Consider the following 69,014-nt stretch of genomic DNA (forward strand, 5'->3'; position numbering starts at 1 on the left):
ATGGTGTGGCCATCCAGGCGGTACTCAGTCACATTGGACAGGGACGGCGTCGGCTTGCCGGGGGTTTGCCTCACTGGGCTGTTGCTGCTACTGCTGCCACCGGCGGAGGCTTCCTCAGGCAGGTCAAACTGGATCAGATCACACCAACCTTCTGGGTCCTGCACACAAGGGAAATGATCAGAAGCAGCCCCACAGGGAAAACTGAGCAGCCGACTGGTGCAGATGGAGATGAACTGGGAGGTGAAATAAGTGGGGATGTGAGATTGCACCAGATTTGCCTGGCTAGAGCAAAGCTCAAGCCCTCTCCCCTCTGCTGCCAGCACAGCTGAGAACCAAACCAGGGAAGTGACCCAGCTGAAGGCTGCTGCTTGTGTGTAGGACAGTTTTTTTCTATTTACGGAAGGCTGGTTTCCCAGTTCAGTTCACATCACAGCTGCACAAACAGCTGCACCCTCACACAGAGGAGACAAACAAAGCAGATGGGGACAGGGACTGAATGAAGCAACTGTCACCCAACACCAAACCAAGACTTGGGCACACCAGTACAGCTGGACACAGTGCTTTGCTGTAGCACGCACTGCTGGAAACAGATTAGAAGTGACCAGACCAGTTCAGAGAGCACCTGCTTCATAGCTCAACTCCACCAACACCCAAAGTACCATACAAGCAGACCCCTAAGGATCTGCAGATGGGCCGTAAAGCCTTGGGCACAAACTCTGCCCTCCTGTACACACACTAAGTCTATTCTCCACAGATAATCAGCTCATAAGCTCATCACGTAGGGTGAAGGCTGCAGTGATACTTCTCTGTGATGGCAGCAAAGTGCCCTGTTGATTCCAATCAGCCTCCTGCCCTGGTGTGCCTCCATCACCCTGGGGACCTCAGTGCTGCTTGACTGACTCAAAATTACTAGTTTCAGTGAAGCTACCTCCTCTGAAAGCAAGTGGTGGTATCCCCCAGTTTGACAGGGTCTATCCCACACACAACAAGTGGGCCTGGCCTATTCCAAATCTGTCTTGTCCTATCCCATCTTGTAACAGCAGGGAAAGGAAAGCTCATGAGCATGGGCCTGAACTGTCGTGAAAGGGAGAGCTGGAGACACTCTGGCTGATAAAGAAGGGCTTGAGATCAGCTTTGCCAGCATCTACAGTCTCCCCACCAGCAGAACCCATGCACAAGGACACTCACCTAGGGAAATATGAAAGCCCAAAGCAATACTTGGCAGAGCTGAAAAGGCTAATACAGCCCTGGAAAAGAGATGGTGGGTAGTTGCAACCAAAGGAAAGACGCAGCCTTCCTCAGGATGCCCATGGTGATGATCAAGGAGACCCAATAAGTTGACTCAAGGGAAGAGGGAGAGGATCAGTCTCCCTGCAATTGCTGCAGAAGCAAAGGTCTGTTACTTACGGATTCAATCATATCCAGAGCTTCATTGAAGGCTGGCACAGATGCTGGGTACAAATAATTGGCAGCTTCGACAACCCATTTGTATGGTGATGTGATAACTGAAGAGGCGTCCTCAGGCACCGCATCATCTGGGGTCCCCTCAGCGGTCTGCTCTGTCAGTTCGGCTGCTGGCAGCTCCGAGGGTAACTCCTGCACACCCGTCACTTCCTCGTCACTGACATCCTCTTCCTTTATTTTAGAGATATTGTCTGGGCAGTTCAGAAGGGCAGTCTTTGTGCATACAACAAAAAGTCCAGCCATTAGTAGAAAGCAAGGGAACGACACCAAGTCCTGGGGATGAAAAGCAAGGGTCCCTGGACACATTCAGCTCCACCTGCTCTCCTACCTACCATTCAGTTCCTTTCACATCGCCATCCTCCCTCACTGCTCTGTCCCATACACCATCTGAGCAGGATTCCATGCAACACAAGTAGCACAGGGCTGTTTAATTCAAGATTTCACTTAAAAGGATCCCAGGAGAAAGCTGAACAAAGGCTGAGCAGGTAGCAGAAGTTCTGAATTTTCTACATATCAAGAGCTCACCTTTGAAAACTATATACATCCTTCATGGAAAAAAAAAAAATAACTGGATGTACTTCCCCCGCTTCCTTTTTTTCAAGGAAAGGAACACCATATCCCTTCACCATGCCCCTCGCACTGGCTGGAGCAGCCTCGCTCTCCCACCAGCAACAGCACAACAAAGCCAAAAAAAATATCTTTCATCTCCAAGATGGACCTGGTGTTGGGGTTGGCAAGGTAACAGCACTAGCAGACTGCTCTCCTCCACCTGGACAACACACTCCGGCTCACATTACATCTCTAGCTCCTGGAGGGAGAGATCTCCCGAGAGTCAGTGTCTTGGAGAAGGCTGGGGGAAGGTACAGGCTGTCTATGTAGACACTAGGCTGTGGCAAAGGCACCGTGAGAGGCAGCAGGAGGGTGGATGAACAGCTCGGCTATGCATTAGCAGAGCAGGAGACTGACTCGGCTGCCTGCTGTAAACGTGCTGGTCCAGTACCTGGCTCCCAGCTCCCGTCTGACTTTGGCTCTCCTTGTCATCCACCTCCACGAGCAAGTACACTGACTTGGACTCCTTATTTTCATTGAGAAAGCCTCCGGTGTCCACCTTCCGCTTGATGGTGGAGTTCCAGTGATTCTTTACAGCATTGTCAGTCCTGTAGAGAAAGCAGAAGGAAACAGAAAATTACCGTTTACAGCAACTTTAAAGCACACTAACAACTCCTACACACTCTCCAGTCCTATCCTGTGAGCCCAATGCAAGGATCTCTACGAGCCACCCAGCACCAGTGAGCAAAGGTCCTACCTCCCAGGCAGCAGCTTGGCAATCTCTGCCCAACGATTCCCCAGGACCTTGTGGGCCTCAAAAATGATGCGATCCTCCTCTGCTGTCCACGAGGATTTCTTCACCTCAGGGTTCAGATGGTTATGCCAGCGTTCCCGGCACTGCTTCCCTAACCGCCCTTTCAGGTGCTTGGCTATCAGGGTCCATTGTTTGGTGCCATATTTTTTAACCAGTTCAATTACCTTGGAAGAAAGCAGGAGGGAAATAAGGAAATGGAATAAAGGAGGGGAAGGTCAATACAGTCATCTTCAGACTTTGTTCTTCACCTCCCTTGGGACCAGGTAAGGGCAGACAGAGAAAGGCCCTTCAGAGAAAAAACTAGAGGGATCCAGCACTGACAGATGTATCATACTCATGAGAGCAATAATTCAGCCAAATTCCTGGAAGAGGCTGTTTCTGTGCAGACATTTTGCCCCACAGCACCTGTGAATGCAGACGACCACTCACAGAAGATGGGGTGGAGACTAGCAGGTAGGCCCACATTTAGAAACACACGTATCCCTCCTACTGAGGTCCTGCCCATGTGTCAACAGCCTCTATCAGCTCTGCAGTGTCTGCCTGCAGCGACAGAGGCGCTGCCTCCCCTGCACAATACGCTAAACACACCAAGGACACACCAGCTCCATACCCTGCAAGCACCAGGATGCACAGTGAGTGCTTCAATGCATGAACAAGTCATATTCACTTAAGAGCAATCCACTTTGCCACTTCCACTTCACCCAGGGCTGTGTCACTCCTGCCTGAGGCTCAGCACAAATGCTTTCGGGCACAGAATCTGTTCTGAACCCCTGCACAATGTCCATGGCACAATCAGGACAAAATCTATTGCCTGTAATATTCAGCCTGCCAAAATCTTAGAGGGTGAAGGGTTCTCAAAGAGCATTTCCACTCTGGCCAGCTGTACTCAGGTGAAAGGTGCAGGCAGGCAATTCTCACAGTGCTCTTGACCCATAACAAACATCCCTACTGTAGACTCTTGACTATCAAGCACAAACGGACCAAAACCACAAAACTGAGGCACGGAAAAAGGAGCTGGAGCATTGCAGGACAAAGCAATGTGCAGTGTCAGGAGGAGAAAGCTGGAGCCCAGCCTGGCTGGCAGTGAGCATTGTGACTGGGTAGGCTGACAGTCAGGATGTGCCAAAGGAAAGGGAAAGCAGGCAGCTATTGCTCTTCTGTAGGGAGGTGGAAGGGACATCATGATAAGCTTCCTTAGGACACGCTTGACATAACACACAGATGGGAAGCAAAAGAGACAATAACAGCTTATAACAGGACCAAAAGGGAAAGAAATGGAGGAGCAGAGTGTTATAGAGAATCAGACAAACTAGGAAATTTTACAGCAGAAAACCGTGGTAAAAGTTGGAATTCACTCCAATTTTTCTTAAGTACGAGGAAATGATGAGCTTATGTGAGCTCGTCCCTCTCAGCTCACTGTGAAATCAACAGACACAGGGTCACAGAAGTCATGATTCACCTAGCTGACCTCAGACAGCCACTTCAGGCTGTCTGCTGTGGCACAGGAAATGCCAGTTTTATTTTCTCTTGGGTCCAACACGGCCAGGTCAGGGGGAGATCTGCCAGTAGGCAGATGAATTAATTCCCTTTTTTGCTCTCTCCCTTGGCAGCCTACTGTAGCAGCGCTGTGTGAAAGGGAGAAGGTGTTTAGCCTTTAGGCCTCGACTTGCTTCTCCTCGTCACGACCACAGCTGCATTAGTCTGCTCAGAACAGGACAGAGTGCTGCTCTCATGGGTATCTACCATGGGAAAGAATTACCCAGTTTACAAGAAAAGATCAGAGGGTCTGACACCTCCAACCTCTCTGCACTCACAGTCCAATGCTCAGATTGTCTCAGCCCTAACTTACCTTTTGGTCCTCCTCTTTGGTCCAAGGGCCCTTAACCAAGTCTGGATTCAACACCCTCAGCCACCGGTACTGACACTGCTGATCACTACGGTTCTGGGAAAAGGAATGAGAGCAGCCACATGTTAGACCAGAGGCTCCAAAAGTCCCTAGAGCAACAGCAGTTCCCACAGAAAACCTGCAGAAGCATAGACTATGACTAGTGCATGGGGCACAGCAAACGGGGACAGAACAACCTCAATTTCTCATCCCAGCTCCAACGGATTCACCCTTGAAAGTCCTCTATATAAGCAGGATGGCTTCCTGCCCTGAAGGAGCACCATTTCACAGACTGGAGCAGCAATTACAGAACCAAGTCCCACAGTGCAAGGTGCTGAACAGATGCAGACAGCTAGCATACTGAGGTCAAAAAACAACATGCAAACACTATGATTCCCAACTGGGCAAAGGGTCACTTACAGGAAAGTGACTGGCCAGGAACTTCCAGTCATTCTGCCCGTAATGTCTTACTAACATCTTCAGCTGCTCATCCTGCAAAGAACAAAGACATTCACTTTCACATACACCAAGGCAACACAACGCCACAGGCACCCCCTGACGCTGCCAGTCCCAGGAACAAGCTAGATATTTTGAACAGTCAAGTCTTCTTTTGGCATTCTGTGTTCAGGGAAGGAAAGTAGCTCACACCATCCTTTAGCAGCACACCAGTGCTTGGAGCCCAGATAGAACAGACCTTTTGGTTCTGTTCTGAGCTCTGTACTAGGTTAAGTTCATACAGCAAGTACAAAACACGAGCTCAGCTCTATTGCAGCAGCCTGGTTCAAACTCTGCTGCCAAGGCTACCTGCTTACCCAGCCCCAGCACATCCCTGACCAGACAGCACCTCCCAGCTCAGCCACCGCTTTGCCTGGCCCAGAAAGCTGACTGGTTTAAGTGTATCACCTGTAGCCCAGCGCTACTGGCATCTACAGCGTTCCTTTCACAAACCCTGCTGTAGCCGAGGTTTGCCAACTCTTACAGCTTGCAAAAAGCCTGCTATAGGTGTCCTTGCCTGTGTGCTCCAGATGGGCTGACATACGAAATAATTCCCTGCCCAACGTGAGCCCAAAGCTTTGATCTCTGCACAATGACCATCGTGCTTGGTGTTCAGACCCCAGGGGAGACAAAACATCTTAGAGTTTTCAAACAGAGCAAAGATGATGGAGTAACTGGGAGGAGGGAAGAGAATATCCCAGCTAATTCCAGGCTCTTAGCCAAGATGAGTAAGCCATGTTCCCAACAGCCTCAACACTCTCTGCTTTTGCTGCTTTCTGTAGGAGAACATTTCCACTGTGTGATTCAGCTTGCTGGAGGCCTTGTCCATCCTCTGGATCCCCTCTTTGCTCAGAACAGAGCTGCAGGCTGCAGTCATCTCACTGAGGGCTCAGATGCTTAAGCTGAAGCGGTGGGAGCTCTTACTTTCCCGGCTACATTTCGAACTCACACAAACTCCCCACCCCTATCAAGGCCTTGGCTCCCATGAGCAAAACAGATACAGGGTCTTCTCCAGCCGGAAGACCACAGGAGTTGGTGTCATGGCCAGCAGGTGAGAACTGGGTTGAAGGTACCCAAGACCCGTGTGCCACATCAGAGGCCTGCCCCAAACTGGCCTGTTCTCACTCACCTCTTCTTGTGTCCACTTGACCTTGCACCTTCCATCCCGCTGCTCCGGCACATCTGAGTCAGTATCCTGACAATGCACCTCATCTTGGTCCTCACTAGAGATGAATAAAGGAAGATTATAATGATCGAAAGATTATATGATCGAAACACAGCAGAGAAAGAAGAGCAGAGCTCCAGAGAGCACTCCATGTTGTGCAGCACAGCTCTAGAGCCACTCTCCCAGCCCTGAACCCTGACACCTCACAGACACTCATTCAGACATCTCAGGTTCATGGGGGTCCCTCAGCTTTGAGTTCTCCCATGCATGCTCACAATTTTCATGCCGCTGAGTGCAGCGGAAGGGGCACTTCTGCTCCTTCCCACCCCCCCAAAGGAGGACTGGGACAATTTTCCCTCTTACAAACATAGAATCACTAGATTGGAAAAGACCTTTGAGATCATAAAGTCCAACCGTACGTGTCCACTACTAAACCACATCTCTAAGCACTTTATCTACAATCTTTCAAACACCTCCAGGGATGGGGACTCAACCACTGCCCTGGGCAGCAGGTTTCACTGCCCAATAACTTTCGGTGAAGAAGTTTTTCCTCATGTCTAATCTGAATCTGCCCTGGCGCAACTTGAGGCCATTTCCTCTCGTCCTATCTATCACTCAAGAGAAGAGACCAACACCCTCCTCACTCCAGCCTCCTTTCAGGCAGCTGTAGACAGTGATAAGTCTCCCTTCAGCCTCCTTTTCTCAAGGCCAAACAACCCCAGCTCCCTCAACCACTCTTGGTAAGACTTGTGTTCCCATACTCGTTCTCCTTACAGCCAGGCAGCCCCAGGGTGCAGAGAGGAAAGCAAGACCGGGGCCAGGCAGCTGGTGTCACCCCTCACCCACCCGGACCCCCGGCCTCCTCCTGCCACCCCTCTGCTTCAGAACTGCAAAGCCAGGCTCTCGGCTGGAGCCAGGAGGAGAGTGTAGAGCGAGCAGGATCGCGATGCTAAGGGGTGCAGGGACCAGAGACCAAGGGGACCCCTGAGGGAGTGCAGGGAGCCTGAGGTGTGCAGGGACAGAGGGTGCTGGGACTGTGGAGCCCTGGGGGGTACGGAGGGGTGGCAGGGACCGGAGACAGCGGGGAGCACAGAGCCTCGGGGGGGGACACCCCCGGGAGGGGAGAACACAGGGGACAGCAGAGCCCCGGTGGGAGTGCGGGGGTCTGGGACCGCGGAGATCCAGGGAGCCCAGAGGGTGCGGGAACAGGAGGTGCTGGGACAGAGGAGGGGGGGGGGGGGGGGGCGCGGTGCGGGGACTGGAGACCGCGGGGACCCCCGAGGGAGTGCGGGGAGCCCGAGGGAGATGGAAACAGGGCGGGAAGAGTGGAGCGCGCAAGAGTGGAGCGCGCGGGCACTGCGGAGGATGCAGCGAGTCCCCAGAAGGAGTACGGGGACAGGGGAGCGCGGAGCCCAGGATGGGGTGCGAGGAGCCCGGGGGGGGGGGAGGAGAGGTGGCGGAGCCCGGAGGGATGCAGGGAGCCCAGGGGGTGCGGGGACAGGGAGTGCTGGGATCGTGGAGACCCCGGGGGTGGTACGGGGAGCACGGAGCCCCAGGGGGATGCGGGGGGAGAAACAGGGCGGGGACAGGGGAGCGCGGAGCCCCGAATGGGGTGCGGGGAGACCAGGGGGATGCGGACACCGCGGAGGATGCGGTGAGTCCCGCGGAGGGGGTGCGGGGACAGGGGAGCCCGGAGCGATGCAGGGAGCCCAGAGGGATGCGGGCACCGCGGAGGGGGTGCGGGGACAGGGGAGTGCGGAGCCGCGTAAGGGACGCAGGGAGCCCAGGGGGATGGGGCACCGCGGAGGATGCGGCGAGTCCTCCGGTGGGCGTGCGAGGAGTGGGATAGCGGAGCTCGGAGAGGACACAAGGACCCCGTTGAGACGCACTCACCCGCGGCCCCGGCGCGCCATGGCGGGGCGGGCGGCGGCGGCGGCGCTTTCCTATCTCGCGCCAACGGCGTCCCCCGCCCGCCCGGGGCCGGGCCGCGCATGCGCGCTGAGCGTCCCGCCTTCACAAAGAGGCGCGCGCGGGAGGGCGCCCGCCCGCCCCGCCCCACCCCGCGAGCGCCCCCAGACCCACAAAATCAACCTTTGACAGGGGCATTCGCCCCGCGCAGTGCGAGCCCGCGGGTGTTAAACCCCTCCAGAGGCCCTGACAAAACCTCTCTCCGAAGCCATTTAGAATCGTAGAATGGCTTGGGCGGGAAGGGACCTCAAAGCCCAGCCAGTTCCAATGAGCAGGGGCATCTCCCACTGGATCAGGCTGCTCCAAGCTCCATCCAGCCTGGTCCTGAACACCACCAGGGAGGGGGCAGCCAACGCTTCTTTGGTCACCCTGTGCCACCATCCTCATAGTGAAGAATTTCTTCCTAATGTCCAATCTAAATCTTCTCCCTTCCAGTTTCTACCGATTCCCTCTCATTCCATCACTCCAGGCCCTTGCAAAAAGCCCTCTCCCGCTTTCCTGTAGCCCCTTTCAGCACTGGCAGCAGCTCTAAGGTCTCCCTTGGAGCCTTCTCTTCTCCAGGCTGAACAACCCCAACTCTCTCAGCCTGTCTTCATAGCAGAGGTGCTCCAGCCCTTGGATTATCTTCACAGCCCTCCTCTGGACCCATTCCAACAGCTCCATATCCTTCTTATGTTGAGGATTCCAGAACTGGACACAATACTCCAGATGAGGTCTCACAAGAGAGGAACAGAGGGGCAGAATCCCCTCCCTCGCCCTGCTGGCCACGCTGCTTTGGATGCAGCCCAGGACACGATTGGCCTTCTGGGCTGCGAGCGCACATTGCCAGCTCATATAGAGCTTCTCATCGACCAGCACCCCAAGTCCTTCTCTGCAGGGCTGCTCTCAATCACATCATCCCCCATCGTGTACTGAAACCGTGGATTACCCCGACCCAGGTGTAGGACCTTGCGCGTGGCCTTTCCAACACTATCATTTTCTACATTGCCCTTAGCCAAAACATTTATTGTATTTAGCAATGCCTTGCAGCCTAATATGTTTGTTCTTGCCTGGATGCCACTCTTTCTAATAAATTATACTTTTTAGTAGCTCTTTTGGCTACTTTAAACTCCTATTCTCTTATTCTTCCTATTAAAAGAAGAAGTGTAACAACTATGCCCATGGTTTTAGGAGCTCTTTGGAAGTTGCGGCCAATGAAACGCTTTTTCTTTTGCCTCGCTGCCTACACACATCATCCAACTATAACCACTACAGTAACAAAAGGGAAGAATGCAATAGCTATTTTCAATGACACACTTCCAGCTAATATTAAAACTCCCACCCAGGAGGGTGGCTTTGGGGGGGGCTTGAGGGGCAGGAGAACCCCCCACGTTGGATGGGGCTTTGTGCAATCGGGTCCAGTGGGAGGTGTCCCTGCCCATGGCAGGGGAGTTGAAACTGGATGGGCTTTGAGGTCCCTTCCAACCCTAACCATTCCATGATTGCAGGTTAGATAAGGGTCACTGCTGCCACCACACTGCTATGGTCACCCCGAGGGACAGAGGACCAGCCCTGCCAGGTGACACCGCTGCACCACACCCTGAGAGCAGGGTCCGCAGGAGCGGCACACATGGGGCCCTGGTATTCCTCCTGCTTTCCTGCTGCACACTGAGCACACACACCTGCTAGTGCCTAGACATTATCTGCAATGTTCATGTTCGCTCTGTACACAGGGATGCACCTGGCCAGCATTAGAATCACAGAATCATTTAGTTCGGAAACCTTCAACATCATCGAGTCCAACCATAACCCCAACACTGCCAATCCCATCACTAAACCATGTCCATAATCGCCACATCTACACATCTTGTAAACACCTCCAAGGGTGGTGACTACACCACTTCCCTACACAACCTGTGCCAGTGCTTGACAACCCTTTCCATGAAGTGTTTTTCACTAATTACAGAATCACAGCATGGTGAGGGTTGGAAGGTCCTCTGGAGCCCACCCAGACCAAAGCCCTTGCTAGCGCATGGTCACCTTCAGCAGGTTGCACAGGAGCGCATCCAGGCAAGGTTTGAATATCCCCCGAGAAGGAGACTCCACACCCTCCGGGCAGGAGGGCAGCCGCCTGTTCCAGTGCTGCAGCACCCTCACAGGAAAGGAGGTTTCCCTCATGTTCAGGTGCTGCAGTTTGTGCCCAGTGCCCCTTGTCCTGTCACTGGAGACCACTGAAAAGAGCCTGGCCCTATCCTCTTGACCCCTGCCCTTTAGCTATTGATCAGCATTGATGAGATCCCCTCTGAGTCTTCTTTCCTCCAGGCTAAACAGAGCAAGTTCACCCAACCTTTCTTCATAAGAGAAATATTACAGTCCCTTCATCATCTCTGTGGCCTCCACTGCACTCTCTCCAGTCGTTCCTGTTTTGTCTTGAGCTGAGGAGCCCAGAACTGGACACAGGACTCCAGACGGAGCCTCCCTAGGGCAGAGTAGGGGAGAATCTCCCTTGCCACGCTCTATTCCAGGCACCCCAGTATACCCTTGGTCTTCTGGCCACGAGGGCACGTTGATGGATCCTGGTTAGCTTGTTGTCCACCAGGACTTCCAAGTCCTTCTCCCCAGAGCTGCTTTCTAGGTCAACCCCTAACCAATACTGGCACACAGGGTTAGTCCTCATGGGGTTCATACCTAATATACAACCTAAACCTCCTCTGGCGCAACTTGAGGCCATTTCTTTTCATCCTATTGCTTGTTACTTGGGAGAAGAGACCAACATCAACCTCACTACAACTCTCTTGTTTCAGAGCAAACACAAAACTGAAAAGAGATGTCACCTTGCTGGGGACATCTTGAGTGTTGTGTCCAGGCAGAAACATTCCATATGTCCTCCTCCTCCTGCAAACCTCTCTATGCCCCCTAGGGCTGCCTGCTAAGAGACTGCAATTCGGTTCTTGCAGGACTCGTTTACCTCCACTATTTCCCCATGGCCACCACCACTGCCCCTGAGATTAAACAGAAGCAAAAACTCCTCCCACTCCCAAACTAGCTTAATTAGGAAATTACCCTGTTAATGAATTACCAGAACTATAAAACTGCCATAAGCAACACTGGCTAAAATGAATCAAGTTCTTGAAGTGGGTCTCTGTAGGAGCTGAAGGTAAATAGTGCTTTTTAGTTTCTTCTCTTACCTTGTACTTTTTCTAGTATTTCTTATGCATTAATTTACATAAATTATTTTTTAAGGAAAAAGTACTTCAATTTCTTAAGGAGAACTTTCCTTCTAGATTGATCATACATCCCCCTTTGTAGTAAGTAAATTCAGGAACTTTTTATTTCTGCTTTTAACGTGTTCACTCCAAAACTGCTATCAGAACACAATAGCTGTTCTCCCCTCCCCTTCCCTGCCTTGTTTCCTTTGGGATGACTGGAAGGCAGCTGCTGATGGAGCTTGTTGTGAGAACTTGCCTCGCAGGCAGAGGAAGGAGCATGATGGCAGCTCCTGCCCATAGAGCAGGAAGCAGGGATGCTGAGCACGAGACCTGCCAAGAGGGCCTGTCCCTAGGAACCTTCCCTGGTGCCCTGTGTGGACTGTAGATAGAGGGTACTGTGTGTAGGACTAAAGGCGAGATGGGAGCTGCTCCTCAGCCTCTCCCATCTTAGTCAGAGCCTGGCTTTAGTGCCACCTCTCACAGGGACTAAGCTCTAATTGAGGCTAGTGGCCATCTGACTTGAGGAATGAGGAGAGAGTGCCTTATCTCAGCAGAAAACCAGCTCCATCCGAGTACCCTGAACAGATGGGGTGGTTTACTGAGACTCTACACCCGGTACAAAGCTAAGAGTAATGGTATGCAGGCTGAGGCCAAACAAATGCAGCTCTAGGGAGGCCCCATGATGACCTCTGAGAATAAACAGGCTGTGCTGTAACTGTGTTGCTCTAGAAGAAAAAGATGGGCTGGATGCCCACCTACCTGTCCTGCATCCAGCTCCTTGCTCCCCTAAGTGAGGCCAAGACTCTGTGTCTACACCTTCCTAGTGATCAGTAAAGAACAGCACCACATCTGTTCTGACAGGGACGTCCTGGTCTCCGTAAGCCTGACGGTGGTTGGATTCCACACCATGCTGCCCACCAAGAGGCACAGTTCAAGTATCCTGACAATAAAGGATATGCTGGATAATGGGTTTGTGGTTGGGAGCTCCAGCCATATCCATTCTCCTGTCCACAGTTATATGGACTCTAGCAGTGCCTCCAAAACAGACACTTGGGAGCTTCTGATGGACTTGGATAATACAACAAAAGGCAGCTCTCTATGTGTTGTCAAGCAGCCGGAGTCTATGAGCAGCTGTGTGAAGACTGACCTGCACAGCCTGACCCAGGGTATCTCTGACCTCAGCCTCGTCTGCTTCTGCAAGGCCCACCATGGTCAGACCACCCTTGACCTGTCCAGTTTGTCTTGTGAGCACCTCAGCAGAGGGGGCTGCCTGATGGACATGGCATCGCACAACACTTCAACACCATGTAAGAAAGAAAAGCATCCCAAACTGCTGGAGAGCCTGCTCTGCAAGAGCACCGAGCTTGCTGGTGACCTCTCAACCCTTGGGAAGATGCCAGCACCCAGATGGGAGATCTCGGCAATAAAAACTCTAGATGCTAGTGTGTCCCTTGACATGAGTGCTGAGGAGTTAAGGTCACTTGGGTGCTCCAAACATGACATGCCATCCCTGGAGTCCTCTGTAGTAATTCCTCTGGCTTGGCCTGGAGCCTTCAAGAGGCATCCTACATGGATCCACAGGCCTGCCACCCTGGAGACCTCGCTGAGCGATGCTGAGCCTGTCCCTGTGTTCTTGCAGCAGGCTCCCTAAGGCTGCTGCCCGGCTTCACGCTGAAGCACGGTGGCTGCAAGGCTGCCTGGGGAATCCCCTGTGCTGCAGAGCTGCTACTTATCCTGCAGCCCAGCTGGTGATGGAGCCACTCTGCCCTGAGCCAGGGATGCTCCAGGGAGCACCACATGGGGAAGGGCCAAATATTCCTGCTTGGGGTGATCGAATTGGCAACTTGTGGGGTGAAGGGCCAACTCTTCCAACCTGGGGTGACAAAATTGGCAAACTGTGGTGTGAAGGACCAAAAATTCCAACCTGGGGTGCTAGAATTAGCAAGCTGCAAGGTAGAGGGCCAAATATTCCAATCTAGGATGTTAGAATTGGCAAGCTGTAGGGGTGAAGGACCAGCTCTCCCAACCTGGGGTGCTAGAATAGGCAAACTGCGGAGTGGAGGGCCAAATCTCCCAAGCTGGGTGATAGAATGGACAAGCTGCAGGGTGGAGGGCCAAATATTCCAATCTAGGGTGCTAGAATTGGCAAGTTGTGGGTGTGAAGGACCAAATATTCCAAATTGGAGTGATAGAATAGGCAAACTGCAGGGTGGAGGGCCAAATCTCCCAAGCTGGGGTGACCGAATGGGCAAGCAGCAAGGTGAAGGGCCAAACAGTCCAGCCTGGGGTGCTAAAGGTGGCAAGCTGTGGGGGTGAAAGACCCAGTCTCCCAAGCTGGGATGCTGGAATGGGCAAGCTGCGGGCTGGAGGTGGCTGGGGATGGCCAGCCCGGAAAGGCAGCAGCGCTGGGGCTATCCCTCTTTCCCCCATCGCTGCCTTTTACGTTAACGCAATAAAGATACAGCTTTCGCTCTGGATGCTGTCCCTGCCCAGCCCAGCGCTTTTACCCGCGGCGCACCCCCAGCCCCGCTCCCCGTGCACCCCGGTACCTGGCGGCGGGGCGATGGCGGCTGTGCGGGGGCTGCCGGGTGGGGGTCCCTCTGCTGGCATGCCGGGAGAAAAACAGCCTGCGAGAGGCCGGGGGTGCGGCTTCGCGGGAGCCTTGGGGTGATATCCTCGTCCCGGCTGCAGCGAAGCAGCTTGTCCCAGCCCGCCCAGCTGAACTGGTTTTTCCTGCGCATCCCCTTACATCTCCCCGCCGCACCCAGCCAGTGCTCCCCTGCCGTTTTCCCTCAGCAAGTTTGCAGATGACACACCAGAAGGACAGGATGTCACCCAGAGGGACCTGGACGGGCTGGAGAAGGGGCTGTGCGAACCTCCTGATGCCAAGTGCAAGGCCCTACGCCTGGGTTGGGGCAATCCGCGGTTTCAATACACGATGGGGGATGATGTGATTGAGAGCAGCCCTGCGGAGAAGGACTTGGGGTGCTGGTCGATGAGAAGCTCTGTATGAGCCGGCAATGTGCGCTCGCAGCCCAGGAGGACAATCATGTCCTGGGCTGCATCCAAAGCAGCGTGGCCAGCAGGGCAAGTGAGGGGATTCTGCCCCTCTATTTCTCTCCTGTAAGACCTCATCTGGAATCCTCTCAACATAAGGATATAGAGCTGTTGGAACGGGTCCAGAGGAGGCTACAAAGGTGATGAGGGCTGCAGCACCTCCCGTATGAGGACAGGCTGAGAGTTGGGGTTGTTCAGCCTGGAAAAAGAGAAGGCTCCAAGGGAGACCTTATAGTTACCTTCCAGTACTTGGAGGGGCTACAAGAAAGCTGAGGAGGGGCTGTTTACAAAGGCTTGTAGTGACAGGATGAGGAGCAATGGGTATAAACTGGAGAGGGGCAGATTTAGGCTAAACATAAGGAGGAATTTCTTCACCATGAGGGTGGTGAGGCACGTGAGGCACTGTCCCAGGTTGCCCAGGACAGTTGTGGCTGCCCCATCCCTGGAGGTGTTCCAGGCCAGGTTGGATGGGCCTTGGGCAGCCTGAGCCAGTGGGATGTCCCTGCCCATGGCAGGGGGGGTTGGAACTGGATGATCTTTAAGGTCCCTTCCAACCCAAACTATTCTATGATTCCATCTCCCATTGCTGTAATCCTGAGCCAACCAATGAGTTGCTATGTAGCATAAAGTGTCCGTAGTAATGCCTCATCTAATCATAGCAATCAATGATCAGTAAAGTCCTCATTTTGTGATATTTAAGGAATAAAACAAGGAAGGCTGCAGAAGACCAGCACCTGGCCTGCACTTCAGGAACCAAAAAAAGATGGGAGGTCAAGATAACCCTTATTTTGAACCTTACATGGAAACTTCAAAGGGAACCAGATGCCAACAAAATAAGAGTGGGGGGCTGTGGGGAGTATGCGCAAGGGAGCAGGCACCTATTATAATTAGTGTTGGAAAATATGATTAATATGCCTGATTTTTATGAGAATACATAAATTCAGTGTATAAAAAACCTGCTACTTGTAGTTGCCAGCATATATGGTACGAGGATTGATCCGCAGAGATATCTGGTACTGAATAAAAAGAATGCCTGCTTCTTAAGCCCCCAACTGGTATTATGAAGTTTCTTTTCCTGATTTCAGTGACACCATCACTGCTTACAGTGGACGTAAAGACATGGATCACTTGTTAAAAACAGCTTTCCAGGGCATTTAGTTTGCTGGTCAACCAATATACACTCCCCTCTTCTTTTAGGGATAGATTAAGGGATGAGAACTCACCTTGTATTTCATGAGGGGAAGGCAACAACAGCTGCCTGGAACCAAGTCTTGTGAATTACAGCAATAATTCCATTAATTCACAAACTGCAGGACTGTGTGCTCATCTTCCAGGGGCCCAGCCTCGCTTCTTGAAATCCCTCACCCACTTCTTGTCTTTCAAAATTCTGTCAGTCAGCCATAAACTTCACATGTACCACATTCCCATGAGGAAAGGAAGCACTTCTGTTTACCAAATAACAATTTAAATACTTGGAGAGGGCCAAAGGAACAGGTTTGAAAAAGAGAAGAAAGGTGTTGCCTCCACACATATTTCCAACTAGTTTCTGGCCCAAAACCCACGCGTTCAGTGAAAAATCTGTCCTTCCATTCTAGCAGTCAGAGTGGTGTTGCAAACAGTGACCAGGAAGCTGCTTGTGTTCTGTGGCTGCTCAGCTGCTTCTTTGCTTAACCATCTCACAACATCAGCAACAGGTGACAAAACAACTCAGAAAGTATTTACAGTTTCAAGTGTAAACACCTCAGAACAGCGCAAACCAGAGCTCTAAAGGGGAAGAGTATCATACAGCTGTTTGGTTCAGCTGCAGCGGGTGCCGGTTGACTAATTGCTATTGATACTGCAGAGGAAAGACTAAGCTTGTTGTGTAAATCTGTAGCTGGAACTAGGAAGTACTCCGTGTGACAAAAACAACCCTGCCCTTAAAGAAAAACAAGCAGAAGAAGAAGAAATGAACAATTTCAAACATCCTGCTATGAAAAAAAGAATGTCTGCAGCATAAGGAGACACAACCCATCCCGCTAATGTTGTGTTAGCACATCTCAGTGAATCAGGAATGCAGCAGGTGATGGGCAGCACCGTCTTCAGAAAAACCTGCACCAAGCTGGCAGCCAAGGCGTGAAGCAGTGAAACAAGAAAGGATTTCTAGTGGGATAAAAGATGGACATATCTTTGGAAAAGGCAGCTTTGCTGTTAAAAGACATGGCAGAGCAAGAGAAAGCACAGGTGGCACAAAGGCTGTACAGAAGGCGTGAGTGGGGGGAAGAAACAAAGTGTCACAGTTTGCTTGTGAGATTAAATACAGATCTTTTTGGATGTCCAAGTGCAATCGCAGTGTTGATATTAAAAAAAGTCCTTGCACCAAGACAGGCAGCATTAATGATGTTGACAAATCTGCTCACCACTCACATCCTTGGCTCTATTTTTGCTGTGCACTGAGCTTCAACATTTCACGGTCAATGAATTTCACCTGAATTTCCATTCTTGTGTGTGACCTAGCTCACTATCTGTAGGAATAGGCTAGATATCAAACACCTGTAAATAAAAATATTCCAGAGCTTCTGCACAGTATCACATTTTCTTAATAACAATCCATTAAATCTTTAAGTCTTTTTCATCCAAATGCTGGCCCTTCTTTTCAAAATGATGTGCAGCAATGTCATTATTGCCTAATTTCAGCTCTTCCCCTCGCTTGGAAGAAACATTTTCCTTCTCCAGTAACAAACCCACCTCTCCTTAGTTAACTTTGGCAGAGAGACAAAAGGAGACTGCCTCAGGGTGACATATTTTCAGCAGCTCCAGTATTTATGATTGTGTTTTCTTTTTCACGGTTCACAAACCAAAATAACAATCTTTGCCACAGTGCAATTAAGGACTACATGTACACCAGGAGAACCAACTGTAAGCCTTATTACAAGAAAATATATACTGGAGCCAGAAAGAAGGACCCAAACCCCATTTTCTTAGTACAAGATTATTTTTTTTGTCATATATTACAAAATTACAATTTCAATAAAGAAATAGAAAAATAAGAAATTCTTTGGAAATTGCTTGCAAAATATAAGCACTTCCTCAAAAGGCATTAAATATCCAAACTACTCAACATAAATGATCCAAACATTCAGTGAACTACTGAGATGGTACCAATCAATACACTGAATATAGAGGTTAAAAAAATGGAAAAAAACATTTTTACTGAAAGGTCTATCTCAAAGTGCAGAAAGCCAGGTTAGCTCCCAGTCTGGAATCCAGCTTCACTTGTGTCAGTGTCATGTTCCTTAGGTAAGGGAAAAGGAGAAAGGAGAAAAACAAAAGGATTTTAACAATAAGATAGAAATGTCAGATGTTTTTCTGAACTAGACAAAATAAAAAGGGAATACCTGTTGGTAGAAACAGGCCATCTGCTGTTATGTTCCAAACAGACTTTGAAGCATCAAATTTACTATAAAGCATTATTTCAACACTGTACTGTTTGTGAGTAACACTGCTGGTTTCACCTCTACACGGTAGCATTCACAAGCACTGTGAGCATTTATGAGGGCACAGTACTGTTACACATGCACCATTAACTAATTCTACTTGGCTGAAATCACCAAAACTACACTTGCATGCCCCAATTAAAATGAATGAGAGACTTAATAAATTGAGCACTAGACACTCTATACAGATTAGCAGTCGTAAGTATTCTGGATCACACTTCACTGGTCTAATTTATTGTATAACAAATGTCTTTGAACACATAGCTGCACCTCTCATCCATGACGAGTGCAGCTGCTACAAAGGTGTATCAGCTGCAGTGCTGACACCACCAACTATTCATTTTTAATTCTGTTAATAAAAATACCTGATTCAGTTTCTTAAACTCAACCACTTGGAAGAAGATGTGCTCCAGGATATGTTTGGCATCTTGCTTCTCCTTTGGAAGTTTACTTGTTACTCCTAGGATATCACCACATTTTCGGACGTAAAACTCCAGGTCATCATCAGTACCTACACAAGCATCCCACGGAAGAAGGCAGTTTAATATCACACATGCCTGTATCAGCTGGGCAAAAATGTACTATGGATCTCGTTTGTTGTTAGTTATAGGAATTAACCTTCCAGAATGCTAAGTTCAGTGGACCAGCCATGATGTATCCTTGCAGCTAATACTTTCTCATCATATTTACACTTAAGGTGTGTTTAGAATAACGTTAACATTTTAACTTCAATAAAAAGATGTGAAATAAATCAGCAAAAGTGTGTGAAGCAATTCATGCACACTACAGGAAACAGCAGGCAGAAGTATCATACAATATCATGTAACAAACAAAATAAAGTGCCCTGGTGCATGAAGTCACATTATCAATTTCCGAGGCTTTCCAATTTCTAGGCCCAGAATGGGAGCAGTGGATTTTCATAAACAATGCCCATGTTTCAAAATTAACAATTTTCCTCCAGAACCTTGGACTTGATATATAAATGTGTAAACAATCATTCTGCTCTGCTTACATTTGTTTGTAACCTCTGCAAGACGAGCTTTCTCAGAGGAAAAAGTTTCATCCAAGTCAAACAGCTCCAAAGGAGGAGGAGGCAAGTCTCTGAAAGCAGGTGGAAAAACCTTGAAGAGAAGAGTTAGCGTGGTTTATTGTCAAATGTTTTTCTTCTATGCTACAGATTTCTAAGACAACAGCTTTCCCAAAGGACACATGAGATGGAAGAAGAGCAGACTTGCTCCTCCCCTGGCAGCACTCAGTGCGTTATTTATGCCACTCCTGCTTTCTGAAATATCCAACTCTGTTTTCACAGCAAAGGCTGAACCCCAGCAGCTCACGGGACTGGGAGCAGCTACTCGGCTGAAGGCTTATATACACAAGTCATACTGCTATGGTACCACATGGTACATTTTCAAGCTCTGATGGTAAAAATTAGAAACATAAATAAGTGCTGTCTTCTAAAACATAGTCTCTGCAAAGTACTCAACTCCCAAGTGATTAATTATTACAACAGCATTTCTCACTTTTTTTTTTTAAAAGACCTATGGAAACGACACACAGAGGTTTTATGCGAAACAGGAGGATCCTGTGTGTATCAGCGAGGAGATTACTCACAGCTGGCTGGAGGACTGGTAGTGGAGTCTCAAATTGAGGCTGAATGAGTTGGAGGGGTTCATGCTTCACATTCAGCTGTTCAAAAGCTCTGCAGTACAGAAAAAGACCAAGTGTGAGAAAAGAAATGCTATTTCCACTTGCATGCAAAACGCTATAAAGATGAATTTTTATGAAGACACCAGGGTCAATATTATGCATAGTCATAGCATGAAAAAAAATGGGATGTCTAATTTTAGAAGGACCCCAGAGAACTATACATAAGTAATAACTTGACTTCTACAGCAAGCATAAAATTATGACGGAGAAGATGATAATGATAGGTGGATATGTAAGTGATAAAAAAGAACAAAGTCACATCTCAATTCTTTAAGCAACTTTAAAAGGGATGAACGTGCATGAGGAAAAAGTGATCCAGTTCAAAACCAGACTTGGGATTTCAAAAAAAGTTTTTCAAGAAGTCCATAAACAAAAGTTATTTTAAAAAGTTATTTGTTACGGGATGAGAAGACAGATCCCACTATGAATTCACATGTAGCGGAAATACAAGTACAGAGTAAGAAGAAAGTGTCTACAACAGAGGAGAGTTTCACAGAATCTGTGTTAAGCCTGCTACTATTCAACGTGTTCATACATGACCTAGGTAACAGAGGGATTTGTGAGGGACAAAGCTGCTAGGGATACAAAACTAGTAAAATCGAGCAGCAGATAAATCTGAGGGTGTAGAATTATTGGGATAGAATCGATGAATAAAATGCAGTTTTAGTAAATGCCAAGCAATACAGAAATGGAAAAACAACCAGCTCTCAGATATCACTCCAGAAAGTACCCAAAATCACTGTAGATAGTTCTACTAAAAACATCAGTTCACTAAAACAGCAGCAGTCAGAAAAAAGGAAAGAATAATGTCAGAAATGACAGATAAGACAAGAAGCAAGAGAAAACATCAGTGTCACACTGTACGAATCAATCTTCTGGACTGCCTACAGCTCAGTCCCTGCTGCTCTTAAGCAGACACAGTTAAACACAAAGAGGAAATGCAGAATACACAATGGAAAAACAAACAAACAAACAAAACATCACATAAATAAATAAATCAACATATCACAGCTGCTGACTTGATAACTGAAGGGAGGGCAGTTGTATCCATCTGATAAAGGGATGTATCAAACAGCTTTGTGAAGTCTCTTGGGTTCTCATCTCCTTCTTGCAGGCAGACTCGTAGTTGCTCAGACAGTGCAGCTGTATCTGGGAGCATGGTATAGTCTGAAATCTGAACAGACACGCACAGACACACACACCTATGATTTAAAGGGCAGCCCATTTACATAGTCTCTTTCTAGATTATATTTCACCTAAAATCTTCCCTGGATATAATTATTTCATACTCTACCAGGTATAACCATTTGCAGTGCAGCTCACTAAACTGGTAGACTGTGCAAACTTTGTTCTTTTAGCTGTAAAGCTACTCGCCACAGGGACCTTGCATTTGGATTTCTGTTAATTCTTGAAAATTAATAGAAACAGCTTACTAGTCAACTGTGGACTGTTACATTTTATGCATTCAGAGTAAGCAATTTTATCATGTATGGTATTTGTAAATAAAAATAGTGTCTGTGTACATCAGTGAAAAAAGCACCTGAAGTTGATACACAGGTCAACCCCTCCTCATACACAGAAAGTCTGCCTTCACATCATGCGAGTTCCTCTTGTCTGAGGGTACATAGTGAAGTGCAAACTTCCTACACTGGAGCAGCAAATGATCTCATCAACATGGGGCTAATCGGGAAGAGACTTCCACAAATGAAATCTGATAACGAAGAGCAATCCAAGTCTGTCTGACAGAGATACAACGCCCAATCCATTAGTCTCCTCAGTCTTGGAACCTGAATAAAGGGTCTGCAAGAACAACAGCATCCATCTAGCTGTTAATCATTTTGTGCTGAACACATGGTGTGCCAAAACTGGCGCATCTGCTGGGTCACACTGTTATTCACTTCCCTGTGATCGATCTCTCTTACCTCAGGGTCCTCCATATCCATCTGATTTAAATGAATGTCTGATGTTGTGAGCCACTGGAAAAGCACATCCTGGAGAAGGGCAAAACTTAGTTTTAGGAGGGTTCAAGTAATCTTATATTATGCTTAAATATTCATATTAAGTCTATTAAATAACGTGCCACAAAAAAGAAGAAAAACATGAGCAATAAATCAAAGAATATCTAGGGAGAAAATACAATTTTAATTTGTACTTATATATGGAAGCAATGAATCATGGCAACGAGCGCACTTTGTATGAGGTGTGTTTTCAGAAACACCTCAGCAGGAAACTCTTCTTCTCACTCACAATAAAATCTTATACCCCACACTGGAAAGTACATTAGATTCTCCAAGTATTAGGAGGTACATATGCAAAGGTTTAATATTAATTCTTAGCTAAAGAAGCTAAGGGAATGTAGTAAACAAAAAAAACCTCTACTGAATATTTAAATATTAATAATAATAAAGCAGTGAACAGAAGGGGGAAAAGATTGAGTCCTAGAACATAAATAATAAACTATATCTTTACAAATTCCTTCTTGTAACTTCTGCTCTGATAAATTCCTCAGGGTATTAGTGTTGAGTTAGAATCTCCATACTGAATCTACTTCATAGCTGTTTTGCTCTAAGATGAAGTTAGGATTGCTTTGCATGCGCTGTGGAGATCCACTAAAGTGGTGGGTTTTCTTTTGAAAAAACCAAACTTACCATGATCTTACCATTTTCTTCTTTATCCAAATATTGATCACTGAACATGTGGGAAGATCCCAATGCTGCCATCTTTCCGCCTTGATTCTAAAAACAAGAATACAATCTAGCAAAACATCGTTCCAAATTGCCGTTTTAGAGGCAATTGTTAATGCTGTATAATTATAAAGTGATTTAAAGAAATCACTTTATGGAATAAGGTATGGCAAAAGCAATTGCAAACTTGGCAAGCTCAGGAGAGAGCAGCCTTATTATAAGAGCATTATTATACGCACTTAAGGATCTTAAACTTATTAGAAGTACTAAATTGCATTTCATAAAAGTAGACAGACAAATGGCCGGTAATAAAAAAAATGCAGAGAATATCATCAACAATAGCTGTGCTTAGGTTGGTTTTGCAGAAAAAGAACGCTTTTCAGTTAGGAAAAAAAAAAGAATTAAGTGCAATGAATGCACCAGGTCTCTGCAACCCATTCTTCAGTGTTCAGAATGTGAACCTAGAGGCATGTAAGGCACGCATGTCAATATAGCACATGTTCCTGTCTGAAGAGTTTGGCAATTTTATTATTTGCAAGATATAATACGCAGGTCATTATATTTTAATCTATCTAAATTAAACATGCATGGAAATTATCCATGAAACATCTTTGGAATTCCTCTAAGATCATCCCTTAATCCTTCCACAAGGACATACATGTGGAATAGTAAGTTTTCAACAGAATAAGAAACCCTGTAATGCTCCCTGCACCAGCTGTGAAACTCAGAACATAATTTAACAATGAAGACTGCTGCAATGACTTTGAAGATGCACCAAACAAAGCTGTAGTCTGTTTAACAAATTTCTCACATTCCACGCTCCATGTTTTGCAATGTTTTAACCTCAACTCTACATCCTTTACCCACAATAGCAACACTCCTCTCCATGTGTGAAGCACGAGACCCCACATAAACAGGCAGAGCCTTGAAACAAGAACACTGACCCACAAGGCTGTAACCCCAGTAGAGTTAAGGTTTTATATAACTTAGACGACTTACAAAAAGTTACAAAAACACAACTATCATTAATGCAAATAATTTCACTATTATTGTGGGTGCAAAATTAGGCACAAGTCTATGGGTCCACTGGATCTATGTGCAAATATTGCATGGGTGGAAGGATTTTATTATATTTTACTCTGACAGCTGCAGATAAAATTGTAACAGTAAGTGTACTAGTAAATTCACTTCATGCTGCTGTATTGTCTTTGATTTATGGGGTTTACTTCAGCTGCCTTAAAAAAAAAAAATCACCTTCTTACCAAAGATATCAAAACACACAGTAATTTAGAAATTCGTCTACATATAGTAAAAAAAGTGTTAACATGGTTAGTTCACTAAGAATGTTAGGTCTGTCTCTGCATCCATTACGTATGACCAGATTTCTTCTTTTCCTTTTTATAAATTAAAAGGGCTGCACGGGTAGGATAACAGAAAAGTCTAGTGGTTCCAAAGTGACAGTCCTCTTCCTTAACTCAATGTGGCATATATAGGAAGCCAACAATTATCCTACTAAATGATTACTAGGACAGTGGGGAAAAAAAAACCAACAAAAAACCTCAAAAATGAAGCTTTAAGGAAGAAATATAAATATAACCACCTACAACCAAACAAATACATAATCTTTGCTGACCATCAAATTATTTCTCCTCTGAACTCCATGTAAAGACGTTTTCCATAAAAGGAGCAGAAGTCACTAGGTTCGTCAGGAGTTTGCAGCTGCATCAAAAAAGTAGAAGTGGGCTTGTTAAGTACTCCCAGAAAATACACCCACAAATTTTGTGGAGGTTAGGGGGAAAGTGTATGGTTGTTACATGTAGAATCATAAAATAGTTTGGGTTGGAAGGGACCTTAAAGATCATCCAGTTCCAAACCCCCTGCCATGGGCAGGGACATTCCACTGGATCAGGCTGCCCAAGGCCCATCCAACCTGGCCTGGAACACCTCCAGGGATGGGGCAGCCACAGCTTCCCTGGGCAACCTGGGCCAGTGTCTCACCACTCTCACAGTGAGGAAATTCCTCCTAATGTCCAGTTTAAATCTGCCCCTCTCTGCTTTATAGCCATTAGAATCATACCTCATGCTGATAGAGGGCAAGGACAGGCCTGTTGAGGGGGAAGCAGACAGATCCTGTTGATAGAACAGCCACTGCTGGTTTCATCACGTTCAATGTGGTACCAAAGGGATACACAAAAGTGAGCGCTCTGCAGGAAATACAGAAACTCCATCAGTACCTGCATGTATCAGGTAGGCCAGGCATACTCATAAAACTCTCTCTGTCCACGCTGCAAACTGTAATCGTGCACTGGTAGTGGAATGCCAACACAGTTTTGAATAGTCTGATCATTGTAACAACATTTTAGTTTCTTTCCGCAGGTGTTTCCAGGTTGACAGTTTGTCTTAAGGTACGAAGACCACTCTTGATTTCTGTCTGCACGCTCCAGTATCTGAGAGAAGGGTACTGAATGCACAGATGAATATATATTCTGGAACAAAACTACATAAAATGTTTTCACACTTAAGATTTTTTCCTTGTAATCAATCACATAGTCGTTTATTAGTCTAAAAATTAGCTGCAAGGAAGAATACAAATATTTACAGTTATTTATGGAAAAGCTTTGTTGTTCTCAATGCCTTTTCACTCCTCTGCAGCACAGAGGGATGGAAAGCTAAAAACTGCACTAAATGTCTATCTTACCCTGGATTAAGACTCTAAAAAGATGTGGAGTTGCTCATGCCTGCAGCCAAACCACTCACTATCTAGAGATTATACACATTTACATCATTTAATCAAATTCAAATCCACAGACAAGGGACAAAAAAATATATATCTGGTCAGGAGAGTAATAATTCCCTCCAAAGCCTTTCGCTTCTGGCCCTTTACTGGCTAACATGCACTACTAAACAGATTCTCCTTTCCAAGGATACGGCCTTGAGGAACAAGAAGCTCATGTAAGAAATACATTAGAAAGCCACAACACAAGCACAACACACTCCTGCTAGATTGCAAACCTACTAAGTCTGAGTTATTCTAAATCTTTTCACATCAGGTTCCCCAAAGGAAAACACTTACTTCGAGTCATGTCCACTTCCATCTTCATCTGTAGTCTCAAGGACTGTTTTTCTTGCAGCTTCACTGATTCCCCTACAAGACGTAGAAAAGCAAAACTTAATGAAAACAAAGTAGATTTTAAGAGTGTACAGTAAAGATTTGTATCCACCAAATATGTACCTATTCAAAACCCCATCGGAGATCAATGCTTCTTTTGGGTGGTGGTACTTGTAATATACCATTCGTACCACAGCATCTTGAAGAAAGAAATAAAGAATAGAGACATATACATGTTACTAGACAGCAATGAAATATGAGTTTAGCTCTTGGATTCCCTGGGTGTTTGCTTCTAACCCCACAAAGCTGGCATTTGGCATAAATTCAGATCAGCTAACTCTACCTTTTGGACATACAGATTTAGAAAAGAAATATATTTGCAAGTTCAAATAAAAATAAGCACATCTTCATGTCTTGCACAAAGCAGAAGAAGCAAAAGGGTTATCCTGTTAAAAGAACATGCATCAAGTTTTACAAGTTCAAATTCTTTTTTATAAAACTTCCAAAAGCATGATGACTCCAATATTGTCGATGCAAAAAAGCACAGTCTAGAAACATCACTAAAGACTCTAAATATATTTTATGTACACTGAGGCACAGCTGGGTATTTTTTTCACATTTCACAGTGCAAAACCTGATGAATGACATTTTACTGGTCTGCTAAGGGAAAGTGCCACTGTTTATTCAGGTGACTATGAAGTAATTCAATCCATTAAAACACATGGAAAAAATGTTTGAAATGAAAAGCTTTTTAACCAAGAAATGTCACTAGAATTAATTTTTGTTAGTAAATACCATTAAAATTGATAACTACACCAAAGGGATAGAGATGGCTGAGTTGTTAACAAGGTACTATGTCCATGGGTAGCCCTTGGTGTGCTTCAGGTACTACACTGCCAGGTACAGTTAGATTTCAAGAAAAAAATAATCTCTTAGATGAAAAGATGCTTAGTGAGAGGGATCTGCTTGGCTTATACCTACAAAGGCTGAACTTGCTCTTTTATTTTTTCTTTTTCAGCAAAATCCAAAGGTATCAGTAAGCCACCATTACCATTATTGAAAACGATCCCATATTCTTCTAGTAAAAAGTTAATATTTGTGCCATATTTGGTCTCTCCACCTTCTCTCAGCATCACCAGGATGGCTCCACCATCCTCCAGGAACTTCTTCAGAACTGTAAACTAGAAGACAAGAAAGATGCAGGAAAAAACATATGTGAAGCATGCAACACACAAGCCTACAAGAAGTTATACTGAGATGAGGGAAATTATTTTGATTACTTGCAATGAACTTGATTCTATCGAAAAGCATTCAAATTTCAACTTGTGTAAATTCATACAAAGCAGAACTACTGCAAAGTCCTCTCTTCTATTGGTTTTGCATTTAGCAGATCTTAAAACAAAACTAATTTCCAAACAAACATCGACTTCTTACCTCAGCAGCACTGAACTTTTCTCTTGGTCCTGCTGTAATCCACAATTTTACTCCAAATAGTTTCTCAGATGTGATCTCGTCTTTTAAGCTATGAATAGATTAATAAAGACATGTTATTCTCAAATTTAATACTGAACCACAACTTTCTTCTTTTTTTTAAAGAACTGCTAAATAAACACAAAACACTTCAGTCACTTCACCGCCTTCATCACAGAATCACGCAATGGCCAGTGTTGGAAGGGACCTCTGGAGCTCATCCACTCCAGCAGGTTGCACAAGAACGCATCCATGAAGGGTTTGAATCTCTCCAGTGAAGGTGACTCCACAGCCTCCCTGAAGCAGCCTGTTCCGGTGCTCTGTTGCCTTTACAGGAAAAAATTTTTACCTCGTGTTCAGGTGCAACTTTCCGGGCTGCAGTGTGTGCTCATTACCCTTGTCCTGTCGCTGGGGACCATTGAAAAGAGTCTGGCCCTATCCTCCTGACCCCTGCCCTTTGGATATTGATCAACATTGATCGGATCCCCTCTAAGCCTTTTCCAAGCTAGCACAAGGTTAAACAGCAGCTGCGGCAGTTTATGCCAGTTCTGGATCTGTCACAGTACTTTGTTAGAGAAGCTTTTCTACTTTATGAGTTGAAATTTGTAAGGATTATTTTTGCTTGAGTTGTCAACCTTAAACTCAGGGCAAGGGAGGTTCTCCTCCCCTTCTACTCAGCCCTAGGGAGGCCCCATCTGCAGTCTTGTGTTCAGTTCTAGGCTCTCCAGCTCAAGAAAGACCAGGAACCACGCGAGAGAGCTGTCTGGAGAACAGAAGGCTCCAAGGAGACCTTACAGTGACCTTCCAATACCTGAAGGGGGCTACAAGAAAGCTGGGGAGGGACTGTATACAAAGGCTTGTAGTGATAGGATAAGAGGCAATCGGTATAAACTGGAGAGGGGCAGATTTAAACTAGGCATAGCAAGGAATTTCTTCACCGTGAGGGTGGTGAGGCCCTGGCCCAGGTTGCCCAGGGAAGTTGTGGCTGCTCCATCCCTGGAGGTGTTCCAGGCCAGGTTGGATGGGCCTTGGGCAGCCTGAGCCAGTGGAAGGTGTCCCTGCCCATGGCAAGGAGATTGGAACTGGATGGGCTTTGAGGTCCCTTCCAACCCAAACTATTCTATGATTCTATGAGAGTCCAACGGAGGTCACGGAGATGATGGGCGGACCGGAGCATCCCTGCTGCGAGGAAAGCCCTGGGCCTGTTTAGCTTGGAAGAGCCTAGAGCGGGTCCCACGGATGCTGCCCAGCCCCTAAAGCCCCCCGCCCTCAGGGCCGCGGCCTGCCCGCCCTCACCTCTGTATCCTCCAGTTACCGCGCAGCCTCTTGCGCAAAGCCTTGTAGTTTCCGGCGAGAGTGAAAGTCTCCCCTTTGGAGGCGTTGAAAACGATGGCGTTCCGCAAACCCTTCTCCATAGGGAAGAGAGGCTCTAACCTCCCGCCTGGGCCCCCGGCTCCGTAGCCAGGGCCGCGCGCCCCCAGCGACGCGCATGCGCGGAGAGGCTCCGGCTGGGGCGGGACCACTGCGGCGGGAGTGAGGGGGGGGGGGGGAAACACGGTACCACTGCGGCGGGAGTAGTGGGGAAGACGGTACCACTGCGGCGGGAGTAGGGGGGAACAGGGGGCGGTACCACTGAGGCGAGACTGGGGGAGGAACAGGGCGGTACCACTGCGGCGAGACTGGGGGGGAAGGGACAAAGCTCCACGCTGGTTCATGGTGGGTGTGGGTTTTGAGGTCCCTTTCAGCCCAAACAAGTGATTGAATGATTCCATAAGTGAGTGATTGATTAATCGATTCCACAAGTGAGTGAGTGAGTGATCAATCAATTCCACAAGTGACTGAGTGGTTCCACAAGTGATTGATTAATTGATTCCACAAGTGAGTGAGCGATCAATTCCACACATGGACGAGTCCAGTATAGTCCAGCTCCTCCACCCCCAGCACTCCCCTACACATAAGGACAACACACACCAGTGTATACACTTTAATATAAACCATATCATACTCAAGCAGGTACAAGATAAAGTCTGATAAAAAAAAAACACCCATATTCCTGCCCAAGCTTCCCCACAGCGTGAGCATCACACAACTGTTAGAAACGCCCTTGTTTATCCCCGTGTTGCACGTAAGTTAGAAGCTCTTCCCCACCCCTTCCTTCTCCCCACAGCAACAGCACAAAACAACTTAAAAACACCAAGTGGGAAGTGACATTCCATTTAAATTAAGGCAGAATAAATAACTGTTGTGTTTCAGGTGACTGGCACGGAGCCTGGAGGATGCCATCCCTCTCTGGCATTGTTCTACGCTCCACAGGGCTCCAGCTCACACTTCTTTCACCAGTGTTGGTGTGTCTCAAGCAAGTCAAGCTCATGCTGTGAAAGGACCCCCCAACCCCAAGCAGGGTTGGAGCATAATGTTTTTTATTTACTTTGCCATCCAACCCAGGCTCTTCCCCACCCATTTTTATCTGGAATTTTCCACACACGCACTTTCTCCTCCCTACCAGCCTCTTCGTTGGTTCAGGAGCATCCTCATCCTGGACTAGAGTTATGATCCGCTCACCCTGGAGAGGGACTGGCCGGTGAGAAAGCCACAGGTCTGTCCTTCCTGAGCTGTGCTGGGGCCTATCTTTGGAGCAAGAACTGATGAACAGTTTCTCACTGGATGAGTGCCTTAAGAGGCATTATCCACGTAAAGGAAGGAAGCCACCACTCATGGTCGTGTGAAGTTTCCCTCTTTACTGGGGGACAAAGCAGCTGGACAGAGCTGGTAGAATTAGCTCCACAGAAAAAAGTGGCCATTACAGGGATGGGTCAGTTGATGTGAATGGTACATGCCTCAACCATAAATACAACCAGAGTGAATACAGTTCTGCCAAGTAGCACAAGACTCTCGGGAGGAAATAATAATATCAACAATAATAATAACAGTGTCCCATATTCCTTGTAGGGGAACAGTCATTTGGAGGGAAATCCACCAAAGATCAAAACTTAAGAGCTCTGTTCCATCCCCAGTTAGTGCATTAGTCCCAATTTCCTTTAAACCATGAGCAAAGGACAAAAGCAATCCTTTCCAAAAACAAACAAACAAAACAAACAAAAAAAAAAGAAAAAACCCAAACATAAAACCCATTCATTTAAAATTTGGCTTCTCAAAGCCTTTATAAAACCTAGATGCCCTCTTCACTTGGTGCGTAAGAAAATCCTAAAAAAGCATCTGAGGCACTGGAGCTGCTGGCTGCTAGGTCAGGCGTCTGGGTGATGGAGGTGGAGATGGCTTCTTGGGTGAACTCAGGGTCAAAGTGTCGCAGATCAGCTGGACCAGCCTAAGTCAAGGAGCAGAGACATACACAGTCAGACCGAACAGTCCCCAACCTACTGCTTGCGTTCAGACAGTCTAACACAGCTGCTCTTCCAAAAGCATCATTGCCACTGCATTTACAGTTCCTAATCTGCACTTCGGCATCAGACACCTGGAGATGATTCCTTTCACTGTGTAAGGGATAACAATAGAAATACCCACTTACCACATTGGGGTTAAATGGAGGAGTAATCCTCTTATGGTACAAGTCATCCCAGTTTATTGGGCTGAAGAATACATGGTTCTTTATCTCAAGCTGCATAGAAAGAGGGAGGAAAAACAGTCAGTCTTCTCCAAACCCTCCTCTTCCACCACCTGCCAGCTGGTTTCATAGTATTAAGTGGTTGAAGCAAGACCTGGAGCTACCACATATCCATGAGGGACCCACGTAGCAAATGCTTAATTCATGAGGGTAGTGGTCCAGTAATCCCTTGGACATAGATGACACCATCACATGTTGGTGTCCTAGCTTGCCACCACAGCCTGAGTCATAGTGTTTCCCTTTGGCAATCCAAGTCAACCCCGTACGGCCCTTTTAGTGGGCTGGAGAAACATCAGCATACATGGAAAGTTTTTTCCAAGGCAGCACTATTATAAAAGAGAGGCTCAGAATAGAAAGCTTTCCTATCCACCCTCCCTCCTAATCCTAATTGACACAACCTACAAAGTCTGTCTTGGCACCCAGCCTCTTCTTCTGGTCCTTGTGGAGAAGTCCCTGGAGGATGTCACAAGCTGCCACAGTCTTGCTTCCCTGGACCTGGAGTGGCTTGTGCAGTATGTTGTCATACATCTGAGACACATCCCGGCTGTAAAAAGGAGGCTAATTTGAAAGAGACGAGAAGCAGGCAGGTAAAACATGAGCTACCATGAGGAACCATACATCGCAGGTCAACATGAGTCCCACAGCAAGTAGATGAGGGAGACCTGCCATATCTTTCTCTTCAAAAGGACAATGATATTATTGAACCAGGTCATCTAAACAGGAGTCAGTCGTCTGTATCGGGTATCACGTGAACACCAGCCCAACCTCACACCGCAGCTGCTGGAATATATATTATCCACCCTGTAGAGTAAAACAGACCACTTCCAAACTTACCAGTCCAAACAGCATTTCATAGAGGACCGCTCCTAGGCACCACCAGTCTACTGTCCTGTCATACGGCTGTTTCTTCAACACCTCAGGAGCCAGGTACTGGCAAGAGTCAGAAGCAATATTTAAATCTAATTATAAAGGAAGGGCTTTGCTCTTCTAAGTACGCAAACATGGCTGCAGTTCAAGCTGAGCAAATGCATTTGGAAGCACATAGATGCATTTCCCACTATGCTTTGACAGACTTGCTTCAGAGTCTTTCAGGTTTGAAAGAGACCTGCCAAAGCTCCTAAAGTTTTTTTCTGGGCTGCAGAAGGTTTTCTTCCAACAGAGGATTTGTGCAAGGATGTGCCGCCCACCACAACTCAACCAGCAAACCTGTCCTGCACTGACTCATTACACCTCTGAGGCTCCTGTGGTTTTGAGAAAGCTGTAGTTTTCAGTTCCAGTAAGTCTGCCCAAAACAGCAAAACTACCAATAACCACCACCAAGGAGCAACAGGCAAGAATTCAAGCAGCTTGCAGAAAACACGGTGCATCACGCCAGGTCTCACACAAGGTTATCTCTGTGTACTATCAGGTTTCCTATCTAAGGCAGGAAAAAAACCAACACACACCAAAAACAGCAAACAAAACTCAAACATTCCTGCTTGGTTCATGCTGTACTATTGCACAAGTGGTCTCCACTGTAAGCCAAGGGCTGCCACCAGGCAACTCCTGCCCGCTTCTACTGAGCTTGAATACTGAAAGGAATCTTGTTTGCAGACTGTTCAAGTTACCTGAGGAAATGGCAACAGGGCAGATTACCTTGGGCAAAGTACTACCAAAATCCCCAGCCCAGGAAGAAGCAGGAAAAAAAAGCTTCCAAGAAGCCAGATTAAAGATAGCTGTTAGCAAAACTTTGAGGCACATTGGACAACAGGCATTTCCCCAACTCTGAGCAGTATTCTCATTTCCATGCATAGCCTGGTAGTCTCCTCCACAAAGGTGTTTTGCAGCTCCCAAGTAGCAAGGACACTCAGCAAAGTGCAGCAAGGTCCTACGTGTGTCAGTACCAGCAGGTTCCCTGGTCTGCAGCCCCAGGGTATCAGAGCAGGTAAACAGCCTGCTCACAGGCTTGCTCATGAGCTCCCAGGGTCAAGGTTGTCTCCACAGCCACCTGTTTCACCAGACTGGTCATTTCTAAGTGCAGAGATCCCCACCACTAATAGCACAACAAATTTAGAGTACCAACTGGCTGTTACACGTAAGACTATCTCTGTCGAGTAGAGGAGGCCTTATCTGAACTCCTGCTTCAGGTTAACAACCTCAAAGAGCCCAAGAATTCTAAATCTAATTCACAGAGCTCAGATTTTGACATGCTGAGTGCCCACATGGGTCCCACTCAGAGCAGCAAGGCTCTCAAGGCTTTCAGCCCCCAGGTCACAGTGAAATCCCAGCACATGAGTACCTCAGGAGTGCCACAAAAAGTAGAAGTTGTCTCCTCTTGCTCCATTCCTTCTTTGCAGAGTCCAAAGTCTGTCAATACAATGTGTCCCTAGGAGGAAAGGAAGAAATTTCAGCTTGGTCCTTTTTTTTCTGAGAGGAGACATAATTTCAAAGCTTTGGCCTTCACATTGCGTCTCCCTTTTTAGTTGTCCACTGCTCATCTGCTTCCTTTCCCTCACCTTTGGGGCATCCTATATTACAAGTACAGGACCCAACAGAGGAAGAGGAATCTAGATATTTTTAATATTTTCTTAAAATTTGAAGTGATCCAGCATTGTTGTGCTTTTCCATTGATTTATCCTAGAGGCAGTTCATTCAGCAGCCAGGAGTAGCAGCAGTGACTTGCCTCATAGCACCCTTGATCCCTGCTCACAAGTCAGGTCCCAGCTACTGGGAATGAGCTAAGAGGGCCCCAGTGTGCAGTTCTGCGGAGGGCAGGCTCATCCCCTTCTGCAGGATCTGCACAGAGATGCAGTGGTGCATACATATAAAATACATGCAGCAAAGTGAGCTGTAGCCCAGCTTGCAGAACCACAGCCCTCTGTATATGGTTCCAATGCTTTTAAAGCCAGAAAAAATTGTGGCACGAGCTGTGAATATACCTGGCAGTCCAGGAGGATGTTCTCAGGTTTTAAGTCCCTGCAAGACAAAAAGTGCTGTTTGAGCAGCTTTGCTCAGATATTTAGGAACAGCCTGATCTAAAAGCATCAGCTAACAACAGGAGCCAACTAAACTTCCTATCCAGTTTACCAAGACCTTCCCATGTGTAGAATCCCATGTGTAGAATTGTATGCAAGCATATAAAGACAGTTTCCATACAGGGTCAGATTTAGCCTGCGTTTCCATGTATAAATCGGGATGAAAAGGCAATTTCTTCCTTCTTGTGCCAGCTTTATTTTAACCATTCTTCATCCCAAGTTGAGAGCATTTACTGCCCATCAGGTCCTGTGCAAACACCACCTCTTGTAGGGTAAAAAGCCAGCAGCACACTCTTGGCTGGGGTAGGGGATTCTTCAGCTACTCCAGTCCTACATTTTGCATGGCCATAAAAAAAAGTCTTTTCCCTCCCCAGCACTGCACATAGCCTGGCTGGGCAGACTTTGTGCCCTTGCTTTCTCCAGCAGGACACGTGCCTCACCTGTAAATGATGTTTAAGGAATGCAGGTACCCAATTGCACTAGCGACTTCTGCAGCATAGAATCGTGCCCGGGGCTCACGGAAGCAGCGCTCCCTTTGCAAGTGGAAGAAGAGCTACAAACAGATTGCAAGGTTGATCATTTCTTCTCTAATTAACTAAAGGATATCTGAAGCAAGCCTGAAAGCTGGCTACTCGAGCAAAAACTGATTTGCAGCAAGTGGCACATGAGCAGCACCAAATAAGCCCAAACCAAATGACTTTAAGGTAATCTAAAGAAAATTGCTTCATTTGTCCCCCTCTTATGTCACCACCTCACTTAATTCATTACCCCATAACTGATCATCAATTGATCTAGTTAAGCTTTCTAGCTTGCCACAACCCAATGGCCAATTATAGCTGTAGTATGGCCACAAAGAGTGGTGCACAGAACTGAACCCACTAAGATCCCCGATATGAATCGGACTTGGATAAGATGTCCACATTAGCAATTTCTCCCAGCCAGTTTCAGATAGCACAGAAAGGCAGCAGGAGAAGGAGAAGCTTCTACAGCAGAGAAAAAGAATTTTTCTTCTACAGACAGAAAAAAGCTGGACCAGGGTGGCCCACAAGTGTGTTTTGCCTAAGGCTCACCAATGTCAGTGTTTCTCGTATTCCCCATAGAATTTTAAAACATCCCCAGCAAATATTTTTCTTGGGGATCAGCTGGCATAGGTCATATCCAGCAAGATCTCCACTCAACTTACAGGCAAGATAGCGTGCCAGCCGCTCCTAGCTGGTCCTTGGCAGCAGTCAAGGCCTCAACATCACTATCTTCTGACAAGCAGCAATTTTAGGCAATAACATAGCATGTTTGGGAAGGACCTTTCAGAGGATTAAAATAAAGCCTGTATGTGCACTCACCTCTCCCCCGTTTACATAGTCAAGCACAAAGTAAAGCTTCTCTGAGGTCTGGAAGGAGTAATGGAGTCCCACAAGGAAGGGGTGCTTGACATTTTTCAGGAGCACATTGCGCTCTGCCATGATGTGGTTTTGCTGTTAAAAAGTAGGCAAGGTATTAGAGTTTCAGACAAAAGATCCAGTTTCAGGCAAGGGTTCTGTTTTGAAACAAGTAGAAGCTGAGATTTCTAAGAAATCATCTCCAGCCCCAGAAAGGGAGCCACTCTCTCCTCTCTAACCTCATTCGTTTTGGTACTTTTCCATTTTTCCTGTGACACCTATAAATCCATCTTTAACATGTGACTTGTCTACACAAATGCTCACTCAGCCACAAGACACCTCAATTACATTATCAGGGTTGCTGATACACTGCCTACTATTCGCAGTAGTCAAGGAGAGCAGGCATACCTCCTTCTTCTTGAGGATGGTTTTCTTATGCAAGACTTTCACAGCATAAAAAGTCCCATCGCACTTGCGTTTGGCCAGGAGAACCTGCAACAGAAGATCTTGTTCACAGGTTTCAGTCTCACCTTCTGCCACTTTGTTTGCATTTCCTCATTACATCGACCCTCTTGTGGGTGCTAATACACAGATTAGAGCTTCAGAGGGTCAGGTACAAAGTTTTAAAGACCAAGTTCTAGCCCACTGACTTCCAAGCGCTTTCTTATTGCCAGAAAAAAGGCACACAACATCTCCACATACCTCTCTTGCACACCTAAAAGTGTACTTGGTCCATTTGTGGATGGTCCCATTAATAGCGTATCCTTGCTGTACCACGAGGCAGAGATCTGCCTGGAGATCTCTTTCTAGCTGAAGAAGTCAGGCTCATTTTAGAGCAAGTACTGCTCCACACCATCACTACCCTGAGCATGAAACGCCTCGCACTACTGTCCTTAGAGAGACTGCAGGACAGCTCAAAGTAAGAATGGACTATGAAAACCATATCTCAGGTCTTATCTGGTCTCAGTCCAACTCAGACCAAGCTCCCCAGGAAAAGTGCAAGCAAAGGACACAGCCAGAAACTCTTTTAGCAAGGAAATCTCTTTCCAAGCTGCCTCCAGAGAGCTACAGCTCACCTGAACAATTCCACTTACTTTTCCAAAGCTTCCTTTGCCAATAACCTTCAGGAAGTCAAAGTCTGTTGGCTTGGCACTGTTAGGCAAGAATAAGGCAAGTTAATGTTTCTGGGAGAGAAACACGCAACAGCAACATTACCATCAAAGCAGAGTTCCTACTTGGAAACATGGGAGTTTGTCAAAGGGACTAAAGGGCACTGGAAGGGCGACCATCGCACCCAGCCAGCTGTCAGCAAGAGGGAAGTTGCACTGTGTATGTCACTGCACGAAGCAGAGGATGAGCAATCCCTCAGCAACACACCTGCTGGACACAGCAGCAGGTGAAACCACAAGTAGCATCTTTACAGGTGGGACAATTTATCCCCATTTCTAGACAGAAAGATAGCCAGGGACCCAGCAGCAAGAAAAATCTTCCCTTACTGTCTCTCAAGGGAGACAGGACAAAAGGCTGCAGACATGAACGGGAGATGACAATTATGATAACAGGCACCCGCTATAGCTGAAAGCTGCAGTGTTGATGATATACATGGTATTAAATGCTAAGTAATGCAATTGTAGGACGTTTGCAGAGGCCACCCATGCGAGACAGAGGGACCAACTGCATTCCCTTGTCAGATCTCTTCACTGCATGTTCCACACCCTACCTGGCTTTTGCAGGGAGCTTACTTTGGGTTAGCAGAAGGTCCAAGGTTGATGTTGTCAGTTGGTGTTGGAGGCTAGGGAGGATAACAATAACGTTAGTTACAAGGGCCTCACTGCAGGCTGTGCTTCCTCTTTGCCAATACAGCATCGCTTGCACAGCGTCTTTGAGAAACGCCCATCAGCCAAAGACACAGAGAATGCCTTGGCAAACTATGCAATGGGAAAAGAGAACGCAACTATTCACTGAAGCAATAGTACAAATAGAATCTTGCACAAAGAAAAGAGTACCAAGAGTCTGCTTGGCTCCTGACTTGAGGCTCTCAAGACCTGCTCTGCTGCCACAGAAGAAAGGCACTGCGTGACGCCGCAGCACCAGGACAGCAAGGCGGTCCCCACTGCCTGTGCTGGACAAGAAGCCCTGTGCACAGCTCCGAGACAGAGGAGCACTCCTGCAGCAGGACATCAACACCACCCCCAGATCCTGCAGCCCTCTGCCCACTCCCGTTAATCCCTAGAAATGCCATGTCCAGGGCCCCAAAAGTGGCCTTATGCACTCCCAGAACCACAGAGGTGCTCAGCCCTCTTCCCAATGACAAAGGGGTACATAAACATACACACAGTCTTCCTCTTGTTCCTACTGCCAGGAACTCCACAGACCCCATAGACTCTGGGAGCACTATGCCTTGTCCAGAAGGCTATATAGAGACTCTGTTCTCTTTTTTTCCTCCACCCAGCATCATTCACAGGGACAAGGCAGCAATAAGACTCCCAGCAGGCTAACACAGACTCTCCTCCTTGCCTTTCTCCTACAGGTGCCACCCGTCTCCATCCCAAAGGTAAGAACTTGCAATCTCAGAGCCATAGTCTCACCTGGGTGCTTTTATCCGGGCTCCGAGAGCGATCCATTAAAAAAGCAACTCGTTCAGCACTTAGGAAAACAAGAACCCAGTATTGAAAACAATCCAAGAGATAAACGGCATCACACCATTAATCTACCATGGACCTGTGCAGACCCACCAGCCTCCCCCAGATCTCACCTGGGGGTGCTGTACCTCTCTGCTCCCACGCACCACCAGGCACAGACTCACGGCCATCTCGGAGCCCCCCTCCTCTGCGGCCGGGCTGACCATGGCAGGAGATGCTGGGCAGCAGCGGATGCTGGCAGCTGTCCCTGGGGACTGCCCACATCTGGCCGGTGCCAGCCAGCTCCATTCACCAACAAGCCAACGTGGGGGTTATCAGGCTGAGCTTTTAAAGGGCTCTCATCCCACTGTGAGGATTTCATACTCACTATGAACAGAGCCTGGTGCCGGAGGCCTTGATGGTTTGTTCTATCCTCTCACGGCCGTGCTTGATGAGTTCTGCGAGGAAAGTTGGAGCACCGAAGCCAATTAGCTGGCGGTGTGATCACAAGTGCACAGAGGCACATTTGTTCTTCTCTGACCTTGCTCTTCTCTCCACAGCCACCCTCCTCCCCCTTCCATCCATGTACCAAAATAACCAAGAAATTATAGGAACCAGGACACATCCCCTCCCACCCCAGCCAGGAGCCCTCGATAGCTCACAGGACAGGGATAAGTGCCACAAAACAGACACCCTCTCCCATGGCAGAGGGCGACTGGGGCTAAAGCACCACTGCCAAGCCTCCCCAAGCCACTCCTGGGTCCCCAGGAGAGACAAGGAGAGTGCTCACAAGGACGATGTTGTACTAAGATACGTCACACACTTGGCATATCTACTGCCCCTTTCATTCAGGACTCTGAAGTAATTAAGGACATGAATGAAACCTTTCAAGGCCCTGCAGGAGGTAAGCCAGCACACACATATCACACCAAGTAAGTGACTTGCCCAAGGACACGCAGCCAGTGCCAGAAGCTGGGATTCCCACCAGGGAGCATCCCTACTACTCAGCCATACAAGCTGTTGCCACCGCCCACCATCATCATCATCATCACGTCTCCCTTTGCAGAGAGGAATGTCCTGAGCCTGCTCCCTGCCGCACAGGCTGAGCAAGAGGAAAGCCTGCAAAGTACAACCTGTGCAGAGGAGTTCCTTGTTTTGCTTAGGAGCAGATAACAAAAATATTCCAAGACTCAGTTTTACTCCCTGGTTCAGCCCTAGTTTTGTTACTGAGGAAGAGAGAGAATCAAAACATTCACAGAAACACACACTTCCCCTCCCACCCCTAAAAAAGTGCCTTTGTAGACACTGACACTTTGTCATCCTGGAATAGCTCTTCTACAGTCCAAGGAACTGGCAGCACCAACTGCCAGAGCCCATCTCCCCGGGCAAGGAGTTTGTAGGACAACAACAAGTTTTGAGGTAAACACAGGACACTTGGAGGGCCCTTCCCACATGGATCTTAGGATCTGCAAGCTGGAGGGACCTGCATGCTCCAGAGATCCACCAAACCAGGCACCACCAGCAGTCCTGGGATGCCAGTGCAGATCTGATGACAACCCCAAAAAAAAATGAGCTGCTTTTTTTTTTAAGAAAGGGAGAGAAGGAATTTAAAGAAAAGACCAAACACCATTCAGTGAGCAGCCTTACAATATCAGGCTGGTCTGAGACCCTGACCTTGTCTGACACTTTACAGGTGTGTAAGTCCCAGCAGGCACCCACCAGTAACAACAGCACACAGACAGATCAATCCCCATTTCCTCCCAGTGACCATAGTCCTTATTTTCCTGATGCTGTGGCTCTTCCCCCTGACAGAAATCTACTGAAGGTCAGCCAATGCCTGCCTCGGGGCTGCGTCTGCCCGACAGTCTGCTAGACAGGCTGGCCAGACATCATGGTCACAGCAGAGGGACATCAGTCCTACTGTCTCGGAGCAGGCAAGACTCACTCAAGGGTCAGTGCCGGGGAGAAGTTTGGCACAGGGGATGGCCAGGGGTACACCGATGTGTGCAGAACAAGCCCCAAGCTGCAACTGGCAGGAGTAGATAGAGGAGTGAGGGCTCCCACCCTCTGTCCCAGAAGCCTTTTGCCAGAGCAACCCAAGCAAGCCCATGCAGTTTAACACCTTGATCCTGCTACGTCAGGTGATGCAGGCTGTTCCTTCCAAACATGAACACCCACAAGCTTGGGTTTGGCTCCAAGGTCAGCTTGCCACCACTAACACTGTTCTGATCTCAGACTCGGGAGAAACAATGACTCAGACACAGGTGGACGTGTCACAGATTGGGCATCTTTGGCAGCCCACGGGCAACCCACAGAAACACACCCATCTGGCTTGGAGGCACTTACTGGCAGCATAGGATGCAGGACAAGTTCCCAGCTTGCTCTGAGGGACTTGGACAAGGCTGATTTAGCCAGGACTCCACAACCTGCAGCTAGGCAAGAGCATCACTGCTGAGATAAGGCAGCACAGCTCTTCCATGGCCACAGCCTGACAGCCCATTCATGCCTAGCAGCCCCATTCTGCTCCACTGCTTCTTTGCTGAAAGTGAAGCCACTCAACAAGTCCCTGCTGACCAAGGGCAGTGTTTTCCAACAAAGCTATTTCATTGAATGTCCTGGTTCTGAGGCAAAAGTCTCTTTCTGCACTGAAGCACCACACAGTTTTAGGATATGCATATCCTCATCCCACATCAGTTTCTATTCAAACCCAGGGCCACCTCACCCAGCCCGAGTCCACCTTCAAAGGCAGGTTAGTCTCTAGTTTAAACCTCCCAAGCAGCCAAGCAAGCTTTTCCTTATCACTAACAAACCCTACTCCCCCCTAAAGCACAAAGATTTCCTGAGCGCACACACACTGAACAGCAGAATCAGAAATAGGTCATGAAAAATACGCTGGAATACTTGGTTAGACATGCCCGGCTGCATCCCTCCTTGTGCCTGCTGGGGCAGCAGGGATGCTCCAGGCATGGTCAGGGCTACAGAGAGCAGCAGCAAGCAAGTCTAGGAGTTTCCTGATATGATATTGCTATTACCCACTAGGAACACAAACCACTGGACCCCACACCCCCCTCCTCACAAGACCATTTCACCCCAACACTCAGGCCAGAGGCAGCCTCCAGGCAGCAAGCACCCACTCGCACAATGTAAAGCTGCTACTTACAAGTTGGAGGAGTTACTGCAGCTAAATCTGCCCCCACCAAACATCCCTCAGTAACATACGTTTTCTTCCCAGCACAGCACAAGCAGCTCCCTCTTCCTTCAACAGTTCTGCCAGTGATGACCCACATTCCCATGCTAGCCCAGCGTTATTTGCTACAAACACATTACTAATGCAACGCGTACCTTGTACGGAGAGGCAACCTCATAGACTCGTCATCTGCAAGCTGCCTCCCACCCTCTTCCCTGATGTCACTGCTCTCGGCATCGTTTCCTACCTAACCTAGATTGCAAACCCCTCTGAGCAAGTGCCTCATCCTCTCCCGCTCTGGGAAGGGCTACTTGCCAGCGTGGAGAGGCAAGGAGGCCTGGCAGGCTGTTACTGGGGCAGCAGGTGATGTTTTGGAAGAAGCACATGGTTTGGGGGTGCAGGATTGAGAGAGGAGCACCTAAGGCGGCCCACAGCACAGGGGCTGCAGGCAGCGCCAGGGGGAGATGCCCCAGTTTTAGCTCAAAAAAAGAGGCACAGGGAAAGTGGGAAGGAAGATTCCTGCAAACAAATGCTTTTAAAGGAGAAGGAAAAAAAGCAACCCAAGCTTCCCCCTGCTACAGATCTAAGAGGTAGCTCGAGGCCAGCACTGAGTTCTACTTTCATTCCCATTGAGACACTGCACCACACAGCAAGTCCAGGAAAAGGTTAGGAAAGTCTGGAAAGGACTTCTTCACTTGGGGAAGCATTCTTAGCTGCTCTCTGCAGAGCTTCTGACCTGTCTAATTTTCTTTTGGGGATTCGTTCCTATACACCCCAGGGACACTGCTAACCACAGCAGGAACCCCAGCGAAGCAGCCCTGGCCCTGAGCAGGTTAGAACCCACAGACAAAAAAACACTCCAGATTTTACAGGAAAAGCTGTATGGAAAGCCAGGAAAAAAGAAATCCCAGTAGGTGGCTAAAGCTTGCAGAATTTTGCAAAAAAATAATCCCATGTAAAAAGAGAACAAAACATCAACACACCTGGGAGCACATCTACCAGCAGAGGCTGTGTCCTGAAGCACGGAAAGCAATACACAGACAGCGAGCACAGAGACTCCTCATTCCCAATACTTCCCATCCTTGCATCAGCCCACCCTGCCACTAATTGCTCTGGCAAACCAGAATGCCGAGGCTCCTTCCTAAAACTCAGAAAAGAATAGTTCTGTTTCCTGCAGCAGTTCATTTAGCCCACAAACAACCCACCCTGCCGCTGCTGCTGCCTCACTGCAGCTTTTTAAAGACAGAAAGAAAAGCTGAGCAGCTGCAAAAAGTGAAGAGACTCCTGATAGATATAACCAAGGAGTGAGAATTTAGGTGGGGGGGGTGGTTTGGGATGATGAGGGACAGGTGCAGGTGATAGGCAGGAGCCAATTACATCCCAGCCAGCATCTCAGGTGTTCAGAATAACTTTCTACACCTTAATAAGCTGGAAATTTGTCCACTGTCCTGTGGATTGGAGGAAGGTCAAAACTGTTATTTGATTCAGAAGCTGCTCCTTCCAGTGTCCTCTGCTGACCCAGGAAGACTGCAGCCTAGGGCAGCCAGACTGGTGCTTTGCAGCAGTATTAAATGCAAATGTAAGTATGTGTGGAGAGGAAAACCTGGTGTTGGGGGTGTGCAGCAGTTTGAGAGAATGGAGACTAAGCTCTGAGCAAAAGGAGACAGAAGAGGAGGGCTGGTGTCTTCTCTCTCTTCTTTAAAAATAAAGCAATCACTTCTTGCTCCCGTTGTTGTTTTCTATAACATCTTCCATGTGCAGCTGTAGCAAGAGATAATCCAGGTTCGCTGGGGACAGGTCCCCAGAGGACAAAGTCCTTCCCCCAACTGCAGCTACCGGGATGAAAACACCTGAAACATCTCATGCACTTGCTGCATGTGTAACAAGAGAGTAGGGAAGCAGCATATTGCTTGAATTACTGTTCTCTGTTGGGTCAAAGCCTGAATTTTTTGCTCAGCCAGCATCCTTGCACCCAAACACTTCCTAGGCCACTTGCAGGTCCCATGGGAACTGGGCTCCAGGCAGTCCCCGCTGGGAAGGATGAGACCCAGCTGTCCATGCCTGTGAGGCTGGACTGTGGCATGAGCCAGGCTGAACCCCACCTGGAAGGCATGCAATGGAGTGAGCCCTCTACCAGATGGTCTGCAACCCAATGCTGACAGGAGACCCCCATGGGGAAGCCTCCTCCATGCCCTCACCATCCCCAGGGGTTTCGTGACACAACACCAGCCAGAAACATTACCCTTTGTCTTCCCCAGAGCAGTGGAGGAGGACTCCATCGAGGCCACGTGCATAAAGCCAGCTGAAGTAATTCCTTCTCCTTATGGCTGGGGCAGGAGCTCAGCAACCTCCACTGGGTATCCTCGGGAAGCAGAGCTCACAGGTGTTTCTCCAGCTGCAAATGCAAAGGGCACAGGAATAAGAGGAAAAACAGGTCCTCAGACACAGCGCTAGCTACCCGGCAGCTGGGCACAGCTCTGGGATGCAGGGCCAGCTCCCTGACCTGCATCTGGCCAGCACCCACCACGGGTCGACCTGGTAGGAACTGGGGTGCTCAGGTCACTCCAGGCTCTGCCACCGCTCTTTGCGCTCCTCTGGAAAGTGCCTTTGGACTGACAGAAGGAGGGCACTGGAACAGAGCTGGGTGGTCCTCTTTGGTTGTTTGACTTCTGTACAACAAAAGAAATTTACCCTACAACAATTAAATCTGCGGATTTCTGCTCTCAGGAAAGGATTTTGTTGTTTGATGCTTTTGAGGTGTTGAGATTCCATTTGTCCTCCCTGTGGGCTGTCGCCTTGAGGTGACTGCTCTGGGACCGATGACTCCTTGGCACAGGAGAAAGCATTCCCTGGAAGCACTGGGACACACAGACCATCAGTAAATCCCCAGCACAGGATATGTCCTCACCTGGGAATTGAATATTAGATGCCTCCAGATGCAGAGGGCTTTCCTCTGGAAAGCCCCATGACTTTCCTTAGAGAAGTGTCCCGGGCAAAAGGTTGTCCCTGTGATGAGTGATGCGAGTCAGACACACAGACCTCAACAGGACTAACCTCCAGTGTGCTGCCTGCCCAGGCAGCCCTCCCAGTTTACAAAAGGTGAGATTTCATCTCTCCCACTGTTCCTACGCATCTGCATTCATGATCACATCCAGCAGCAGCTCTCACCCCTTGCCCGTGGTGGGACACATCAATGCCACACTGAAGGGGCTGCTGGATGGGGGAAGTACTTGCAGGGCTCATACATTATACAGGCATGCAGGGACAGATCCTTACAGGTGCTGTTGCCTCGGCCCGTTCCCCTGCCCAGCACCTGCAGGCTCCTAAATGCAGTTAAACAATTCTAATAAAACCGGAGATCTGATGGTGTCTGTGTTGGGTTTCGCCAGCATTGCTGGTCTTCTGTGTGGGGGTGGTGTTTCCCTGTCTGCCAGACCGCACATCTATGCCAGAAAAACTTCTGGCTGGACCTGGGTCCAGAGGTGATGAGCAGCTCTTTGGTGATTTAACCCCTTCTGTCCACATCTCTTTTTCTAGGCAGGGCTCCATCAGACCGTGGTGGAAAAATCAGATAAAGTGGGAACAAGCCCTGGCTACAGAGAGGTTTCAGTTGCACTGGCACACTCAGGATCTCTCAGGCATTGACTGTGCCTGGAAATGTTCTCCTTTTCCCTCCGAGGGAGAAAAGCTGCCTTTACTTCCCCAGGCCCTGTAAGAGCTCAAGGGCTCCTCAGCAGCTGAGCGGGGTCAGCTCTGGCCAGTGCTACTTGTCCCAGGGAAGCCACATTTTTGGCTTCTCCAGGGCAGGACACATCCAGTGGAAAATGGATCCAGCCCATGTAGAGAAGTACCCCCCTCTCTCTCCCCTAATATTTTATATGCTATGTATCTGTACTATTTCGTAGGGAAATTTTTACTATCTTAATCTCCCTATCTTGCAATATCCATAACCATAATCATAAAAGTGTTACTGAAGCGGAACCACACAGTCCTGAGCAATTGGAATTGCAGGGAAGGTTCCAGATAAGATTAAAACAAACACTTCTCCAGAGAGCACAAAGCAAGTTTCCATCAACCTGCGCTGAAAGGTGACCTGAAATGTTTGGCTACTTCATTATACCTGTTGGGCAAAGAGTAGGATAGGGAAAGGGATAGGGATAGCGAGAGGGTAGGATATTCTTCAAAAGCTCTTCGTCTGTTTGTTCATCGTAAGATGAAAGACTGAACAGTCCAGTGGGGTTCTTTAAAATATTTTTCTCTTCCCCTCCCCCCCATGTTTTTCTGTAGCTTCAAAAAGCCAAGGCTCTGCCTGCATTGCCCTTGATTTCACCAAGGGGTCCCGCATGGGTGCTGGGAAGTTTCCCATGTTTTGGGGAAAGGACCCAAGAGGTGGGGATCAGGTTTATATTCTGAAGGAGGGCTAAAGTGGGTTTGAGCAACTCTTGCAACATTCTGTGCCTCTGTTTTCACAAACATGATCATGGCAGAATATTACTGATCTCTTGTAAAGCCTTGACACCTTCAGAGAAATAAATGTTTGACATCATTACTGCTATTAAATTAGTTGGCTGGGATTTTCTTCCTTCCAAGTACTTTTTAAGAGGATACATGATCCCCGTGAGGATCTAAGAAGTCTGAAGCAGCCTGACTGTAAGCAATGCAGCTGCCCAGCCCTGTCGTCAGGGAAGGTGCAATTCTCTTGCTTCCTCACATCCCAGCAGGACTTCAGGACACGTTACAGCCTATGTTTTACAGACTTTCTTAAAAAGAAACATCTGCTTTCTGTGGATGAGTACCTCTCTTCTCCTGCAGCACAGTCAGTCCGACGCAGGGTGTATGCAAAGGCCACCACCCATAGCTCATGCCCCGAGTGTGACCAGCCTGGCAGGGACAAGGACAGAAAGGCAGTTTCCCAGCCGGATTGAGCAGGGCTTAGTAGCTTGGAGACAGCTCTGAGAGCCTGAAAACAGGCCCCTCACTACTGGCAAAGCACTGGGTTTGTTAGGAATGCTTGTGAGCAAAGGGTTCCTGGGAATGCCTCCTTCTGCTCAGCTTCATCCCCAACCCCAAGAGCTGTGAGCTCCAGCACAGGATGCATGTTTTCACCCCTTTTTATCCACACGCGAAAACTGGGAAGCAACTGGTGGTGGAAAGGCCAGAGATTGTCTCCAGCAAAGCTACAGATACTGAGCAGCTCAGACCAAGCGCTGCTCGAGGTGTTGTCAGGACACGTGAGCCCCTGGAGAAGAGCAGCTGCTCTGTGCTGAAATCTGCCGCGCACATCTCTGTTCCTCTGCTCTGATGCCGAGTAGAAACATTCCTCCCTGTCCTGCTGGCAAGAGGGTCAGGGATGCTCCCTTAGACAGATGCCACACAGCACCCCAGAGCTTGGCCATGCCCAGCCTGGCCACAGAGAAGCAGCCCGAGAGACCAAAGCCAACAGGACGTGAAATTTCTGGGGCAAACCTCACCCTTCTGCTGCCTGTAAAAGCCCAACGCAGAGCAGCCTCCTTTCCATCTTTAGATGACTCAGGGACATGGGGACACATGTGTTTGGTCACAAACTACCTCTGCTGATCAGCCAGCTCCTGAAATTACCCAGGATCAGAAACACTCATGGCTGCCTCCCATGAGAGCTCACGCGAGGAGGTGAGCTGGTGTGAGGCTGCAGACACAAGCAGGGTGGTGGAAGCTTTCGGTGATACAAGCTTGCTGGAGAAGGCACAGTTAATGCAAGACACTTTTCCACCTAGTACAATATTTCCAGGGGCAGAAAGCAAGCTGGTCACCTCCTGTCTGAATTTCTCCACAGCTAGAAAACAAACGCACTGGTGGAAATCCATCCCCCTCCACTTCAAGTTGCTGTCCCTGAGCCAGACCTTGGGAAGCAGCTCTCCCATGGGCCAGACAAGCCCCTGGCAGCAAGGGATGAGTCTTTCTGAAAAACTTTTGTTTCTCCCAAAGGGGTTTAGGACCTCATGATCATCCCAGAGAAGGTAAATCAGCGTTACCTGCAGAGAGCGAGGTGCAGGGAGCTGGGCTCCTGGGCTCCGGCAGCGAGGACGCTGGGCACTGCCACGCTCCGGCTGTGGGAAGCAGCATGTACTGCTTTCCCTCCCGTTGTTTTTATTTTTGGCGATTCAGTCTGAAGGTCGAAGGAAAAGTTCGAAGGAGTGGCTTGTGGCAGGAAGTAAATTATTACCCTGCCACCGCTCTCCAAGTGGACCAGGCACAGGGAGCTGAGGTGGGAGAGGAAAATCCTTCCTTGAGGGGGATTAGAGGGCAGCTCCCTGGCAGGGAAGCGCAAAGGGTCAGAACAAAGTGCTCTGTTCCCCAGAGGCTGTGCCGGGTCACATGCTGGGTCCTAGCAGAAGTAATGAGGCATGGGTCACCTCCCAAGCACCGGCAAACCTCCTGCATGGGGACATGACCACTGGCGGTCCACCAACAATCCACAGGGCTTAGCAACAAGGGAGCAGCTCTGCGAGGTGGAGCCTTGTCCCCTGACAGCACTGCATCTGGGGCAGGAGATCCAGGGACTTATATATGCTTGAACTTTGCAAGTCTGACAGTCCTACAAGCTCACTTCTGCCTCCTGTGTGACCCTCCTGTGGCTCCACACGCTCCATCCTGGGCCACCTGTATGCAGGAACAAGCACCTGAGCAGTTAACAAGGACCAAACAACATTGGCCCATCAGAACCAAACCCAGAAGATTCCTCCTGAAGCCAAAAGCCACCGTTCTCCATTCTTGACCTCCTCATTCACTCCCTGTTCTCCCTTCCCCTCTGCAGATACACAGCTCAGGCTGCCACCGTGTCCCTGTGTGGGTGCCCAAAGAACTGTTTGATGGTTGAGCACGTTGGTAGAATCACTGCTAGAGCCAACAGTTCCTCGCCCAAAATACAAACTTCATACGCATAGGACATTTTCTGATTACAAAGGAAGGTTTCTTTGACCCTGAAAAGCCCTATTGCACCTGCCCCTCTCATGAGAGACAACCTTGATATAGTTGGTCGATAGGTCCCATGGCTCTGAGAAAATAGATGGCAGCACAGTCCTCTGAGCGTTCGTCAAGCTACTGACCATCACCTTCAGTATGTGCCCATCCCAGCTGGGCCTGTGAATCCCAAAGCAGAGTGGAACAAGGAAAAGGGTCACTGGACAGGGAGCAAAAAGGTGAGCTGAGGTGGGATTTGAATACATAGATGGGTACAGGGACATATGAAATCAGATGATGGAAAACATTGGTGCCACCATCAAAATAGGTACTTCCTGAAACGAACTGGAGTATGAGATTTGGAACCTCCAAGGTTCATGGGGCCAAGACAGCCAACTGCTCTCCTCATTCATGGTCTCTGGCTCCCTGTGCATAGACAGAGGCAGTGCCACTCCTGCCCCTCTGTGAGCTCTGGCAGCAGTGGCAGCACATGGAGAGGAGCGGGCTCAGCCCTCACCTCGCACCCGCTCCCACCAATGGTCTTGTTGGGTGGCACAGCTGTGCGAGGATAACAAAGGCTTGATATTAACCTCATTTCTCAGGGAATGAACCCAAAGAGAGGTCCGTCCCTATTCCTCTATTCCTCTCTTGTGAGACCTCATCTGGAATACTGTGTCCAGTTCTGGAATCCTCAATGTAAGAAGGACACGGAGCTGTTGGAACGAGTCCAGAGTAGGCTACAAAGATGATGGGAGGGCTGGAGCACCTTCCCTACTAGGACAGGCTGAGAGGGTTGGGGTTGTTCAGCCTGGAGAAGAGAATGCTCCGAGGAGATTTTATAGTGACCTCCCAGTACATGAAGGGTCTACAGGAAAGCTGGGGAGGGGCTGTTCATAAAAGCTTGTGGGGATAGGGTGAGGGAGAACGGGTACAAAGTGAAGAGGGGCAGATTTAGACTAGACGTAGGGAGGAATTCCTTCACTAGGAGAGTGGTGAGGCACTGGCCCAGGTTGCCCAGGGAAGCTGTGGCTGCCCCATCCCTGGAGGTGTTCCAGGCCAGGTTGGATGGGCCTTGGGCAGCCTGAGCCAGTGGGAGGTGTCCCTGCCCATGGCACGGGGGTTGGCACTGGATGATCTTTAAGGTCCCTTCCAACCCAAACTATTCTATGATTCTATTGTACTTGAGGAACTGTAAAGACACAGAGAGATAAATAAATCCATTTCCTGCTAGCGCAGAGAGGGCCTTTGTTTATCTCGTTTTCAGAATGAGAAGGTTTAGAGGATTGCTGCAGCACATGACCAGAAGCTATGAAGCTGCAGACAAAAGCCATTTGGAACAGGGATCAGGCTTCGCCATCGTGCTGGCTTTGTAGAAGATTTCTGCTTTGTCCAAGTTAAACCTGCTGCTATTTTGTGTTTTATTTCTCTCGCGCTGCTGCACCCCTTGCTTTAAAGGCTGTACATCTCCCGGGTTCACTTACGCCTTCGCCAGCATCAGCGCAGCATCAAAATGTCTGCTGCAGCCGGCTGGCGGGGGCTGCCTGGATTTCAAGCCAAAGTCATAAGGGTTGCACCAACAGCTGCCCTTGTTCCAGCCACGGACAAGTTTAGAGGACAAAGCCCTGACTTATCGCTCAGCTTGCTGAGAGGGCTCATTTCGCAAGCTCATCGCACGTCAGCCACGAGCGTGCGTCGGCACCCAGTAGAAACACAGAGGAAAGCGCTTGAGCAGAACTGACAGCGAAACAAAGCCCGTTGGGGCTCTCTGGATAATCCGTGGCTTTACCACAGCTGAACACTACAGCGAGCCAAAGGCTGAGATGCTCTGTCATCCCTGGGACCCACACAGCCTGCTGCCAGGCATCACAGGGCGGCAGAAATGCCTCGCAGAATCCTTCCAGCTGGGCAGTATCCGTGCTTCCCGGGAAGCAGCGGCTGTGCCTGGGCAGGAGGATTTGAAATGCTTTTGCAGGGGCTGAGGGCACGGTCTTCTTCTCCCCTGCTCTGCACCCTGAGGGATAGGAGAAAGGAGCCGTCGGCTGCCCTGGCTTTCCCGTATGTCACAGAAAAAAAAAGGCATAAATCATATTACAGCCCCAAATACACTCAAAGAAGGAGCCACTGCTATTCACAAGGGAGGGGGGAATGCTGAATTAGATTTTAAACCTCTGCAAACTCAAAGCTTCACAAAATGGTTTCCATCATCTTGTGCCCTGGAATCTTTTGCCCCTGAAAAACACAAAGGCAAGGGACAGGTTAGTGTGTGAGCATCCTGCATCCTGCACGGCAGCTGTCCTGGCGGCATCCGTTCACCTACTACAACCCAAATGGGGAACACAGGGGAAAAAAAACAAGACCCTAAAATCACTGCACGCACAGCGGATGCAAACCAGAGATGGTGGAGAAGTATGTTAACTTTCCAGGACTCCTCAACTCTCCGCTTACTCTGAGAATCCAAGGGGTTAGCTCAGTCCTATGCTGGGCAGGGAGATGGTGAGCTGGATCTCCTTCCGTGCTGGCCTCTTCTCAGCACCTTAGGGAGAAAACAGCTGGAAAACAGAAGAAAAAGCAGCAGGTACCCATGAAAGAGGAGCTCCTCGCATTCTGGGCTGTGCCGCGCCATCAGGCGAGGGTGCTGAGCCACCGTCGAGGCTCTGGGCTGTGAGGGGACCATGGGGGCACCCCCACATCAGCCCCAGGGCTGAGGGCAGGTTTGGCTGCTGGTGTGGCAGGTGGTTATGGGACACCTGCACTGAGATAGGGATGGGGACAAGGATGGGATAAGGATGGGGATGAGGATGAGATAAGAATGGGAATGTGAGTGAGGGTAGGAACGAGAATAGGAATGGGGATGTGAGTAAGGATGGGGATGGGAATAGGGATGGGCATGAGGATGGGGCACAGCTTCACCATCCCAGAAGAGAGGGCTGGTAGGAAGAGAAATACAACTCATCCGGTGGGTGCCCCACCATGATGACCCACACACCCACCCACACCTCCTTGTCCCCACCTAGAAGAAAACCCACAGCTCCCTTGGGCTTTTCCCTTCGGAGGCTGCCCAGAACCCCCCCCCCAAATGCTGTTTTCTCCTGGAAGGAGCCCCCCCTCCTGCCTGCAGCCCCTTTCCCCTCCCCGGTACCGCATTGCGGAGCTGCCCGCTGCTGTCGGGGAACAGCTCGAGTCAGGCTGGGGGGACCCCAAACCCTCTCGGGGCTCGACACGGTTTAGGGGGGCAATAAAAGGAGACCCCCCAGGGATCTCTGCTGAGCCCGGGCTGCCCACGTGTGTCCTCCCTCCCCATCTCCATCCCCACTGGGCAGTGGCAACAAAGGGAAAATAAAGTAGTTGTTGTGGCTTTTAAATCAGTGTAAAACGAGGTGTTTTCAGGCACAGGTGCGGAGCTGGGGCTGATGCCACCCCCGCGGCAGGATCAGCCCCACGCTCTGCACCTGTGGGCAGGGCAGAATGGGTTTGATTCAAGCCAGGAGGTACCTCCAGCCCATTATTTTATTTATTTCCCTCTCCTCTGCTGTATTTGTTTGGGTTTTGAGAGTTTTTTTCCCCTTCTTCACATGAACAACAGTCTCAGGTATGCCTGCAAACTCCATCCATCCCCAGGGACTGAGCACTACGGGGTGAAGCAAAGCTGGGAAGTGGGGTGAAAGCAGGACCTCCCCAACTCTAGAACAAATCCTTCCTGAAATATAAGTGTTGTGCCTCTTGCAAAAAGCTTAATCTCACCATTAATCCTCTCTGTTACCCAACAGGATGTGCGGTACCCCCACCGATGCGACCAGGCACAGCGAGGATGAACCTCCCTCTGCCCTCGCCCTGCTCCTCCGAGCCCCTCACAAACCAGGCCAGCCACATCGACTATGTTTTCTCTTTATTGTTTGATATATTTATGTACCACATTATATGTTAAAGATAGATTTTTTTTTTCTGATATACATTTTTCATCTTAGTTACCACAATGACACCACACATACATTGGAAACAGCTCCACGGATCTGGTAGATTGCACAGAATGAATTGTGTCGTAGTTTTGTTCTTGTATCCTGAACAACGTCAAATCCAACAATATATTCATTATTTTTTTTTTTAAACTTTTCATAATTTAGAAATAACAATTGTTAAAACGAAACGAAACAAAATTCACCGAGAAGTGGACTCCAGCTTTGCGATTTCAACCAGAGGCAAAATATTGTAGTTGATGGGAAGCGCCATTCCTCGGTGTGAATTCAGATGGAAGAGATAAGCAGTCCTGACATCTATGTGACTACGGTGTAAACATTGCAGGCAACTGGCATCGCTGGTCATCAGCCACTGCTTGGACTTGTTGGGCTGGTCGTACAATCTAGGTCTCATCTACATCCATCTCACACAGTGTAAACCAAAAGTCCCTGCTCCCAGCACCCAGGGCTGGTTTGCTTCTGTCTGTGAGCGCAGTAGCCCAATCCCATGGGATCGGCACCTGTGTTTCAGCTCCTGAAACACTGAATTGCATATCTGTAAAGAGTATTGAAAACTGCGACTGTTTCCCAACAGGTCATTTGTGGGGGGCCAAGCTTCAGGCAACGAGTGAGGAGGTAGGGGTGGGGCACTGGATAATTTCCTTCAAGAAATTCCAAATAACAAAAAAATATATTTAAATCTTAGCTTAGTTAAAAAGACAGCAGGGTGAAAGCTTTCTCCTCTTCTTATTTCCTTTAATTTGCAGATTCTATGACATAGAATTTTTGGATGCACGTAACGAAAATAATGACTCTTTCCATTAAAGGGATGCAGAATTGTTTGGCTATGCAGATGTTCGATGCAATTCTCTCACTGCAACCGACTGCCCCCTCCTTAGTCTTCAGCGTTGGTTCTGAAGGCCTCTATGAGGCCTTCTAAAGAGTGAATGAACCCAGAGACACTGCAGATACCACCTATAACGAAAATGGCAACATCAAAGAAGACATGGTGCCACAAGAGCTTCCTCCACAAGAGTTTGAGGTGGAAAAGACTGGGGAGCAGGAAACAGAGCCCTGCGCCTGTGAGGCTCCCAGTGAGACCCATCAAGAGGGCAAAATGTGGGACATAGATTGCCATGAGCAGGGTGAAAACTACCAGGGCACACCTGAGGGTGAGTCCCCAGGATTTGAGCCGCCCATCACCCCCATAGCAGTTGGGGAAGAATGCCCTGTTTCCATCTTGGAAAAGAGACCGCTCCAGGACTTCCACAGCAGCAAAGAATGGCAAAGGGTACGAGAGCAAGGCTTTGGCCACCAAGAAAATGTTGACCACTGCCCTAATGGTGGACGGCAAGTTGTCTGTAATGACTTCCTTGGTCTCATCAGCCCAGGTCAGATAAGCGACCAAAGCAAAGAGTCCCTTAAGGATGCAAGCTGCTATGTGAGTCCAGTTCATCATGCAATGAAACTCCTTGGGGTTCTGCATGTTCCCCTCCAAGGAAGGCAGAAAGATCTGAGAGGTGTAGCTGAAGACAATGATGCCGATGGAGATGGGAAACTTCTTTACATCAATATAGAATTTGACTTTGTCCCAGGCCCAGTCACGTGCTCTGGAGAGGCAGTAGGCAATCACCAAGATGTTAATCACAAAGTGAGCTAACGTGCAGAGCAAGCTGAACTTGGAGACTGCCTTGAGGTTCTTCAAGAACGCGCAAGGCAGGAGCACTGCTGTGGCAATGATGGACCACGACTTCTGGGAGACGGGCAGGTTGGGGAAGCTGTTGTACATCAGGTTCCCACTGACTACCACATAGAGGATGCAGGTCATGACCAGTTCAATGATCTGAGCCACGTTCACAATTCTGCCTCCGAGGGTGGGGAAGCGGGGTGCGCAGCATGCATTTGCTATGTCCACGTAGGAGTCTCTCACCCTGACTATCTCCCCATCCTCATTCTCTTCGTAAAGACAGGCAATAAGGATTTTCCCAGTGTAGCAGCAAACCACTGCAGCGAAAATGATTAAAAAGAGTCCTAGGTATCCACCATGAAGGATGGCATAGGGCAGGCCCAGAACAAACATCCCCTAGAAAAAGACAAAATGGAAACCGCGTTGCTTGTCTCACATTGGGGACCAGGCGGGCGCCCACACCCGGGCACCCGCAGTCGCACAGTCGCAGTCACGTGCGCTCTCACTGTCTCAGCTGCCCATCATCACACCCACGCAGGCGGTCACACAGTCACGCCACGCAACCACGGCCACACGCGATGACACCCCCCTTCTCCCTTTCTCTCTGACGTAGCACCCCCACAATCACACCCGCAGAATCTCACCCCGCGGCACCCAGCAAGAGTGTGTTTCGGTGCCCCAGTCTCCACCCTCTCTGTCTCCAGCCCCTCTCAGTGCACAGAGACCCCCCCAGAGCCAGGGAAGTCCGGAGGTGCCAATACCACCCCCCTGGCATAGCCTCCCCTCTGGCCTGGGGTCCCCCCAGATCCCCCTGTCACCCCCAGCCCATGCTCTGGGGCTGCGGCAGGGACAGCCACAGCCCTGTGGGGAGAAGCGATGGGAGAGAACTGAGGACCCTCCCTGTCTCTGCGCCATTTAACCGGAGTGGGGGACAAAGAGAGATCCAGATTTGGAGGTTCTTTTTTCTTTTATCTTTTCTTCTTCTTGTATTCTTCCCACTACCACCACCCCCTTATCTCTTCTCTGCCTTTCCCCTATATTGTTTGGGGGGGGTTAACTCCTTTTTCCCATCTCTTTTCTTCCCTGTTCCCTGAAAAAAAAGGGAAAAAGGGTTTACGATCACCCCAGGGCTGCTGACAAGCTAGGACTGGGAGCGGGATTAGATTCAGAACCAGGGTCGGGAGTGGGACCAGGATCAGGACCAGAATCAGGACCAGCAGTGTTCCCATGGTGGCGGCCGTACCTGGATGGCGTTGGTGACATTCCATCCTGCCTCCCAGGCCGTGATCTTGGGTTTGCCTTGCCCGGAGAGCTCCGAGCAGACTCCTGCCTCCTTGGAGGCTGAGGGTGGCAGGGGCCCGGTGCCATCCCGTTGGTAGTGGATATCTCCTTCCAAGGGTGGCTCTCCTCCCTCTTCGCTACCCTCGGACTTGAGGATGTCCATCTGCAACCCTTGCCGATGCTCCATGTCCAGGTCATCGCAGTGGGCGAACCCCACCGCCTCCTCGTCGGTGGCCGCCTGGAAGCCCATCCTGGCGAACATTCCGCTCATCTTCGCCTGAGATTTGTTGGACACCGAGGTGGCCACGTTGGAAAGCTTGCTGCGCAGGAGGGTGGCCATGGTGGCTGGTGGGATAACTCAAGAATCCTCAGGGATGGAGAAAGACCCGACGAGGCGGGCGGTGGGGACTCAGGGGTGGCTGCTGGAGGGGACGATGCTCCGAGCCGCTACCTCCGCGTCCCAGCGCAGTGCGGGCGGCTCCGCACCGGGGTGCGCAGGGGCATGACAACCGCTGCGGGGAGGTGCGGGCCAGCCGCCCTGCTCCTCGCTGGAGGGATGGAGGAGAGAGCCTAGAGGGGATCTGAGGGGGGTTTCAGCAGCCTGGAGGGGATGGCGGGGATGTCAGCAGCCGGGTGCTCTCACCAAACGGGCAGCGCAAGCCTCTTCTCCATCGCAGTGCGCCCACCTCGCGGAGAGAAGAGGGAGAGGGGAGAGAATTGCTGCAGTTCTGGGGGAGGTACCAGCCTCCCCAGCCAAGCCCAGCCTTCCCAGCCCCCTCCCCGCCCCACCCGCACGCCATGGGCCCCGCCAGCAGCGCCTCAACACGCCCCCCCCCCCCTTCATCCCATCCATCCCACCGCAGCCCTGGGCTGCCTTCCCCATCCCGCACCCCCGCCAGCCCCTTCCCCACGGTGAAACAAAAGAGCCTCATGGAAGGGGCGGACAGACGGCTGTCCGCCAGTTCTTAACGAAATTTTCCTTCCCACACCCTTCTCTATTTCTTTTTTCTCTCCCCCAAAACACGCAGCCCCTCTGGAGGCTGCGGGCAGCCCGGGCAGCTGCGGAGCGCGAAGGTGCGGGGGATTCCGCTCACAGGGAACAAGGGCTGAGCCGTCTGTAACGACTCGGGTGATCCCTGTGCCCCCAAATCGGAGGGAAAAGGATTTCGGCTCCCACCCGGGGCTCACAGGCTGCCGGTAGCGCCTCTGCCCCTCAGAACCGCCCCGGCACCGCTCCGCGGCTGCGGGAGATCGGCATCCTGCGGGGATGCTCGGCATCCTGCGGGGATGCTCAGCTGCAGATCCCTCCTCTTGGTCCCCACCATCTACTGCAGAGATTTTCCCTTCATTTAAAAAAATACTATTTTTTTCGTTTTGTTTCCAACCCCTTCTACATCTTTGTAATTAAAAAGCCTTAGGATTTTTTTTTCTTTATTTAAATTATTTCTGCGGTGAGCAGCCAACACAGCAAAAAAACCGGCAACAAAAATCGCTGGTTTGTGCCGTGGCAAAGACAAGTAGAGGGTGGCGGGGGGGGCTTTAGCATTTCTGGGCATCGTGTGAGATCACGTCCCTCTCCGCTGCGGGGAAATAGTTTCAATCGTTGTTTTAATAGAAAAATAGAGGTTTCTTGAAAGGGGAGGTGGGAATCGGTGTTTCGTTTGCTGCTTTGGAAGGTAAAATATGAACATTTTTTTACGACAGATGAATAGAAAATCCAGCGCTAAATTATTTCTTAATGTCGTTGTGTACGGAGCGGGAAGGAGCGCTCGGGCTGCGGTTGCAGGTGGGATGCGGCACCAAGCAGAGGCGGGGAACGACCCCCCCCCCCCCCTTCACATCTGGGTCCTAGGAAAATACCCTTAAACACTCCTTTTTTGGTTTTTTTCCTTCCCAGAATCCCAAAATAATTTAGGTGTAAAGTGATCGAAATACATGAAAAAAAATATACTAAATACTATCCCCGGTGAGAGCTTTACTCCTAAGGGGTCGGTTGGGGTTGCTGCGGCTGGCGGCCCCCCAAAAATGAGGCTTTTTATAGCAAGAGCTCCTCTGCGAGGGGAGGAAGGCGGCTGAGCGAGGCGCATCTTTGGCTTTGCGAAGGAATTATTACATGTCAGTGCACAAATAGGTCGAGAAAGCCAAGCGGGGCAGGGTTTTGCCCTGGGTTTCGCAGCATCGGGGTCTGGGGGTTGAACCGAGGAGATGAGAATCAACCCGAGGAGAACCCGGAGGCTCGGGGTGGCCCCGCTGCTCTCGGCTGCCACAATATCGGCTTCACCTGTTTCCATTCCTGGAAAACGACTGCTACGATGAACACCTCGGGAGTTTAATTCAATCGTTTCTTTTTCTTCCTTTATTTTATTTTATTTTTTCTTTTTAAATTTAGTCTAAGACAAGTTCATTGTGAAAGAAGACGTGAAGGAGACCTGTTTGTGGAGGCTGCAGGGGGCATCAAGGAGGAAGGAACGAAAATTCATCCTAATCGCTGTCTGGTGCGTGAATATTTTCTTTAATCTCCCTAGCGCATCCCCTCCTCGGTCCCTGCACCCCCAAACAGCAGACTTGCCCCACCTGGACCTGGGTAGCCCCTTTCCCTCTCCCTCCCCAGCACTCTTCGATGCCTGGAGGGGGTGGAAAAGGGGGATCCAAGCCACCGGCATCACGCCAGGAGTGGAGGAGATGAGCTTTCGGCTGCTCTTTGAGCATCGAGGGTGTTAGGGATGTGCTGGGCTTGGGAGACGCCTCTTAGGGAAAAAAAAAACCAAACAAACAACAAACAACAGAACATAATAAAAACAACAATAAAAAAATCCCAAACGAAATTAAAAAAAAAAAACCACAAACCCAAATCAAAACAACAAGAACAAAAAATTCCCCCAAATTGCAAGAAGATTGAAAATAAATCCCGTTTCGTTGGCCGAACCCGTGGGGGCTCGGACCGTTTCCCCAAGTGGGAATGTCCTGAGGCAAAGGGTTTGGTTTTTTTTCCCGCTGCTGGATGTGGCATTGCCCCCTCCTTGCCCAAGGGACCCCCCCGTCCTAACACCCCCGGCAAAGCACCAGCTGCCTGCCGAGCCTGGCAGGACACCGAGGAGGATCAGGAGCTGGGGGATGATGCAGGGCATGCAGAGGGGTTCCGAGGGATGCTGGATATGGGGGAGCGAGGGATTCTGGGGGTACCTCTGTGTCCTCTTGGTAATCCCACGCCCGGTTTTAACGCTGAGAAACTGAGCCCGCACAATCTTTGGCTGGAAAACCCTCCCGGGGATCCCTCTGCCCCCGGGGGGTCCTCTGCCCCGGGGTCACCTCCTGGGGGTCCCTCTGCCCCCAGTCACCTCCCGGGGATCCCTCTGCCTCCCAGACTGCACTCCCTCCTGTCCCGTTTCCAGAGGAGGGAGATAAAGACTTTCTGCAGCAGCAGCTGGGGGAAAAAAAAAAGACTCCCTGAACTTCTACCGATGCCTAAAACCGGGGATAAAGCACCCAGAAAGAAGGAAAGGGGGAAATAGAGGAAAGAGGGAGAAGAAGAGAGGAAAGCGGCAGAGGAAGAGGGGAAAGCGAAGCCCGGAGAGATGGAGGAAGCGTCGGGGCATTTACCTCTGCTTCTCTCCCCATCGCAGCGCGTCGCTCCGCCGGGGAGAGGGAGTGGAGCCGGCAGGGAGGGGGCTGGAGGGGCGGGTGGTGGGATGGAAGGATGGATGGAGGGATGGAGGCAGCCGCGTCACTCCTGGGTTCCCCCTAATTCCTAATTAACCTAAGCAGGATAACGGGGCCAAACCTTATCCAAAGGTTAGCAGCTCTCGGGGGAGCGTTTGAGCTGCAAATCATTTCAGATGAAGCTAAAAGGAGAGCGAGCGAGCCTGCAAGCAAGCTACAGCCCTCCTCTCTGCCCAGCGCTGGTGCTGGGGGGTTCTAGCATCAACTGCTTTCTCTGCAGCCACTCCCTGAGGTGGACTGAGGGTCTCATTCCCCATCCCGGGCAGCTCTGGAAGGAATAGTTTGCCCAGACCCCCTCCCCATCCTCCCCAGGCACTGGGTAGATCCAGCCAGAGGAAAGAGACTGCCTTATCTCCACAGAGCAGGCTCAAGGGGTGGGGAGCTGAGTCTTCTGATTAATAAACTGAGGCAAAAGAGCTATTCATGCTCAAAAATCATTTAAGGAAGGCAGGAAAGGTCAATTCCAAATGGGTTGTCTTTCTACAGCCCGCACCGACAGCCCTCTCCAGGCGGCTGGGCAGCACAGCCCAGTGACAATTGCTTGAAGGTGTGATTATTTGGGAGCAAGACCAGCATCACTCCTAGTTTCTTACTTAGGCTTCCAAACCCCAAAGGATTTGATTCTCGGTAGGCTGTGAACTGCTTCAAATACACTGTGCGGCAGATCGTGTCCATAGGAAAAAGGGGATTTGCAGCTCCTGCGTGCTCAGCTTCACCCCCCTCTGTGATACGCACGAAAAGCGTGGGTGTCTGAACGCAGGTGTGTAACCTCCCAATTCCTGTGCGCCATCCCTGCTTACGCCACAACATTTCTCCCACAACCCTAAAATCTGCTGCTGGGCATCATCTGCAGAGACAAAAAGGCTGGGGAGGCACCTTCTGCCCAGCCAGCCGAGAAGCTTCCCTGGCCCCATCTGCCCAAGCACCAGCCCACCCAGAGCCCAGGTCAGCCCAGACGCTTGGAGAAGCTGCCATCCCTCCCAGACGTCTCCGTGTGTACCTACAGATGCGATCGCAGGAGTCGGAAGCGGTTCACCTTGCCCCTAGCCGTTGCTAAAAGTTCCTCCTGGGTTTATTGCCCAGGCCGTTCCCATCTTTGCAGAGATGCTCGAGCTTATCTTCTGCTCTCGACCACGAGTGGCTGCGCAGCAGTGAGCTCCATCCAGCTCTGCCTCCCTATTCCCCTCCGGCTCTGCTGACAGGATAATAAAGAGTTGCACAATATACTATAAAAAGGCAATTAGATAAACTGCTGGATTGGGACCAGCTCCCGTGACCTAGTTAATAATAGCTCTGGGAATTTTGGAAGAGTAGAGAAAGAATAGGCATTGGTGTCGGAACGCGATGCAGGGCGAGGGGTTTGGAGAAGAGGAAGGGTCTGCAGCAATACCCCAAGAGAGCAGCCCCAACAGAGTGCAGCAAACATCCCTACATTTTCCTTTCTTGCCTGTGTTTAAAGCTTGCCGTCAGCATTTCGGGCATGAAGTGAGAACGCTGGATATAGAACCAGTTCTCGCACAAGCTGCTGTTCGGTTTGCGCTCTGGATCTCGAGGCTGAATTCGTGCACAGCGCGGTGCTCTGGACAAAGCGAGCTGTAGCCACAATGACAGATACTTTGCAGTAAGATAACCACTGCACAGCAAAATCCAAAGGCAGCGTCTCCAGGAGAAAGCATGCGATGGATGTCCCCTCTTTACTGATTTTTTTTCCCCAGAACACAAAATGGCTGCCTAAATTCTAGAGACATAAAACAAAGAGAATATAAAGAGGTGGGAATAGCGAAATTTTAGATTAACATGAATTGCAATAAGAAAAGTCACCCAAAGATTACAGGAAAACTAAATAAAGGCTTCTTAATTTAACCCGACTATTCCTAAATAGATTATTTCTGATATGTAATTTGAGAGCCAGCTTGTACCTGAATATCTACGATTCTCACTTTGCAGAAGGGAAGAGTCCTTATAAACCATTATCATCTATAATTAGAAATTAATTTGCAATTTGATCACAATATAGTCTCAAAAATACTTCCAATTAATTGGAAATAAATTTAACTCAGTGTTTGTCTTTATTATTAAAATAAAAATTAAGTGATAGTCATTGGTTACTTGTGATGTTAAATTCCCAGCTCGCTACGCAAAGTAGTATTGTTCCCATGAGCCTTATAGCATTTTCATTGACTTAATATATAAAGCTTCTTCACTGTCAAATTAAATATTCATATATGTACATGTTCTTGTTTTTCATAGGAATCGATTATGGACTAGGAAAGTGCATACTTCATACACATCAAGCTTTTTAAGGTCAACTTGTAAACAAAAAAGCTCAGCTCCTACAGTTGTAGAGTCTAAGTGCTGTGTTTCAAAATGAAATTATTGTGCTCCGCAGTCCTAGACTGGCTGTTTTCCTCCAGCATAAAGTTATTTTTTATCTCATTTTCTTTGGGATTTAAACAAAATTGGGGCCAACTTGCAATGAAAACACAAGCTGCAGGGAGCTGAGCATTACCTATAGCTATAGGCTAACTGGTGGTGACAACAGCAGTGTCTGTGCCCATCTTGCCCAGCCCGTATGTTCCCGGGCAGAGCAGGAATGAGGAGCCTGGCCGGGAGGACACGTCTGGCTGTTTCACTCGGTCAAGCGACAATCACTTGCAACGTCCCTTGCTTGCTCTGCTCCCTGCAAAGCAGCCTCTGGATCCAGCAACCACTGCCCGGATCTGACTTGCCGCCTCCTGGTCCCATACCTGGTCATGTCCTGCGTGGGAAACGATGCTTCAAAGCACAGTGTGATGAACGGTGACTGATCTGTACAGGAAAATTCTCTGGAAGCAGCTGGTGGTCAGATGACAGCACAGTGCTGGGCAATTTTTGTACAATCTGTACTTTTTTCTTGAAATTTTATAAAAAGATAAAAACCAGATATTTTTTGCTTAATTGTACTTAATCCGTGCAGGCTGCAAGCAAGGGCTCCTCAGAGCAGAGGGCTGGCACCGGCAGCCAGCTTGCCTTTGGGCTGTTTCTTGTCAGGACAGCTCAATCTCAGCCAGCTCCAGCCCCCGTCTGTCCATTTTCCTTCCCCATTCTGTCTCTGTTTCTGATAAAGGCAGCTCAACGACACGGACAGCAGCTCACATCCCTTAAGAACATCTCCCAGCCCCATCCAAAAGCTAAGAGCAGCACATTGGGAAAATCTGCCCCACCTTTTGTGATCATCCTGGCAATTCAGGCAGGGCTGACAAGGGAAGGCAGCAGGTATGGATTTGTGTATCCTCCTTTAACAGAGCCTTACTGAGTATCTTGGAGTGACACAAACAGGGTACACCTAAGCCAGGGGCTGCTACTACTGGTAAAATTGCATTTGGGTCTCCAAACCCAGGCCCTGCATCTCTCTGAGCCTCATACACAGATGCTGCTCTTTCCAGAGGCAGGATTTGGTTGTGCAGCCTCTGTGTGCTGGTATCATCAATTAGTTTGGGGTTTTTTTTGCCAGAGGCCAAAAGGAAAAGCCATATAATGGATATAGTCAAAATCTGAGCGGAGAGAAACACTACCTGAGGCTATTAACATGTTAAGAAAAATCAAAGAGCAAAGCAAGGCATGTGGTTGCACAATCCAAAGGGGAATACAGGTCAGCCCACAGCAACACTTCCAGTGCCCCTGCGTCTGCTGCTGGAGAGGATGAGGCAGAAAACCTCACCTCGTGCTGGTGTTTGCATGTCCTCTGCGTGCTCACCGCTAGCTACCGAGACACCGTTTCTGGTGGACGAGGACTGGAACGCTGCGCTTGGCTCAGCTTCCATTGCTCTGCAGTGCAGGCAGAGTCCTGATCTTCAAAGAAAAAAAATAAAACAAAGCCAAAAATAAAAAAAAAAAAAAGCAGCTTTTTCAGGAAGGTTTCAGACGCATTGTTTTCTTTCATCCCACACGTACCAGGGCTCACACTGCAATGCTACAGCACAAGGAGGGCGAAAGCGATGGGCTTTCAGCAGCCAAACAGGGACTCGGTATCAGAATCAGCCTTCCTGGGGCTAACGGTACACGCAAGGAAATAAGAGTTTACCTACGCCTGATATAAGCAATAGACAACCTGCTTATTTCTTACATGGCTTAAAGAGATCAGCTAATCACGGTGTCTTAATTCGCTGTTATATTCTGCCTCTGCCAAGTGTCTAATCCTCAGTACAATGGAGCAGCAGATCCCCTCTCGCTGCAGACAGCTTCTCTGTGCTGACTCCGGAGCCAGCCACAGGCACGGCGTGTATTCATTACTGTCTAAACATAGCATTTCCATATAATTTATCAAATATACTGGTCTGTAAAGCTTTCCTGTCAGCACTTCAGATTAGGAAAGCTGGGACAGAGTAATATTTATTGTCCTTACAAGCAGGTGAGCAGCGAGCTATGCTGCAGGAGCTTTTCTGTCCAGAGGCACCAGAGTCCAGCGAGCCCCAAGGCTTTCTCAGCATCAACCCAAGGCTTTCTCAGCTTCAGCCCAAGGGCAGAAGACCAGACCACTGCAGAGAGGTTTTTCTTCTTTCATCTAGCATAGTGAACAGAAAGAAAACAGAGTGGGATATGACTGAAAATATGCCTTGCCAGGAGACAATAAGAAGGGAACAGACCATGAGCTGGAAATCACAGCTGTAGCAGAGGATGTATTTTTTTTTGTGATGCAGCAGCATGCGCGTCAGCTGTATAGCTCACAAATATTACAGTAAAATTGACCCACAGTGAATATTTCAGCAAAACAGAAATTTCACCTGTTACCGCTGCAGCAAACCTCCACGGGGTTTTTGGTCAGGCTTCCCCACGCCATGCTCTGCACTGGGGAAAGGCAGAAATGGGCCCAGGAACATGCAGCCAGGGTGGCCCTCGCGCAGGGTTCTTCTCAGCCTAAGAGTAATGGGTGTCACAGGGAGGGATTTTGTTCCCCTCCATGAAGTCAGCTTAAGCATTTGAATTAAGAGGGGACAGCAAAAGGGATTAAATAATACTTACAAATTGTGGTTGGCGCTTATACTCCAATGTAAAAATATGCATATATATACAAAAAAATTAATGTACATACATATATATATATGTACTCATCTTGACACATATCTCCTTGCCCCTGCAAAAACACTCTTACCATCAAGAAAGCTGAGAAACCCAGAGCTCACACCTACGGGAGGCTGAATCCCAGCTCCTTGGCCCCTATCCCATGCTCGCTTTGGTCAGGGATGTTTTTACAGCCACCACACGGGCAATGCCCGGTCTCTTCACGGAGATGGCTGCGTCGTGCTCCCAGTGCTGCCGCGTAGGTAGGAAACATTATTATTCTGCCTTTCAGACAGGATAAATGGAGGCATGAAGAGATAGAGAAAACGGGTACATACCTAACTCCCACATTACCCCCTGCAGAAAACTGCAGTTAAGTACTTCATTAGGTCTATATGTTTTGGTCTGAATTATTAGTACAAATGAAAATTTTTCCACCCAATACCAGACATGACACTAATAATGTCTGAATCCCAAGTCTGAGCTTTTGTCAAGGGAATATTCACTTTATGCTTCACTTTATGGCTCTGATTCCTTTTTGAATGCCCTGCTCTTCCAGCCTGAAAACCTTGGTTTTTAAATGAAAACCTGCTTACTTAGCCTTTTTTTAATATTTTCTTTTTATTGCATCAATGCTGTTTTAACCTTAAACACCCACCACAGCAAACAGCCTCTGAAGCAGTGATCATGCAGTACCCTGGAGCAGTTTCTGTGCATGAAAGCAGCTCTCTCTACCCTCACCAGCAAGGCTGCCTGATGCTCAGTGATGCTCTTGGTGCCAGCGGGGTCACTGCCACCCATCTGCTGAGCCCAGCAAGAGCCCAGCCCGGTTTAGTGCAGCCATTCGGGACACACCAGAGGTTCTGGAGGGGTTTTTACCCTCCTGTGCTGCTGCTTTTCCATCCTACTACGCACTAAAAGCTCAAACACTGGGGAATCTTGCTGCACTGATTCGCTGTTTCCCCACACCTCTTGCCTCCTGGTGTGGCTCCTACTAGAAAAAGGGGGACACGCTGCTTCATGAAGCACATCCTTGTGGCCCGTGAAAGAGTCCATGAATATATCAGCTGGGTTCACTGTGTTCAAAGCTCAGGAGCTTTCCAAAACCAGCCAGAATCACAACCTTGTACACATCCACGTGAGTGGCAAACTGATTTGGGACCAGCTACAGCTGCCTGGCTTCCCAACGCCGGCAACTGCGCTGAGCAGCACTCTCAGCCTCCCACTGACCGTGGAGCTTGAAGGCTAAATAGGGCCCAGATTGACTCCCAGAGCGTATTTTAGAGGACTACAGGGTCCATCACCCTGAGTTTATCCAAATGGTTCTGATGTTCAGGGGATCAGGCTGGATTTCGTGGTTTCCTGGACATGATCCCTGGAAAAGGAAATTATTTTCCAGCCCCTTTAAGATTCCAGTTCTGCTGGAATCCCTGAAAGGAAGGAGGTATAAGCATTATATGTCAGCTCCATTTCTCCAGCATCTTAAATGATGCCTCCATCATAAAAGCGAATGAAGGACAGAAATCTCAAAGAACTAAAGAAACCACAAGTCCAAAAAACAGAGCTTCTACTTAGCAATGTGTGCTAATTCATGTCAGCCCACCTGAGAACCTGGTCTCACTGCTGTGGGTGTTGTGCTGGGCTAACTGCTGCATAAACACCTGAATTAAAGCTGTACTTGATTAGATCCACATTCCTATTGTCCTGGAAATGAATGTTCACCAAGACTCCAGGTACCACTCCTGCTCTGCACAAGGATCCAGGGGTCTTCAGCAAATGCAGCAATCAAACTTTGAGCCACCTTTAAAACTTTTCATCCATTTGAACTTCAGTTTTGACCTCTCTGAATGCATACTAGAATATTCGTTTCACAAGGGAGTCTTAAGCGTAGTCAAAGCCTTTAAACTTTGAAGAGAAGTAGTGGCCCATGAATTTAAGTGTTGCTGTTCTCACAGCAAACCTTTTGACATCATAACAGTATTTTCTTTTAATAGAAAAGTACTTCTTAAGCAATTTAGTTAATTTGATCTATGAAAAAAGAAATTTGGAGAGTGTAAAACCTCAGGAATAGAACAGCAGGGAAGGGAGCTCTGTGATTACCTCCTCCTGCACGCATGTAAACTGTGGCTGAGATAAATTAATAACTCAAATCAACAGTTACTACTTCTCCACGAAGCAAGTCAGAAGACAGAATGAAAGATGACCGCAAGGCTGTGCAGTCTGAGTGCAGGACTGTGAAACTCTCTTCTAATACTAAACCACCTAATCTTAAGATTAACTCATTAATTAAGCATGTTTTGGTGATTGCATGGAGTAGAAGATCCTCAGGGCTTGTTCCTCAAGACTTTCACATGTTGTTAGGCTTAGAGCTGATCATGGCATCCATTCAGCCTCTTCAGAAGGAGCTGACATCCTTTTTGACGTGTCAGAGGTCTGTGGCTGATATAGATGGAGGCTTTGTTTTGCGAAAATTTCCTTTACCTGTTACAAATCCCCGAAGGGGAAGAACCTACCTGGGATCCCAGACTCCACCAGCTTGTGCAGGAAAGCAGAAATCAAACCTGCTTGTTCCCATTTAAGTCACTGAAGCTTTGTCACACTGGAGCCTGGTTCAGCTCACACCCCAGCCGGCAATGGGAGAGAAGCGCCTAGAGGCAAAGTTAGACTAGAGGGTCTCATTTCCCACAAGGTGTGTAGTTTTAACACTTTCTATGAACCAGGATGCCTTTCTGGTCTTCTGACGCCAAATTTCCTCTAATACCTCGCTGGCTGCCATCCCAACAGAGCCCTCCGTAGGGATCCACCCCTCACCCACTGCCTCTGTCTGGCTCAACCACTACCCATGCAGGAGGCTCGTGCACATCCCTGTTCATCCTTCCCCTTCCACTGTCACTTCTTTTCTGCCCCAGAAGGCATCATTCATGATATCCCCACTCCCAACCCATGTGAGGTGATCTCAATGATACTGATAAACTCAAGGGGCTAAAGGTAATGTTGATTTGCTCTCATTAACAGGTAATTACCAAAGAGTCTGAAGCAGCCAGATCTGACAAATGGACATTAAAATATTCCTTGTCTTCTTTCATTTTCCAGTTTCATTCAGAACAGGGCTCGGCTCACCGAGTTCCAGCCTGGGAGGGCTGAGATTGACCTTATAAGTCCTGGTATCATAGACAAGCTGCTAGAAGTAAAACCTCCTTTTGCTCTGAGTCAAACCTAATATCTGTTCTAAACCATCACACATGGTTTCTCTGTTGCATTTGTACCTATCAGTCAAATCTTTCTGAAGAAACTCAGTCTTTAAAATGCTTTTCCCATCAACCTTCACCATGCAAAGCTACCTGAAAGAGCATTAAACAGTCACCTTTGAAACAGCTCTCAGAGCAACCAAACAGCAGTTGCATGGCATTTTTGTGGGACAAAGTGAGCAGCTTTGGCAGCTAAAAAGTGACAATTACTGAAATAAACTTCTTGAAAGCACAGTTCCAGAGCAGAAAGGAGCTCAGAGCAGACAACCCCGTGTTCCCAAGAGTTCAGGTGGTGCCCAACAATGAGACAAGGGTGTTGCAGACCCATCGCTGGGGCTGAAAGCAGGGAAATAAGTCAATAATTGTGTAATCAGTGGCATCTTACTTTTTTTGATGAACCTGTAAGACGAGGATTTCCTTCCAGTGCCCTCCTTCTCCTTTTTTCCCAGAGCTCATCTTTCACTCTGTCATACAATTCCCAGCTGGCCAACTGCAGCCTGCATCGCTCCCTTTTCCATTACACACTCGGCTGAGCTGAGGATGGAAGGGCCCCTGGATTCCAGCGAGAAGGTAATTAATTGACTTTCTGCTCTCGTTGCTATGCGGCAAAGGTGGAAGCCGCAGCAGCTACAGTTCATTTTTAATCCTGGAAGATTAGTCGCAAACGGTATCATTATGGAGATGATCAGCTGCCCACAATAAAGACACCGGCATGACTAAGGGGTCCTCTTAGGATGAGGAGCGCTGTGATGAAGAGACCTGGAGCTGTGAGTGACGTTCACCCCATTAACCCATCAGCCACTGGTATTTGTAGCTCCTTTCCTGGGTAGTCTTAGTCCTTTTTATCTTAAACTTGCCCTAACCTCCAAGTTAGGCAGAAATCAGAGCCACCACCGCTTTGCACTCCAGGTAGGAGATAAAAAAAAACACTTTTTGGAGCTGTAGTTAAAATAAGTGGCTGATTCTGCTCTGCGCCCAGCTCAAGTGAGCGCCTTTCCCCAGCACAAGAGCAGTGCTGTGCCCTTGGAGGCACAGACATCACCAAGAACAGCTTCTTAGTGCAACTGAAAGGCAAATTCCACCAAAATTTTAGAAGATAATTTTTCAGCTCAAAATACTAAAAGCTATTCCGCAGCCAAGACAGAAGGACCACTTACAGTAACGTGGAAAATGACACATATGCTGAAAATACGTTTGAATTTCAACTCTAGACTCACACTAGAAATAAATTCCTCTCTCTTCAGCAGCAATAAGTAACTGCAAAAATAAACCCATTTTGCTACTGGAAGCAAAACCATTAACCCAGGGGGAAGCGTCCATTCTGAGGTTGATAAAGTTTAGAGTAAATGCAAGTAAGAGCAGTGAGGGTTGTTAAATGCGCAAAAGAGCTTCTTTTTCTTCAAGAGTTATATATTTGCCTGATGATTTTGAACTAAGCCATCTTCCCCATCTGCTAAGTTGCTGTTGAAGCATTTCTTCAGTAGTTGTGTTCCAGCTTTAAAGCAATTTGATAAGGAAGAGCCACCCCAGGAGCAGGGACCTCAGGGCCACTCTGGGATCATACGGCTGCCCCAAACTGCTCCTGGAGGTTCCTCCAACCTGCACTGGTACATCCCCTCCTGCAGCCAGAACCAGGTGGGCTTATTTGTTCAGATCTTACTGTCAGAATCCAAGCGAGTTATTCGGGCACATTCATCCAGATAAGGGCTTCTCACTGCACTGGAATTTGGGGAATTCATTACGGTTCCCCTGAGCAATCAGCTGCTTCTCTACAACCCTCTCTTGCTTTCAGTGATTTCTCACTTCCCACCAGCACGATGCCTCCAACCCCACTGGAACTGGCATGCTATTTGCCCGAGAAGGTCAGCAGCAGAACAAATATTTGCCTCTCCTGTGTCTCATTCAGGGCTTTGTAAGAATTAAAGTTTTATTTTATAATTAAAATCTGTATCTCTCTTTTCTGCTTCCTTGCTACTCTGGGACTGTTCCCTTTGATTTTCAGTTAATACCAATGCCATTTTGACAGCGCATACACACACACACAAAACCTTGCCAGGCTCTAAATCTGTATCTTAGTGATAGGGCAGAAACCCATTGTTTTAACCTAATATTTCTGGATGTCAGCATCAGACTAAGATTTGAGTGCTATATACAGCTTTTATGGCCTGAAATTGAAGCAAACCTGCTTACCAGCATTTACGTAGATGCCCCACGGTGCACGAGTATAAGCCAAGACAAAGGCTGTGTTACAAACAAGGTGTGAGGGGTATCCGCTCAGACAAGAGAAGTTGTCAC

The 69,014-nt window shown here is 48.6% G+C and overlaps 5 protein-coding genes across 9 annotated transcripts in view; 1 reads left to right on the top strand and 4 right to left on the bottom strand.

Moving 5' to 3' along the window:
* The window catches only part of MYBL2 (MYB proto-oncogene like 2), a 17,433-nt gene extending 9,071 nt beyond the window's left edge, over window positions 1-8,362 (bottom strand). The window contains exons 1-8 of the mRNA XM_054081937.1: window positions 8,266-8,362; window positions 6,337-6,430; window positions 5,133-5,204; window positions 4,677-4,769; window positions 2,771-2,991; window positions 2,465-2,621; window positions 1,408-1,677; window positions 1-158 (exon numbers count right to left, since the gene is read on the bottom strand). The exon at window positions 1-158 is cut by the window's left edge and continues 229 nt beyond it. Of these exons, the coding sequence (XP_053937912.1) occupies window positions 1-158; window positions 1,408-1,677; window positions 2,465-2,621; window positions 2,771-2,991; window positions 4,677-4,769; window positions 5,133-5,204; window positions 6,337-6,430; window positions 8,266-8,285 (1,085 nt within the window). The 5' untranslated portion in view covers window positions 8,286-8,362. The remainder of the gene's footprint in view (window positions 159-1,407; window positions 1,678-2,464; window positions 2,622-2,770; window positions 2,992-4,676; window positions 4,770-5,132; window positions 5,205-6,336; window positions 6,431-8,265) is intronic.
* Window positions 8,363-11,430: 3,068 nt separating this feature from the next.
* Window positions 11,431-13,179, top strand: LOC128853850 (uncharacterized). The gene is made up of 2 exons (XM_054081842.1): window positions 11,431-11,476; window positions 12,390-13,179. Exon 2 carries the CDS (start codon window positions 12,436-12,438, stop codon window positions 13,177-13,179), a length of 744 nt encoding a protein of 247 aa, XP_053937817.1. The 5' UTR covers window positions 11,431-11,476; window positions 12,390-12,435.
* Window positions 13,180-15,918: 2,739 nt separating this feature from the next.
* IFT52 (intraflagellar transport 52) lies at window positions 15,919-28,543 on the bottom strand. 2 transcript variants are annotated; one of them, XM_054081858.1, is made up of 13 exons: window positions 28,328-28,543; window positions 26,996-27,083; window positions 26,613-26,742; window positions 25,685-25,760; window positions 25,526-25,597; window positions 24,530-24,656; window positions 22,417-22,503; window positions 21,691-21,759; window positions 20,788-20,942; window positions 19,673-19,760; window positions 19,074-19,182; window positions 18,427-18,572; window positions 15,933-17,859 (listed from the first exon to the last, which is right to left on the bottom strand). In XM_054081858.1, the coding sequence occupies exons 1-13, from the start codon at window positions 28,444-28,446 to the stop codon at window positions 17,812-17,814; spliced, it is 1,314 nt and encodes a 437-aa protein (XP_053937833.1). In that variant the 5' UTR covers window positions 28,447-28,543; the 3' UTR covers window positions 15,933-17,811. The 2 variants fall into 2 exon arrangements, with proteins under 2 accessions (XP_053937834.1, XP_053937833.1); XM_054081859.1 differs by lacking the exons at window positions 25,685-25,760; window positions 26,996-27,083; window positions 28,328-28,543 and having other exon boundaries at window positions 15,919-17,859; window positions 26,613-26,730.
* A 1,241-nt stretch (window positions 28,544-29,784) lies between these two features.
* Window positions 29,785-47,078, bottom strand: SGK2 (serum/glucocorticoid regulated kinase 2). Of its 3 annotated transcripts, XM_054081793.1 has the most exons (15): window positions 46,863-47,021; window positions 43,094-43,246; window positions 38,053-38,122; window positions 37,632-37,689; window positions 36,786-36,835; window positions 36,138-36,195; window positions 35,452-35,535; window positions 35,008-35,139; window positions 34,108-34,220; window positions 33,572-33,608; window positions 32,932-33,018; window positions 31,488-31,583; window positions 31,056-31,211; window positions 30,558-30,647; window positions 29,785-30,356 (listed from the first exon to the last, which is right to left on the bottom strand). In XM_054081793.1, exons 2-15 carry the CDS (start codon window positions 43,143-43,145, stop codon window positions 30,201-30,203), a joined length of 1,239 nt encoding a protein of 412 aa, XP_053937768.1. In that variant the 5' UTR covers window positions 43,146-43,246; window positions 46,863-47,021; the 3' UTR covers window positions 29,785-30,200. The 3 variants fall into 3 exon arrangements, with proteins under 3 accessions (XP_053937768.1, XP_053937767.1, XP_053937769.1); XM_054081792.1 differs by lacking the exon at window positions 43,094-43,246 and having other exon boundaries at window positions 46,863-47,078; XM_054081794.1 differs by lacking the exons at window positions 43,094-43,246; window positions 46,863-47,021 and adding an exon at window positions 41,835-42,382.
* Window positions 47,079-51,666: 4,588 nt separating this feature from the next.
* SLC32A1 (solute carrier family 32 member 1) lies at window positions 51,667-60,111 on the bottom strand. 2 transcript variants are annotated; one of them, XM_054081883.1, is made up of 3 exons: window positions 59,436-60,111; window positions 54,674-55,397; window positions 51,667-53,826 (listed from the first exon to the last, which is right to left on the bottom strand). In XM_054081883.1, exons 2-3 carry the CDS (start codon window positions 55,049-55,051, stop codon window positions 52,639-52,641), a joined length of 1,566 nt encoding a protein of 521 aa, XP_053937858.1. In that variant the 5' UTR covers window positions 55,052-55,397; window positions 59,436-60,111; the 3' UTR covers window positions 51,667-52,638. The 2 variants fall into 2 exon arrangements, with proteins under 2 accessions (XP_053937858.1, XP_053937859.1); XM_054081884.1 differs by lacking the exon at window positions 59,436-60,111 and adding an exon at window positions 58,312-58,554.
* Between the last annotated feature and the right edge of the window lie 8,903 nt (window positions 60,112-69,014).

The sequence above is a fragment of the Cuculus canorus genome, chromosome 16 (assembly GCF_017976375.1).
Source record: "Cuculus canorus isolate bCucCan1 chromosome 16, bCucCan1.pri, whole genome shotgun sequence".
NCBI lineage: Eukaryota > Metazoa > Chordata > Aves > Cuculiformes > Cuculidae > Cuculus > Cuculus canorus.

Bases quoted from the DNA above. Each gene is read 5' to 3' on its own strand.
- SGK2 (XM_054081794.1), bottom strand. From the start codon at position 42,036: ATGAACTGCTGCAGGAAACAGAACTATTCTTTTCTGAGTTTTAGGAAG. The intron at 36,836-37,631 runs GTGAGACTATGG...TATCCTCCCTAG, and splicing joins GCCCGGATAAAAGCACCCAG to CCTCCAACACCAACTGACAA. The intron at 34,221-35,007 runs GTGAGTGCACAT...ATCTGTTTGTAG, and splicing joins ACTATGTAAACGGGGGAGAG to CTCTTCTTCCACTTGCAAAG.
- SLC32A1 (XM_054081883.1), bottom strand. From the start codon at position 55,051: ATGGCCACCCTCCTGCGCAGCAAGCTTTCCAACGTGGCCACCTCGGTG. The intron at 53,827-54,673 runs GTACGGCCGCCA...GTCTTTTTCTAG, and splicing joins ATGTCACCAACGCCATCCAG to GGGATGTTTGTTCTGGGCCT.
- LOC128853850 (XM_054081842.1), top strand. From the start codon at position 12,436: ATGCTGCCCACCAAGAGGCACAGTTCAAGTATCCTGACAATAAAGGAT.
- IFT52 (XM_054081858.1), bottom strand. From the start codon at position 28,446: ATGGAGAAGGGTTTGCGGAACGCCATCGTTTTCAACGCCTCCAAAGGG. The intron at 21,760-22,416 runs GTAAGTTTGGTT...GCCCTTCTCCAG, and splicing joins AAGAAAATGGTAAGATCATG to GATGTGCTTTTCCAGTGGCT. The intron at 18,573-19,073 runs GTAAGCAGAGCA...ATGCTTGTGTAG, and splicing joins TGCAGAGGTTACAAACAAAT to GTACTGATGATGACCTGGAG.